Raw genomic sequence first — 65,773 nt, forward strand, 5'->3', positions numbered from 1 at the left:
GTTATATACTGTATGTTACAGCACATAGGCTATATCAGTGCCACATTGACTCATGTGGCACATGTCTGAGCGTTCAAAGGCAATTAAAGGGATAGTTCACCCTAAAATTAAAATTAAGTAAAAATTTACTCACCCTGGTGTTCATCAACTGCCATAAGCCCTTATTCTTTTATGCACCACAAAAAAAAAAGAAAAAAGTCCCACTCGCGCTTGACCATATAATGTGAATAGCAACCAGGATCAAGCTTTTTAAAAGTGATGCGAAAGTATCACAGAATGATCTCATGCGACACGTGCCATATAGTCCAAGTGCTCTGGGGGTATACCATAGGGTTTTGTGAAAAACAAACTAATTTTATGTGGGTTTTTTTTTTAAACAAAATTATTGACCTTGGCCGTAGGTCTTCTGCGAGTTCATGAGACTCTAATGCCGCTGTTCACTCCGTCTTGACCAGAAAAAGCACGTTATGAGAAATCAAGATTAACAAAAACACGATACTGTGAACTATCCCTTTAAGAGATTTAAATATTGGTTTTGCTCAAAGCAAGAGTAAGTGATTTAAAAAAATATATTAATTTAAATAAGATTGGATGTTGCAGTTGAAAAGATGCTTGGGAGAATGTAAGGGATTTAGAATAAGGTTGGTTTGTCATTTAGAGGGGTAAACAATTCTCAGAACGCATAAATGAAGATATGATCAGGTGTCTTAAGTAAAAACTAGCCAGTTATCAGAGAGAGTCTATGAGTTTAACATTTTACAAATTTAATTAGAAGTCATTTAAGTGGCAATGTTGAAAAATGCAGGGAAAGTTTTAATTAACATCTCTGATTTCAGGCAGAATTAACATGATGACGTTCCTTACAGTGGAAGAAAATTACTTAAATCATTGTAAAGATTTTGGTCAAAAATTACTTAATATAAACAGGAAGCTTCTAGATTAGAAAATCAACAGTGTTTTAATCTCTCAGTGAGCAAGCCAGAGGCGACAAGGAATGAAGAACGAAAAACTCCACTTTGGTGGTAACAGGCTAAACAATTTATTTTCATCACATGAACCGCATGGAATGGAGGGAGTGATCAACATGATTGATATTCAAAATGGTAAGCTTCGTTTAGTTTGTTTATCTGCAGTCCAAGTTTCGGATTCTCTTAAAGGGGTCATCGGATGCCCATTTTCCAAAAGTTGGTATGAATCTTTAGGGTCTTCATGTAAAGTTTGTAATATACTTTGGTTAAAATTCCTCAATGGTTGTGTAAAACAACACCTTTTTTACCTCCTCAAAAACAGCTCTGTTCAGAGCGACCCGTTTCGGTGCATGACTCTTTAAATGATAATGAGCAACTGCTCAATATAGATTATTGATACCAGTCTATATTATTTCCTTGCACGCAAATGCAGAACGCACATGCTAGTTGGCAGTCAGCTGTAGTCTTTGCGGTGTGTTTCAAGCACAGCTTGTTAACCCAGACGTATGAGGAAGTTCTTTGACATCGGATTGGTGCGTCACAACCTTTAAACAATGTCAACTTAAAGGATTAGTTCATTTTCAAAAAAAAAAAGTGCTGATAATTTACTCACCCCTATGTCATCCAAGATATCAATGTCTTTCTTTCTTCAGTCGAAAAGAAATTAAGGTTTTTGAGGAAAACATTCCAGGATTTTTCTTCATATAATGGACTTCAATGGCAATGGTTTGAAGGTTCAAATGTCCATCTCAATGCAGCTTAAAAGTCTCTACATGATCCCAGTCGAGAAATAAGGGTCTTATCTAGCGAAACGATATTTGAAAAAAACAAATATATACTTTTTAACCACAAATGCCCGTCTTGTACCATCTCTTGAGATGTGCCACGTATCGTCATCACGTTGGAAAGGTCACGGAAAAAATTATTATAATAAATTAAAGCAAAGATGTCGGACGATTTTGAAGTTGGAGGAGAAAATGAGATGGAATTTTTCACCCTTCCCTACCATTTTAAACTTAGATGACGTGATGCGTGACCTTTCCAACGTGATGACGCAATGCGTCGCACATCTCAGAGATGGTACACAACGTGTTAAAAAGAATATATATATATATTTATATATATTTATAGATTTTTTGCATATATATATATATATATATATATATATATATATATATATATATATATATATATAATGATCACTGATCATTTCACTAGGTAAGACCCTTATTTCTCGACTGGGATCGTGTAGAGACTTTTAAGCTGCATTGAGACGGACATTTGAACCTTCAAACCATTGGTTGCCATTGAAGTCCATTATATGAAGAAAAATCCTGGAATGTTTTCCTCAAAAACCTTAATTTCTTTTCGACTGAAGAAAGAAAGACATTGATATCTTGGATGACATCGGGGTGAGTAAATTATCAGCAAACATTTTTTTGAAAGTGAATTAATCCTTTAAACATTAACAAGCGCCTTTGTGGCTTGCCTGTAATAATACCGGGTAACTTTATTTCTTAAACAAAACAAAAAAATCCACTTGCATCTGGTGCTTGGCAAGAGTTATTTTGGACCCTGATTACACCCGCTCACCCTTAGAACAATTGAACAGATCAGACTCAGAATACGTTTTCAACTATAAAGTCTTTTAATGATCATTACAGAGTGAAACGCAGTGAACAGACCGGTACAACAAAAACAAAACAAAACAAAAGTCTGGAACTAAGATTATACATGTCAGTCGAAGCAGCTGGCATCAAGACATTCTGCTTCTCATACTGGTGTTACAGTTAAAGTGGACCCTCAACATTGGAGATACAAACACGGGAGAAATTCCTCATGTTTTCAGTTCCCACTGAATGACCAGCAGACATTTTAGACTTATAGACACAGCTCCAGATTGAAATAAAAAATTTAGTTAAAGAAAAATGTAAATGTACTCCCAATTCTAATTTTAAACACCATCCACACGCAACCCACTGCACATCCCAACAAACAATGCGAAATTTAAGAAAAAAAAAAAAATCAAGGCACAAATATGAATACTGCAAAAATGTAACACTCTACACATTACAGATCTGTAATGGTGAATAAATTATCTTTTAAAATTATCTATTGTTTCTTCTGGATATTTTCGAAAGACAGCTGAACAGGATGGGGCAGCAATGAGAGGGGTCGGTTTGGGGTGGAAAATGAGATGAGATGAATCTAAATTAGCAGACCAATGACTGCACTGAACAAATCTTCCTTAAAAGCTACAACTGATTTACCACCAGATCCAAACACACCAGGGTAAGTCAGTTTCCCATATAAAAAAAACAAAAAACAAAAAAAACACTTTAAATCAGGGGAATGGGGCATGACACCACCACCACCAAAAAGTTAAATAAAAAAAATATATATATTCAAATCAACTTAACATTACCCACCTCACTTTAAGAATGTTGTGTAAGTTTCAGTACCAATCTGTGTAACCAAATAAAAGCATTTTGCAGTGGCACAGAAGCTAATGATTAACACAATCCGTAACAGGCCTACCCGACTCCGTATTGCAGCATAAGACCACTTTTTCACTCTGTTAGCACACTAAAGTGTGGCCTACTGCCTGCAAAACAAGAAAACAGTGCACTGTGAAGATGGAATGATACTTCTTTATTTGCGCATTCTGGAAACTAGTACTTGTTAGCCACACTTCCCCTCTTCGAAAGCCTATAACTGGTCTAAAATGCCTCTATTTCTACATTAAACAACACCTATTAATCTCATCAGCTGCCTTAACACAAACACAGGGCGTAAAACAATAGCTTGGCATCCCATATTTGACGCCAACTTTGCCTAAACTTTGCTTATGTAAATTTGTTGGCCCTGTGCGGTGGAAAAGCGAGGCGAGGGTTTTTTCAGCCGTGTTCCACTTCATTCTCTAGCCTACAGCAATCCTCTTCCACTAGACTGCATATGACACATACTCATACACAAACTCGCTTCATGCTTGTCAAAAAACACTGGCAGACCTTCAAAGCAACTGGCTCGAAATGTTTAGATTGAGATTAAGTCCTAGAGTTACATTTTACCACACAATGCTAAAAGAGGAAGAGAGTAAAAAGGGCGTGTTTAATGAGGAAAAGCAGACTTTGGCACCAGTAACCTCCATTTAAGTATATTATATTCAGTTCATTTCTGAAATGACAGAATTTTTAAATTCCTCGGAGTTGGTCAAATGTTTTTTTTTTTTTTTTTTTTTTTTTTTTTAAACCTGTAACCACAGTAAACGGGTCTGATTAGACACAACTGCTAGTCTGATGGTTTAAGAAGAGACTGTAAACAACAGACTGTGCACTGGAGATCACGTCGGGAACACCATCAATGGGAAGAGACCATACTAGGGTTTCAGGAAATCATCCACTGAGAAAAAGACAAAGCAAGCTGAGGAGCTCAGAGATGCCATGGCTCAACTACACTTCAGAGACATGCAGATGGAAAGAACCTACAAAAAGCCTTGAAAGCAGGTGCAATAAAGCGTTTTTGTGAGCTGTGAGTGTCTCAACTTCAAGTGTCATTAAGTCCAGTTAATGTCGCAAACCATGCTGCTGACAAAATCTCACCTTCAATGTGTAATTCTGAGTGGACACATATACACACGCACAAAGATAGCATGAGAAGATATGAAATAGCAGTTTTAGGACATTTATATAACTTAAAATATACACACACAAAAAAAAACTAAAGCAATGTATGGTACATCGACAACTAAAAAAAAAAAAAAAAAAAAAAAAAAATTATATACAAAAGGCAAACATGTATCAACAGCTTGTAATGCTCAAAACTTTAACAGCATAAAGTCGTCATGGCCCAAGGGTACTCCGAATGCCATTCAAGAGCAACGGCGAAGTCGCTCTCTCATCTTGGCCCTACCGGAGCGCAACATCACCCAGTACTTCACACTGAGAGCTACACACACAAACAGACAAAAACACACAGGTTGAGACACACGCCAAACCCTGCGAAGGGCGTTTTGGCTTTAGCAGCTGCGAACCTGACTGACCCACAGGTCATCCTGCGAACGACCTGTCTCCTAAACACCTTGCTATCATTTCAGTCATATATTTTACTACATTGGAGTGCACTTCAAAAGTGAGAAACATGAGAATGATTATGCTATTAACAAAAGGAAAGACAAAAAAAAAAAAAGTACCAGTCAGTACTCTTTAAGACAAAATAATCATTTAACAAAAAATAAATTAAGGCATGCAGCAGGTAATGATATCAGTATTCTGTTTTTGATTTTTTTTGCATTCTGCAGTCATTGCTGATATTTTTTTTGACTGTCAGTCGTGTCCCACACCACTGAAGAATAAAAAAATAATTAACAGAAGTCAAAAACAACAATTAGCTGCCAAAAAGAAGAGTGTTTCCACTGGAATCACAGGCGTCTTTTGGGGGGACAAAGCTAAAGCATTGTTTAAAAGGCCAGTTATTTACAGGGGAGTCAGGGTCATGCACGCAAGTCGTCACAGCCTTCTGTTTAGCAATGGAATTGGGGGGAAAATAAACTTAACACACCACCAAGGTGAAATGTATATTGTAATACAAGAAAAAAAGTTGAAGTGAAGGACAGATTTAAAATACATCCATTTAAACTGCATTGACGTCTTCTAAACAATTTGTCTCTTAAAAAACGATATGTATAAAAAATTATACTAACAGAACATGACAAAATGTCTATTGGCGTCAAGAGTGCTGTTGTAATGTAAAACCAAGCTTTCTACAATGTAAGCACAGATGACTAGATCTAGAGATTGATAGCCTATAAAATTCATTTAAGGCTTCGCAGTAAACATCTGATTTGTTGACGCTGGCACTCCCCACCTTTTTTTAAAATGTGTTGTGATCTGATTCACTAAAGCCAGCATGGACATAGGAACATGCAAAAACGCACGCAGTCACGCTAATACACTTTCACAGATATGATCCAGTAATCGCACATACGCACACACACACTCACGTCACACAACTAACTGTGCATTAGACAGGCCTTTGCCCTCCTCACTCCTGTTTTTAAGGGCATTTGGCATCGATACATCACATTTTCTGACTTGGGGTCACGCAGAGGGGGCGAAGCCTGTCAGTACTCTGCTATGGGGGCGAGCTCGGGATTCAGATTGACCGTGATGTTCTTATACAGGCTGCTCAGAGAGATCTCCGGAGAGTACTGCAGATTGTTTAAGCCGTCCAGATGCTGTCGCTCTTTAGAGTACCTCAGCAACTTGTACCTGAGGGGAGGGCGAGATGAACGTGGGTTAGTGTGTCCTTGAGATAATCTGCTACAACTTGCAGAGATCTATATACGTATGACTGCAAATATGTTTTTGTCACACATAGGTCAATCCACTCTATGCTACACAGCAACAGATGAATGCAACTTTTGTTTAAGGTCAGGTGAAGTGTAAGCAGGTCAGAGGTAAAGATCGAACAGTGCAGTGAAAAGAAAGCTGTTTTCCACCCTCAAAATCTTAGTTCTTGAAGTCCTAGCCTCCAAAATTGGGGATAAACAGAAAGGAGATTGAGGAAGAAAGTGGAGCAATGACAATTGTCCTTCACAAAGTGCTTGTTAGAACAAAAAAAGATGCTTCCTCAGTGTTGACCCCTTTGCTAAGCATGCAGTTCCTGTTTATCATTATTATTATTTTTCTTTCAACCTTTTGGGGGCCTTAACATGCTCAAACTCTTCAAACTTAGCACACACGTTGGAATTGTCGGCCATTAAAGGGTTAGTTCACCCAAAAAAGAAAATTCTGTCAGTAATTACTCACCCTCATGTTGTTCCAACCCCGTAAGACTTTCGTTCATCTTCGGAACACAAATTAAGATATTTTTGATCAAATCTGAGAGCTGTCTGACTCCTTCATAGGCTGCAAGGCAATTTCATTCTGCCGGTCCAGAAAAGTTAGTAAAAACATTGTTAAAATAGTCCAAGTGACTACAGTGGCTCAACCTCAAGCTATTTTAACCATGTTTTTACTAACTTTTCTGGATGGGCTTTGCCTAGAAGCCTATGGAGGAGTCAGACAGCTCTCAGATTTCATCACAAATATCTTAATTTGTGTTCACGAAGATGAACGAAAGTTTTACGGGGTTGGAACAACATGAGGGTGAGTAATTACTGACAGAATTTTCATTTTTGGGTGAACTAACCCTTTAAGTATGGGCATAACTTGACATATTCTGGAATCGAATACTTAAGGTCAGGAATCGGATACTGGATATAAAATAAAAATTTTGATTCCTCTTATCAATTCCTTAGTGTGCATTTTAACATGACTTTAAACATTTCGCTATTTTCTATGCTGCGGACATTCAAAACATGGACACAAAAAGCCACCTCTCATACTGTATAGCGTGGAATACTGAACTGAGTTTTTCCATGTCTTTTTGCACTTGAACAGACAAATAAACAAAAATATGTCAAAATATCCTCGTAAACACAGTCGGTTATGTCTTAAGTGAACATAAACAGTAGACAAAGAAAACACATGTGTAACAGTATTATGGATCTGTGCAACTCTTAAAGTGACAGCAGCCTAATATTCTTGCTGCCGTCTCTAGAATAAAGTTACTCAAACAACAAAAAACAGAGAAAATTCACTCGCTATTCTTGACTGAATAACTTGTAACTGTATTTGTAATGTATATTTTACATTTAATTACAGTTTCTGTACCTGAATACCTGAAAATCTTAAAACACTGTTTATCTCAGTCGTATTTTTGTTCAGTTGTATTTATTTGTGTGATTGCTTTTTTTTTTTTTTTTTTTCTTCACAGAGTGTTACTTGTCTTTAAGAATGCTTGCAATTTATTATAGTTAGGCTAGTTGTTTCTGCTATGGTATTTTTTTTTAACTATAGACAAATGTTTATTGTGTAAGTGTTATTTAGCCTGTTGATTTTTGTGCATGTTATTCAGCTACAATGAAATGTTTTGCAATAAGACTTAGAATAAATGTGAATGATATCTAAGATTTTTTTTTTTTTACCTGATTGGAATCGAAATCGATAAGAATCTGAACCGATAAGCAGAATCAGAATCGTGAAAATTCAAACGATACCCAACCCTCTACACAGTACCCTTTTATATGGTTGTATTTGAGGTGCTCTGTAGTGCACCCCTTTACACCTACAGTAACCAAACTTCATAGACTAGTGTTTACATATGTGTGTGTGAACTGACCTCCCCAGGAACTGCACTTCTCCTCTGTGGTGATGGGGAATAGATTTGTATTTGCCAATATCACCTTCTGGCCTGGTCACATTGAAACCTGCGTAATGAACCCTGAAAAAAAAAAAACCCACACACACACACGTTTCTGTTAAATATACATCTATTTGTTTATGATAACATGACACGTACTTTAGTTACACACAGAAATATGGTGAAGCAATAAATTGTTGTTACACAAAAGTAACTGATAGTTAGAAAATGTGTTATGCTGCTCTTAGAAATATGCACATACGTCCAATTAAAGATAACTGACCTGTTCCAGAGGTCATCGTCCTCTCCGCCCCAGCCCCAGAATGCATTGGGAAAGCCATTGATCTTGAGGAATTGTTCGACAGTAAGTCCACTTACTCCACCAAAAAACTCATTGTAGGGAAGACTGAAAAAACACACACACACACACACACACTTCAACACTCAGTAAACTAAAGTATCAATATACAATCACTTGTAAAAAAATAAAACAAACAAACAAACAAGAGAAGGAGCGGGAAAAAAATAAATAAAAAAAGAAGAAACAGAAACCTTACCATCAGCAATCACTTGAAAGCAATAGGCAACAAAAAACAAGCCTTTTAATAGCACAGACTATCATGCTACTTCACAGGGTGATGAGGAGATACAGCACACTTAATTCCTTGCAATATCCCCACAAAGCATTTTGGTTTTAACCAGAATACGTTCACATGAACAACCGTCCTTAAAACTCAACCAAAGCAAAGCTGAACCACGGGATCTTAAATCAGTCTTTGGTCACATGCAAAATAAGGGTAAATTCTCCAACTACCCCAAATACTTTTGAGAGACATTTAGAGCTGCGTTTACACCTCATTACACAAATTACATAATCTGCATAACAAACAGTCCTAAAATCACCACGTCCCAAAACCATTTAAGTCTTACATTACATTAAAGTTATATGAGCTGCTGTGAAAATGCAAAAATATGAGGATGAACTGCTGCAGCCCTGCATTTATTTGACCAAATATGTGAGCTAGTCTCTTATAACAAGACACACATATGCAGAAACAATACACCAGGAAGTGAACTTAAGGATTAATGGTTTTCAGGCCCTTCACATCTACATACATAGGTTTCCGAAAGCCCATGAAAATGATTTGGACAGACATGGATCAGATGAATGAGGAAAAAGGGAAATGTTTCAACATTCCTTAAAAATTTAAAATAGATAAAAAGAAAAAGACTCTAAACCATGGCATGAAAGAATGGAGAAAATAATTGTTAAACAAGATTAATGACATTATTTAGGAAACGCAATAGCCAAAAAAAAAAAAAAATTCAAATCAATGCAAATACACCCGGAATATTGAATAGCCCAAAGATAGTGTGAATTTGATGACCTCAAATCTTCTCTCAAATTAAAGCTGAATTACAAATGCTAATGTGAGGAAATCACAAATGTTTTCTTCATCTAGTTTTGTCTTAACACTAAGCCAATTAGTTTTGCAAGTAAAAAGGCAGTTCACATGTGATCAAGGAAGTGGCACAGCAAAATACGGCAAATCTAAAGAGGCAACAAATCACAAAAAGACACTGTTGTTAATAGTGAGAAACTGTGTTGTTTTCAAACATTATTTTGTGGCATTCAAGATTAAGCTTTGAACATTCTTGAATAGGTTTTTGAAAATTTCCTGGTTTTGATTCCATGAATAAAAATAAAAAAAATCAGTTTTTTTCTTCTTTGTTTCAGTGAAAAAGCTCATTTTAGATCTTAATCAGAAAAATAAAACCGCACAAACACAACCAACTAACTAAAATACATATCCTTTAAAATCTGCAAGGGTCTACAGGCGATGGATAACATCACAACAGTTTATACACACACACTTAAACACGACAATGTGTGCTCTAAAACACTAGAATTGCCTAAAATATGCACTTTGAAAACAATCTGAACTGAACTTATCTGCATTAAAAACCTGGAACATCAAGAGCAGGGCAATCAAGAAAATAAACGTTAAACAATCAGAAAAAAGCAGAAAAGGGAATTACCCAAAAGTAATGAAAAGAGAGAATAACTAAAGTAAATCTTTCAGACGGATCACTTACATGTACATGTACTTGTCGAGCTTGGCGGCGAAGTGACGAGGCATCTGACCACAGCCGTAGTAATTACGGTCGTTTTCTGGGATGTGATCGACATCGTGAAACACCACACAGTCCCAGTCCAGGTCTTTCATGGCCTCTTTAAAGCCCACGTTAAACAGCATGGCACGGTTAAACGGCTGAGTACCCGCCTGAAAGCACATAAATGCATGACTGAAAAAATGCACAGACTAGACTAAAAGACAACTTGAATTCCATCCCATTTACTTTCTCAATCATAAGTACATTAGTTGTTTCCATATAAATGCCTCTGGAAGTCCACATGCTTATTAATTTTTTTTATTTTTTATGTTGTCTTATTGTATGTTATTATTATTGATGAGCTCACCAGGAAAAAATCCAGACAAATATGTCATGGCAGTTTTGAAGTACTAGAGCGCATACCTGTTCAATGACATAAAAGGCAAACTGCAAGCGTTGGCGTTGGAGCATAGGGGCGAGATGCTGAAAGAGGATGGGAAGATGCTCATGTCGATTCCTAAAAGGGATTAATATGGCCACCTGAGAGAAAGGAAGAGAGAAAGACACAAAAGCAGTTATGCTGTAGCCTGAGAAAACCCAGACAAACTTCCAGCAAATTTAGATTTGCTCTGCAAGTAGTCTGGCAAAGAGCCCATTCAAGCCGATTTCTAATCCGTCCAAATCGAGGCACCAATCAGAAACGTTGAGGCGGGCTTTACACGATGACAATCACTCTGATTGGTTTTAGGTCTATCCAATTGCGCCCAGAGGCATTTGAGCGACGTCCGTTGGTGAAGCGCACCAACTTTTAAATGCATTATTATATTCAAATTGCAAACACATGAGGACAGTCTCCATGAAAGACCCACTGGCAGATGAACGTGCTACTACATTTCTCTCCGAAACAGTAGGAAATTAAATTAGATTTAATAGAGGATTTTAACTGTGACAAGATGATTGACAGGGCAGTTTAAGTGACAGGATGCACGCGACAGATCCGTCCGATAAAGATGACGAAGTAGTATGTCCCAAAGCTTGCCTACTTTTTTGCTACACATTCAAAAGTACCTTTTCTTCACAAAAAGAGTACATACTTTTATGGCGTAGTGTAACTTAGGCGAATTGGGACGCAGCATATGGCTTTACACGATGACGATCTCTCTGACTGGTTTTAGGTCTATCCAATTGCGCCCAGAGGCATTTGAGCGACGTCCGTTGGTGACGCCCCTTTGGAAATGAGTTATTAATGAAGCTTTGCCAGGCCATAACTCAGTTACTGCTGAGAATGGTCTGGTTTTAACCAGGCTAGCCATGCTGATGTCCTGATGACCTTTTTTGAATGATGTAACCACAACAGTGACACACCTTCCAGCGTGGTTTGCAATCTTTGGGCTTCCAGTGGCCTCCAAATTTAATGTCCAGACGTTTGAGCCTCACTTCAATCTCCTCCACAGGAACCTCCGTCATGTTGACTTCCATCTGACCCTCTGCAAGGAAATACAACAGCAAGCAAATAAGAAAACAAGATTTTTGAGAATAAAATTTCTGCATGAGAAGAGTGTAAACGCTAGGGGTGTGACGAGATTTCCTGCCACGAGATCTCACAAGACTAAAATGTGATGAAATTTCTCGTCGAGAAAAAGCTGTCTCGCGCTGTCACCATGACGGAGCCTGAGGGTGAAATTAGCAGAGAATATGCCACCGCTACACTCACATTACATTATGGTGCCCACCGCTGCATTATTAGGGCCCAAGCCCTGAAAGGGCGAAGGCCCTATTGTTTTCGTAAGGATTATTTTTAGGGCCCAAGCCCTGAAAGGGCGAAGGCCCTATTGTTTTCGTAAGGATTATTTTTAGGGCCCAAGCCCTGAAAGGGCGGAGGCCCTATTGTTTTCGTAAGGATTATTTATTTATTTATTTTTTATTTTTATTTTTTTATTATTGTTTTACGCCACCAACTGGCATATATATATACTATACTATACTATACTATACTATACTATATATATATATATATATATATATATATATATATATATATATATATATATATATATATATATATATATATATATATATAATATAAATATAAATATAGCTGCGAGCAGCGATGGAGGGCCCAAGCCGGTGACACCGCCACCCCGGTGGCTTTAGTGTAACTACAGGCACCAGGGTGGCGGTGCCACCAGCTTGGGCCCGCAATCGCTGCTCGCAGCTATATTTATATTTATATATTTTTATTTTCTGTTTTTATAAAAAATAAAAACCACTGTAAACTATTGTTTACTATTGTCTGCTCACCCAGCACGAGTTGCAGTCGCACACAGTGCAGCAGGAATCACAGTCTACTGATCGTGTGACGATGGCGGACGATTTGTTGTGCAACAGAGCCTAAGTGTTTGATAAATGTCTTATATTGTAGAATGTGTGCTCAGCACTGCTGCTCTCAATACACAGAGTATGTGCGATCGCGAATCCGAAAGTAAACCGTGAGCTCCCTGATGCTTGCAAATTAGGCTGCATACAATAGCCTGTCACCCCCTATCAAACCTATCTCCGGACTGGGCAGTTGTGGTCTCGGTTTTGGTCTCTGTTTGCATTTTGAATATTGAGAGAGTACTTTGATTATGGTTGCACTTGCACTTATCGTTTGCAGTTAATAAGACTAAGAAAAAACTTAATTTTTCTTAATTCTGTTCAATTTGTGGAAAGGAGTTCAATTAGGAGGCCACACACAGCCTCAATCAGAAGTTCTGGAAGTTCATAATTCATGTACAGTAAGGTCTGAAAGAGACTTGTGTGAAATCATACAGGAGAGAAGCCAGTCAGTTGAGTTTGTGACACAAATAAGTTTACCCTATATGTGCACTTTTGTATGTATACAAATACTCTTGACTAAAGTGCACATATAGGGTAAACTTATTTGCTTTAATTGGGCTGACTTTTCAGGATTCGATACTCAAATAAGTATACTTATTTGAGTATCGCATATTTGGCTTAGCAACATCTAACTGTATTCAAATAATTTGAGTCAAGTAGACAAATTAAAATTTTAACTTACTCATAGAAGGTAACCGTTCAGGACAGGGCAGGTTCTGAGCATATGTGAAGTTCTCAGGTAGGTATGTGGTTGGTTGAGCGATATACTCGCTAGAATTATTTCCATCAGGATAATCTGTTAAAACAAAGACAGACGAAGACATATTAAAGTTAATGTGAATTGCCGATCCCATTTTATTTATATTCATCAGTGAAAAGGTATTCAATGAGAATAAAATGTGCGGTGGCACTTGGTTTTATCCATTGGGAATAGGGCTGAAACGATTAGTCGACATTGTTGACAATAAAAAATTGTCGACAAAATATCTTGTTGTCGAGTAGTCGTTTGATCCCACGTGACCTAATGTAAGGGCCTGCAATATCGCGATTTGACCGCTACGGCGCTGTAGCGCTAGAGAGTAATGCAGCCGTTACAAATGCTATTGCGGTAGAAGAAAACAGCGCGAATTATGACGGAGTCAGAATGTCTAAACGAATCCGAACTAGCAAGGTGTGTGAAAGTTTCGCAAAACTTCAAACCAAGAATGCTGTCGTGTGCAATACATGCTAGGTGGAACTTGCTTTTCACGGGAGCATAACATGCATGTAAAAGCACAAGACGAGCCGGTGAGAGGTGAATGTTCTCCAGCTGGAGCTAATGTTAAATAACTAGCAGTAAATCTCTTTATTAGAGAATGCAATACTACTACTAATAGCAATAATATGAACAATAATAATATAATTACAGTAATGTGATGATTTATTTTTGCATAGAATAAAGCTTGATCGAGCTTAGGAGTCAGGGCTGTTTTTATTATTGTAACACTATTAGGTATTACAGTCTTATCACTTGCCTGTATTTTGTTCCATATTCATGAAGACTTACAAAAGGAGATGTTATGAAGAATATCGTGTCAGTTACTTTTTCATACTGTAAATTAAAAGGTGAATGAGAATGTCTCTATTAGATCAATTGTCATGTCAATTTTATAATATCAACTTAACTCATGTCAACTTATAATAATTGTTTGCAGATTAAGTTTGTCTGTATTGCAGCTGATTCATTTTTGTTGATTTTTTTCTATTGAAAAAGAACCGAATATTTAAACAAAGCTTAGAGAGCATTTGTGTGTGATTTGAGTTGGACAGAAATCTGAAAACTTAAAGAGAATGACCTGTTTAGTTGCTCAAAGTTCATTAAAACAACCATTTCAAAAGCTGAAGTGATTTTCTTTTTTTATATTATAGTTAGAATATGTATAACTAATGTTTTAGAGTGTTTTAACTAATTGAAAAAGCTGAATAATCGTTCTAAAACGTACTGATTAGTCGGCGAAATAATCGATGATTAGTCGATTAATCGTTCTAATAATCGTTAGATTAATCGATTATCAAAATAATCGTTTGTTGCAGCCCTAATTGGGAATTGATTGGACATTGAAAAGAATTGAGCCAGACTGAATGAGTGTCTAAATAGCTCTTTTGCTGTTGGTTAAGATCATTAAACAGCCTATGACACCAGATAATTTGAGTTTCAGAAGAAGACCAAGTTATTAAATTCTGACTTCTGAGATTACAAATACTTTTTTTGCATGGAACAACATAATGAACAGGCTAGTTCAGCGTTTCCCAACCGGGTGCATTCTGGCCTGAACGGGTGCCGTGTAAAAACTCCATCAAACATTTAAAAATTGCTAAATGTGTAAAAATAAAAATTTACTATCAATCTTGGATCGTCGGAAGTCTCTAATAACAACAAATAATGCGCACAAATTTATAATAAAAATGCAAATCAAAAGTTTTCGGCGTTGAATTGCGGAGGTTGCGCTTGCGCGTCATTTTATTCCCGTACCTCATTCCCAGTGCGTCCATATAAAGCTGCCTATTTTTCATTGTTGCGCTTACGGTCAAACACACACGAAAACATTGTCACAACGTCCGTCTTGCCGCGTATTCACATAAACACATCGGTTATGTCCGTGCTGCTGTCAACGGTAACGCGTGCGATTAATGTTTTTCAGTTTAATGCGTTAAAAATATTTAACGCAATTAAAGCAGCATCCGTTTTTTTTCTGTCATCCTTTGGCTAGCGTTACATTATATAATCACGTTCTTCTTCATGCAAATGCTTTTACACCATGCAAACGAGAAAATTATGCAAGCTTATGGGTAGCAAATTTCAATTTGAAATGTAATATGCAAAATGACAATGCAATATGTAAAATGGCAATGCATTTCTGTATTTAAATTTAAATTTTCCAATACATTTGTGCAACGTTTGGTGCAAAATGAAAATGAAAATTCAATTATATAATTTACATTTGCCATTTCATACACTAGTTTTAATATGTAAATTGAATACATATTTTAACACTTTATAAGTTGCAAAATTAAAATTAAAATGTATTACAGAAATGATTAGATATGTTTAACATGTTCAAGAAAAAACTGTAGCAAAATTGTAATTTAAATGTTATTTTTTCTTAATTGCATTTACACTCACAGTTAAGACACTTGCGATTGCATTTCCATTAAGTGTCCCGCAATGAATGTAGCAAAATTCAATGTGCAATTTGAAAATGCATTCTGAGCCGATCACGTGCCCGCCCCGCCCTGTCAATCACTGCGTGAAGGCGGGGCTCGGCAACAGGTAAACATACGCCATGGTGCGTATTTTGAGGTGTTGGAAGGTAACACGGCGGCGGCAGAGCTGATACGAGCGTTACATTCACTAGCAGATGAAGTGGAGCGTGAACAGAGAAATTGTAGTGTTTCCGAAGATTATTACGCGTCTGCAGGTGATAGAACCAGTACGATGTTGGACCGTCTGGGTCTGGGAGAATGTTCTGCCTTATCAGGCGTCAACATTATGCTGAGCTGCTGTTGTCTGATGCTGGACTGTGTTGATGGTTTCATTTTGTATAAAATATTCTCATTGTCTGATACATGCTCATCTTGATTCTTATTACTATTAACTTTAATACCCAATAGATCCTATATGTTGGAGATCCTATAGTTTTTCCTTACAAATGCATAGGCACTCTGTGATCACATAATATGACAAAGCTCCGTTGGTAGGGTATTCAGTATTAATAGCTACCTAAAAACATGACTGCTCTTTATTTATAACTGACTGTAATGTTCAATAAAGTGACGAATGTGATGTGTGACCATCTCTGTTTATGCAGCTGTATAATCATAAAATATGAGGCAGACATGCGAATCCCCTTTCTATTTTATAAAGCATATTGATAAGGTATTAACACACAGGGTCACGGAATCTGACGGGTCAAATTCATCGACCTAGCCTTTTTTGGGTGAATGTGGAGCAGGTCGAGGGCTGGTGACGTCATCGTCTATAATTCAGTGTCTAAGGGCCCTTTCACACCTACCTTGTTTGGTCCGGACTTTCGGACTTTTCAGTTTGGTCCGAATCAAAATTACAGGTGTGAAACCTCCCCCGGACCACGGTCCGGACCAAACAGACGAAATTTGGTCCGACGAAAAGAGGTAGTCTCGGTCCGGATCAAACTGTTCAAAGGTTTGGTTCGTTTCTAGTGTGAAAGCATTTTCTGTATGGTTCGGACTTTCGGACCATTTACAGGAAGTTCCGGTGGTTCCCGCGTAGCCTAAACAACTGAAGAAGAATATTTATGTGCAGATCTGTCAGTCCTGCCCACAGCGCGCGCACACGCACACACACACACACGCACTTGTCCTGCCGGCGATGATAAAATGTTCGCACAACGAGGACGTTCATTTGGCGAATTTGAACTAGCCTCGAGTGTAGTTGGTGCTGCAGGTCGTAATGCCGTAATAACAGTATAGTGGCAACGATATGCGTCTGTTCATTCATTCTTGTCAAAGTTACCCGCCGCATTGACAACACGCTGACGTCAGGTGCACGTCCGTTTTCAAACCAATGTCAATATGCAGCCCATATAGATGATGACGACAGGACGCAAGTACGTCATGTAAAGTTCTTTAGTGCGCTCGCATAATTGCAATATGAAAACAAACCAAAACTAACCAAATGTATACAATGTATCAAAACATGAACTCTGGTTCGGACCATGGTGCGGACTTTCAGGTGTGAAAGGGCCCTAATATTTTAAACAACGAAGCAGCACACGAAACTTTAACCGGCACAAACGATCGCACAAACAAACGAGACTATTTTGGGTGAATGTGGAGCAGTAGGGGGCTGAGTGACCTCAGAATGACCAATAAATATTATTTTAATATTTAAGAAACCAAAGCAGCACAAAATAAACGTTTATCGGCGCATGTGGAGCATGTCGGGGGGCTGGTGACATCATCGTCTATAATTCGGTCTAATATTTCAAAAACTGAAGCAGCACAAACAAAACCGGCACAAACCGAACGAGAGCGAGACTATTTTATTTGGAGCATGTGGCAGCCTGGGTGACATCAGAATGGCCTATAAATATTCTTTTACTATCTAAAAAACAGAAGCAGCACAAACAAACAAAAATTACAGCACAAACAAAGTAAAAACGATTGAGCCTATTTTACCGACGTTTTGCATCGGGTTGGGGGCGGGGCCAACTTCACGCAGTGATTGACAGGGCGGGGCGGGCACGTGATCGGCTCAGAATGCATTTTCAAATTGCACATTGAATTTTGCTACATTCATTGCGGGACACTTAATGGAAATGCAATCGCAAGTGTCTTAACTGTGAGTGTAAATGCAATTAAGAAAAAATAACATTTAAATTACAATTTTGCTACATGTTTTTGCTTGAACATGTTAAACATCTAATCATTTCTGTAATACATTTTAATTTTAATTTTGCAACTTATAAAGCGTTAAAATATGTATTCAATTTACATATTAAAACTAGTGTATGAAATGGCAAATGTAAATTATATAACTGAATTTTAATTTTGCACCAAACGTTGCACAAATGTATTGGAAAATTTTAATTTAAATACAGAAATGCATTGCCATTTTACATATTGCATTTCAAATTGAAATTTGCTACCCATAAGCTTCCATAGAAAATACAATAGAGAATGCGCTGTCTGTGATGCTGACACACACGACGCACAGAACGATGCGTGCCAGAATCGACTTCTCTTTCGCTTTGAGTATCCTCATGAGAGCAGTCTTAAATTAGTTAAATAAAGTCTTAAATGAACGTTAAGAGTTGTGAGAAAATGGGACGCGTGTGGGATCCACATGTGCAGCAGTGACATCAGAATCAAATAACACTTCATTCATAAAAAGATGCCATTAAACAGTTATTTGAAATATACTATCTTTATGTTGTTTCTACATTAATTTGGATATTAACTGTGAAATTATTACATAAAATATATTAAAAACAAGCTATCTTGTGCAATTATAACAAAATTATCCCAATATAAAAACACAAATACACTGAGTGTGCAAACATTAAGGTGAGATTTGCAATGGTAATTGAGCAATGTTTATATATGAATAAAAGCCTTAATTAAATATGTCATCATGTAAAGTGATCTCTTCAGAAGAAATTAATGATTTCCTAGACTTTAAATGTATGGACAAAAAAATTTGATAATATTAAAAATATCTATATGACAGTAAGCCTATATGGCAGTTCTTCCCTGTGGTATTGAAAGTTGATAGATTTCAAGATATAGTATCAAAGTAGTATCGTGACAACACTAGTGTAGGGTGTCACACATTTAAAAAAATTTTCAAAGGGTGCCTTGACTGAAAAAAGGTTGGGAAACACTGGGCTAGTTCACAGTGAGACCAGGAACATTCATTAAGTGAGGAAATACGGTCAAATTGACTTAATGTTGACCTTGAAGCAAAGGAACAGGATCCACTAAGCCGAAAGTGTACTAACTACCCATGTCAATGTTCCGCTGCAGCTTGTGGGCAGTCTGTGTGATGTAAATTTCATTGTCAGCGCAGTTCTCTGATGTTCGTATAAACATATTTTGTTGTGCACACGGACAACAACACATGAGCAAGTAATTTGAGCGCTCAAAAACAAAGGTCCAGGATGTAGTACAAACTCACTGAACACATCCATCCACATTCAGGATCAGTGGATTATATTTTGAAAGACTTGCATACTAAAATGTGTGCTACACAAAGCAAAACGCGGAACAGTATACCTGGGCCTTTGCAATTGGGTTCAGTTCAAAGATGAGCCTGGTCAATGTTATTATGAAGAGATGTCATTGACTCTTACCTGTGCCGTTGAGAGTACTGTTCTTATTGGTGTATAGCCTGATCATGTGACCAATGGTCCGCACATTGTCTCGTAACATGATACCCTGAGCCTGTACCATGAAGAAATATGTGTTGACTGAAACAGAGAAAGAGAGAGAGCGTTTAAAGCATTTCCCAAATGATGTAAAGAGGAAACTGTGTGCATTACATTGAGTTACAATACAGTGCAATGACCAAGGGTACCTCAGAGCTGCTCAATTACAAAATGTGTCATATCAGAAATGTGCAAATATCCATATTGTAAAACATTTGTAACTGGACAGCAAAAATGAAAGCTTTTTTCCCCTCTTCCTCGCACTGAGAAGCTCTTAAGAGCAGCATTATTAGAAAATGGCAAATGCTGAAACTATCAGCAGCTATCATTGTAAGCATCAATGGCTGTCTGTGGTTTAGCCTCAGCTCTTGTCAGTGTAATGTAGTTTTGTTTTAGGTTAATTGCTACAATAAGATTATGCCAGCATTCCTGAGTCCAACATTTCCGAGTCCACATATGAGAAGAAATGAACCGAGATAAGCAGAATGTCAATCATTACGCTGCGCATCAACTATAGGTCTGAAGGGAAGTCTGAACTGAGATTCACATCCTGCTATGGGACAAACTACGTAAGCAGACAAGTATAAACTCTTGACATATAGACTAATATTTAAATGACAATAATATTTTGGTTACTGCATGTAAAGGACAAGCTCGCTTGCATATACACATAATATTTATTTATATTTAACCGTTTAAAAGTTCGGGGTCATGATTTTTTTTTTCAGGATTCTTTGATGAATAGAACGTTTTCTATTATATTCTTGAAATCAGAACCAGTTTCAGTTTTCTGTATGTATCGGATTTCACAAAAATAGTAAGCAACAACAACTGTTTTCAACATTGATAGTAATAATAAATGCTCCTTAAAGGGGTCATATAATGCCATTTTTGTAATGGCTAAGCTAATATGATTATTTAGGGTCTAAATTAAAAGTTCGTAATATACTTTAATTAAAAATTCATTATAGTATTGTAAGAAAACACTCATTTTACCTGGTCAAAAACAGCTCTGTTTTCAGCACGCCGTTTAAGTGCATGTGTCTTTAAATGATGATGAGCTTTGCTCACCCCGCCCCTCTGTTCTGTGGGTGTTTTGCCACAACAACACACGTGGAGTGTTGCCTTGACAACAGTTGAGGGTATATTTTGAAGAATGGCAGCGGGAGTCTCTGAGGACACTGTGCAACCGTATCAATTTGAACCGGAGTCGGAAAACAGGACGTTTCTGAATGGTTGGTTAACGTAATGTCACTTTGATCTATCTTTGCGTGTACTGGCAGGGTAGAGTAGTGAGATAAGAACGCTATGTGTTCACTGATGTATACGTTAGTTCATTGACAGATTAATGTTACAGCTAATGGTAATGAAAAACTTTTTTTCTGTAAATGTAGGCTTGTCCGTGATGCGTAACGTTATCTATGCAGTGTTAGGTACAACTGTCAGGGCTGAAGCACTAAATTTTTACTGATCTGTTTAAAAAATAACCAGTCTGTGAGACTATGACAGTCATTAGGCACATAAACAACACATACTCAGACAGGAGCTAATACCTTTTTCAATGTTCTCATTTATAAAGCAGTCTGGTGAAATGATTCGCGCAAACATGAAAGCATTGACGTTGATCGTGGGGAATATTCCCTTCGAAAACAAAACTCAGCCACTGCGTCTTCAACGGTTCGGATTTAGGAACATCAAAATGACTGCTGTGTTCCTTATTGCACCCAAGAACAGAACACCACAATCGATTAGACGCCATTCTGCTCATAGACAGTGCTCCAGCGTATCAACAATGACCGCGCCGGTCCGCGCGGACTATGATTGACAGCTCGCTCACGAGCGAGGGCGGGTCTGTGTTGAAACGCTGCTGTCAATCAACAATCGTGGGAGGGGCGTCCGACCGTGTGACGTCACAAGGTCGAACGGCTTGATTTGAGACAGGGGAAAACAAATAAGGAGATTAAAAAAAAAAACACTGGATAGATTTTTATCATTTTATGATAGTTGTGTACAGGCACTGCCAACACACATTTCAGTACAACCAACTTGTAAAAGTGCATGTACCATTATATGACCCCTTTAAGCATCAAATCAGCATATAAGAATGATTCATCAAGGAACTTGTGACTGAAGGCTGGAGAAATGATTCAGCTTTGCCAGCAGATAATTAAACTACATTTTAAAATATAAAAAACAGAAAAAAGTAATTGGGTTATTCTGTGTCAAATCAATCAAATTTCAGAAACGTCCCCAGCTTTTTTTAATTCCTTTTTTAAAAGACAGACAAACATAAATAATGATGAAAGCCAAAATTTTAAGTGTCATGGCCATGGATGTATATTTACTGAGTAATTCACTATTTTGTAGGTGGGGTGGGGGGTGGGGGGTGGGGGGTGGGGTAAACCAATGAGAGTTGGAGCCAAATTATAGGGGGGTAAACTGACTTTAGAAAGATGACATCAGCATTATTTTATTTTTACACAGAGATGATATATGCCAACGGTGACAGTTCAAAAATGGAAAAAAGCACTTGTGTTTTTTGCCCAAAGTTGTTTCTGACTGTCAACTTTTAAATAAAAACACTGGTGGGGAAAGTTTAAAAAAAAATCTTGCCAACCCCAAACAATATATAAGCTATGATGCATTTTAAAATGCACAAAGCTACACAACTTTGACAAGTGTACTAAAGAGGGCCAATGACGGGCATTAAGAACAATACACTGTACATTTTTGATAATACATCAGTTGACATTTGGATAGTTTGAGTTTATCAGTGGCCGATAACTGCTGTACTGATTAACAAAATGCATGCAAGTGAAAATGTCCTGTTCTCTCTTTAGTTAATTTTGCTGAAATAGTGTAAAATAAAAATAAAAACTAATTTCATTAATATTGTTCATCCATCATATAAAAACTGTAATATTTATTGCATTAATATTTCATATTAACATGAAATTATATATTTAATTCAGCAGCCATATCACCCTGTAGCCCAAGACTTGTTGCCCACTGAAGCTAAGCAGGGCTGAGCCTGGTTAGTACCTGGATGGGAGACTCCTGGGAAAACCAGTTTGCTGCTGGAAAAGGTGTTAGTGAGGCCAGTAGGGGGCGCTCACCCTGTGGTCTGTGTGGGTCCTAACACCCCAGTATAGTGATGGGGACACTATACCGTCAAAGAGCACCATCCTTTGGATGAGACATTTAACCGAGGTCCTCATGAGGACTCTATGTGGTCATTAAAAGATTTAGATTTGCCCCTTGGCCTCTGTCCATCATGGCCTCCTAATCATCCCCATATACTGATAGGCTTCATCACTCTGTCTCCTCTGCACCAGTAAGCTGGTGTGTGGTGGGCGTTCTGCCGTCGCATCATCCAGGTGGATGCTGCACATTGGTGGTGGTTGAGGAGATTCCCCCCTTCCATATAAAGCGCTTTGAGTACCCAGAAAAGCGCTATATAAATGTAAACAAATTACTTATTATTATAATTAATATTGAAAGTGGCCAAAAGTATAATGACACCCAAACACCAAAGCCATTTTTTCATATTTACATGAAATTATATATTTAATTAATATTGAAAGTGGCCAAAAGTATAAATGACACCCAAACACCAAAGCCATTTTTTTCATATTTACATGAAATTATATATTTAATTAATATTGAAAGTGGCCAAAAGTATAAATGACACCCAAACACCAAAGCCATTTTTTTCATATTTACATGAAATGATATATTTAATTAATGATGAAAGTGGCCCAAAGTATAATGACACCCAAACACCAAAGCCATTTTTTCTTGTTTACCATTTAGCCTAACTTCTATACGATTTATTTATGGACCTCACTAGCAGGGGAATCCTCACCTTGTAAACCAAAAAAGCTCCATTCCACTATATATGGGTGTATTCCGAAGAAAAAGTATTTTATATGTAAATTATAACTGGTTGTCCACATACATGTGTAGTGTCTAGACATCAGATGTGCATAATGCAAAACCTATATTGTCCATTATATTTCAAATAACAAAAATTGTTGTAGTATAGTGCTGAAATGAAAACAACTGCTTTATTTGGCAGTCAGATTTATTAAAAAAATAGCTTTGCTGTAGGAAACTGCACAGCAGCAAGTAGATTCCCAACGCTGATACAAATCTTCAAGCCAGAATATAAACAGCAGCCATTAATGGTACCTAAATATTAACTCCAAGCCAAGGGACAAAAAAACACATTGGTTCTTCCTAACTACCCAGAGCTCTTCATATATTAGACACAGTCCAGTGAACACTGGTCAAACAACAGTGAGGAAAACATTACCTTTCTTGGGCACTGATTATACAAACACAGCAAGAGCTATTAAACAGGATTTGGTTGTGTGTTGCTGGTGTAGTGCATGTGTTGGAGGGTTGCCTGGAGTTTAAGAGTAAGATTTTAGTACAGACACTGAAAAAAAGAACTGCAGACTGATGTGTCAAGACCACAAATCCAACACATAACTGTTATCCAAGGCTTTGAAAAGCACTTTCTTTGAAATTCTAACAGGACAACAACAGTCAGGCTGATGTTAAATATTACAGCTGGTTAACAGCAACACAAAATTTGTTCAGACGTTCAGTTAAGCAAGTCGAGACAAACCGCAAACGATTTACAACACACTTGTTCGCATCCCAATACAGCTACAGTGTAAAGAGAGTACATTATGAAGAGTGTTTCTTAACTTGTAAGTTGTAGTAATGACAAATCAAAGGTTTTGCTTTAAAGTGCACTTTAAATCAATATGCTTAATCTTTTGCCATGCTTTAAAGAAGTACACTTATTCTAAACTGACGAACATGCTAAAGCACTTGTAAAGTCTACTTGATTCTAATTTGAACTGTTGAGTGATTTTTGATGTTACATTTATAGTTAACATTGTAAATGTACTAAATTGCTATCTTAACACTGCTAATTACGAATATATTTAAATACACAACAACAAGTTTAAATAGAAAATTAGAAATGACATTAAAGATTACCATAAATACATGTCAGTATATTTGGCACTTTAACCATTTCAAAGACAACAGAACTAGACCTAATTATGAAATTACATAGTTTACATACATTACAAGATGTAGAAGTCCTGAACTTGGGTCAGTTCACTTCACCCCAAAATGAAAATTATACCATAATTTACTCACCCTCAAGCTATCCTAGGTATGACTTTCGTCTTTCAGCCAAACACAGTCAGAGTTTTATTAAAAATATCCTGGGCTGGCTCTTCCAAACTTTATATTGGGAGTGAATGGTACCTTAGGCCCCAAAAAAATCACATCCATCCATCATAAAAGTAATCCATACGACTCCAGGGTGTTAATAAAGGCCTTCTGAAGTGAAGTGATGGGTTTTTGTAAGAAAAATATTTTGATTTATAACTTTATACTATAATCACTGGCTTCCGGTAACGGCCGTACACTAGTCTAGTTCCAGCTGAAGAGTGACCTCTGACCCGACGCATGATGTAGGGTGTAGGAGTAGCGTAAGCTTAGGCGAGAGTAAATGCCTCTCGGTGTTCAAACAAACCGGGCTGGGCAACAAACTCAAGCTCCTCTGACATTTCTCTTTAAAAATTCTTATTTTAGACTTCTAGCCTAATTCGTGGCCAGTGTTTTGTTTTGCTCTGCGCTTCCACGTTTGTCAGTAAGTCATGCGTCAGGTCAGAGGTCACTCTTCTGCCGGAACTTGAAGGCAGTGATTATAGTTTATAAAGTTATAATTATGGATATTTGTCTTACAAAATCACATCGAATCACTTCAGAAGACCTTTATTAACCCCCTGGAGTCATATGGATTACTTTTATGATGGATGGATGGGCATTTTTGGGCTTAAAAATCTTAGTTACCATTCACTCCCATTATAAAGCTTGGAAGAGCCGGGATATTTTTTAATATAACTCTGATTGTGTTTGGCTGAAAGAAGTCATATAGGCTACCTAGGATGGCTTGAGGGTGAGCAAATTATGGGATAATTTTCTTCTTTTTGGGGGGGGGAACTAACCCTTCAACTTCAAGTTCAACTAATTGCATTTCATATCCATTTAAACTATAAAAATTTAAGTAATTTAATTGTAAATATCATAATAGCTAACCTACCAACCGAATTAGGGGAGGGAATCTACTTCCATGTTATAACTAGGACACCACTGATAGTTAGGTATAATAATATTTCAAAAACTGGTGGATAAGGCTCAATGACAAATTACCCTTCCGTAGTCATGTGGTTTATGATGATATGAGCAGGTCCAACAAGAGGCAACTGAGCTTTACATAAACACGATAACAGCTGATTAATCAATATATCTCAAGGAGGAACATAAACTTCAAGTCAAATCTGAATTTACTGTGCTCGAATATCTAACACCGTCTGCGTCTCAAAACCTACAGAGCCGCCTAAATGGATGGCATTGTTGGCATTTCTGAGCATCACAGCAATAGCAATTCAATGGCTGTTTAGTTAGATAGCTCACTGGGCTTTTTAAACACAGCCTGTCACTAGTGCTTGTTTGGGAGGTGATTATCAGTATCTGGAGTCAGTGATGTATGAAACACGATTAACGCGTTTAATCACATCACTCGTGATGCTGGGAGTTATCAGACGGACTCACCTATTCCAGGAGCCGCATAAATGAAGTATAGGCAGGTCGTGGACATGGAGAAGAAAAAGATGAAGGCCATTAAGGAGCGGTTGGACAACCGCATCAGCCGCCTCCACTTCCACATTTTATCCCGGCTACTAGCTATCCGTCACTCCCATAAAAACACAGAACGGAGAAAAGAGATGCTGTTTGGTGGGGTGAAACGGTCATCCGTGGGAAATGGGGAGCTAAATCAGGGTGCTGGTAAAGTCCGCATCGTTCATTCAGTTGGATGCAAGGCCGCAGTGCTCGATCGCTCTCCCAACAAAGTCAAGAAAATTCCAGATCAAAAAAATAAATAAATAATAAAACGTGCTACATCAAACGGCGTCCGGGCTCGGCGTGCGGTCAACGCGATTCATTTTGTTCGGTGCCGCTGCCGCTGCTGGTTTAGTGTTGCGGTATGTTTCTAGTGAGCGCAGACACGCCTCGTCGCGTTGATGATGATGATGTTTGGAGATGATGAAGGGAGTGAAAGTGATGGTGATGAGGGACCTGCCCTTCCTCCCTCTTCTCCCCCTTCTCCCTCTTCCCCCTCTCTATAAAATCCCCCCACGCTCCAGCGATCAGTCCTGCGATACGGCGGCGTGAAAAGGCGATCGACCCGCAGAGCAACCCGCGATGAGCGGGACGGGAGAGCCGGGGATGAGAGTGGGAGAGCCGACAGAAACGTGACGAGGCTCGACCGGGATTCCTTCGATTTCGGTTCTGCTGTCGGTGCAGGTGCAGACACCGTTTCCGGTAGGCGTGACCCACAAAATGGCTGCCATAGCATGAGGAATGTTTTCAAAATAAAAGTATTTACGGGCCTGTTGCAGAAAACATCCACCTTCAGATAAAAAGGCTGATAAAAAAAAAATCTAAATATATGAAACATTTAACAAATTTACAATTTCAGCAAAAGTACCTATCTTATACCACTGACAGAGGTGCTGAAATATTTTCATTCTTGGCAGATTTTAAGCTTTATTTTGATAAAAAATGTTTTAGTTAAAAAATATTTTTTTTCTTTGTAAATCATGAAACTTTATGTAAAAAATGTGTCCCGCATTTTCATGTCACTACCAAAACAGTGTTTTATTTAGTCCATTGGCTGAGACTGATTTTAACCACACCCTACATTTTTGATCAGGAAATAGTGTGTCCCTCTCTCTCATACACTCTCTTTCATAGATAGATAGATAGATAGATAGGTACCATCATTTTGAGTAAATGTGTTAAAAAAGAAAATCTGTGTGTAACTTTAAGGAACGTCACTACCAAACACCTTTTTTCTCCAAAAAGGAGTAAACTTTTTTGGGTGTTATTCCATAAAATTGAGTGTATGCAACTGTTCAGGTAACCATGTACTGATTAGCATCTTTGGGCTAGGTTTAAAGGTATCTAAAATTGTCACTGAGTCAGTCACACATAACAAGCATCTCTAAACTCTGATAGTCTTCACTGTTCAGGTATACAGGACAGAACCAAGACACGCTGGGTTACCGGAATGGGTTATGTTGGCATCCGTCTTCATGTGCAAACCCTGAGACTTAAAGGTGCAAAGGGGAATTAGAATTAGGGGTCCCAAGGGAACCATGTGAGGATGGAACTTACTTGGGGACTGGTAGGGGTTATCAAACAGCTTGATTGACAAGAGGGGGACGGGGTGGTTATTCTCTAATCAAATGAGCTTTATGGTTTATAGCAACCTGTCTGATCAATGCATGTTATTCACTGTTTACACCTGCAATAAACCTTATAGCCTAAAGAGCAAACATGAATTTAAAACTATATGCCATAACATAGTAAAGCACATTAATATTCATAATAAACTCAGAACTTAAACTGTAACCTCGTGTTGTTGTCTTGATTTAAACACCAATCACTGAAGAATCACGCAGCAGTTGTGTGGAAAGAAGAAATAAATTAATCTGCTTATAACTGTGTAAAAGAAAATATCTATTCAAAAACTGAAAAATACATTTGAGTTTCCATATTGAAGGTCATGTTTCATACGCAAAGTATTTGCTCTGTTATTGATAGTGGTGGTTGTGGAGGAAACATACTGTAGTTTCCTTGTGTGTTCTCTTGAGTGAAAGACAGTTTATTTGAGTATTGGTGTATAGGCTATTGTTGAATTTTCTAACAATTTACTAGGCCTCTAAAGTATGGTCTGTCTTACATTTGTAATTTAAAAATTAAATAAGAAATATTTATTTCTGTGTGTTAACTTTATGTGAGAAAAATCAATATATGACCTACTGTATTTGTCATTACTAGGCTACTGTATATTACTGTATTTGTTATTTGTCACTGACAAAGAAAATCCCTTGGCAATAAAGGACAAACAATAAAGGCCATCCCCAAAAAATATATTTATTTATTTTTTTATTTTTTGTCTGTGTAAATATTGTAACTACATGACTTGTGATTCATTATGAAGTTAATACTTTTATTATACAAACAAATACTGTGACACTATTTACATGTGTGACAAATACTGTCTTTTGTGAAATGGTAGGCCACTGATGATTTGTTTGAGATGTTATCTATTCCTGGAAAATATAAATAAGCTAGTAGGCTGAAAGAGTCAGGCTATTAACTCATTGTCTATATAACCTGCAATTTGTAATTGACAGAGTTGTCTAACTAAAATATTTTAATATCTTAAACAGGAACTTTAGGATGTTTTTTTATTTTATTATTATTCAGTAGGCTATGACTTTTTTCACAACGAGCAAATACATGATTAGATCAGCTCTTCGTGCCTTTTATCTCAACACCCTTCGCACATAAAACAGCTTCAACCACAATCTGCACTCTAATCTGTCCACCATCTGCACTCATAGGGTCTATGGACGGGTAGGCTATATATGGGTTTTTATAATGGGCAAAATGAGCTTAACAATTTACATTTGAACATCCGGAAAGCAGACCTCGCTGAGCGATGTGAGTCTCACTACAATGAGACACGTTTTTAGTCTTCAAACCAAACTTGGGACTTCAGCTGACAAAGTTTAAATCCCGTCTGACTAGCGCGCTTCCCGTAATGTTTACACTTTAGGACAGTATAGGCAGAGAGTTAGCCTGTAGTCTTTTGTGGCTGTTTGAACGAATTCGACCACATAAATGTTTACACTATACGAAAGCAATTCGGTCGAATGCATTTTCGTCTGGAAGTGGTCGAGAGTGGACAAGTTCAAAATGTTTTAGACCCCGTTTACACCAGGGACCTGTTTCAATAAGGAGGTTCAACCAACTCTGAGTTAAAACTTGAACTCTGAGTTGACTTACCCTGAGATGGGAAACTCTGAGTTTTTGGTTTCAGAACAGCTGAAATGAGTTAGTTCAATCAACTCTGAGTTGACTGACTCTGAGTTTAGCGCGTGCACCACAACTATAAAAAGCCATTATCAATGGAGCGCAGATATTATGAGTCACCATGGCAACAGCGCCAGACAAAAAGAGGTCTTCATATTTCTTCACATTTTAATTACTGTTATACAGTGATGGGTGTAATTAATTACCAAGTAATCTAAATACTGTAATTTAATTAAAGGGATTACTCTTAATTCTTCTGTAATGTAAAGTTAAATCTGATGTAATTGTATTAGACTATAGAACAATTTTGTATAGGCTATTTAACATACATTTTTAAAAGTTATATTTTTAATGTAACCTTCTCCCTCTACACACTTTGGTCAATTTAAGAATAATTCATGCAATATATTGTTTATTTGAAAGCATTAAAAGTGCTGTTTCTTGTCTCTCCTTGTATTGTTCAAGTGTTTAAGGTTGACATGGGATTTAGTAATTAGTAATAAGTAGACCAATAATTTCTAAAGATAGTCATTATTACATTAATCTAATTACACTGTTGAAGATGTCATTTGTAGTTAGTAATACAAGTAACTTGCCCAACTGTTATAATATCAGAGTTGAAACTGGAAGAACAGTATGTTATTCAACCTAATTTTAATTTTCATGTAGGTGCAATCCTGCAGGTATTAAAAGAACATGGCAGCTGCTGAAAATGAAATCTAAAAACATAATTCAGTTAAGTAAGGCTTGAGCATATCATGGGTGTAGGCTACCTGACTTTACATTTGACATATTAAATAACTAAAGCATCCAGTGTCTAGCAGAGCAGCAGCATTTTTGGCTGAGGGAATTCCTGGACAGACTTCAGAGCCAGTCTCAAAGATCCAAGGGCCTTCATAAAATGTAAGAGGTTTACATATGTGTTATTTTTTATATAGGCTATTTTTGATATTTCCATTTATTTTACTTTGGGTTGGGATTTTTGTTGGTCCCAATAGATTCTGATGGTAATATCTGTCTTTTGGAGCCTCCTGTCCCAACAGAACCCCAGGCAGTTGTAAGTCGCCTACTCCATACACCAGAAATTATGACAAATAGTGTTGTAAAGTGCACTCAACCAAATGCTCATCTTCACAGGACGATGAGGATAAATAGTTTCTGCTGCCACAGAGAGGCAGAGAGATTAAAATTATGCTTCCTTTCAATATTTGCTCTCCTTATTTAGTCCTATGCAAAGCATGCTGGGAACTAGAAATCCACTGTCCATTTGTTTGTAAAGTTATCAAGACTATTTTATTAGACAAGTGCAAGTTACTGAAACTTAACTTTTAAAAAAGAATCTATTAAATTACACCAGTGCTTGAAGTGGGGGGAAAAAGGTGCCGGTACTCTCTTGCCTTACTCTCACCGCCTTCACCCAGGGCCGGATTAACAATTTCCTGTGCCCTGTACAACCAGACTCAAGCCCCCCGTAGTTAGGGGGGTCTCGGGGGCATGTTCCCCCGAGAAAATTTGGATTTCTCTGATCTACATATGTGCAATTTAGGACTTTTGAAGGCCAAAAAAATTATAAGAAATAGGCTATCTTTAAAACCTTGTCATTAGATTATTTGTCAATACCTGCTCTCTCCTCATCTTCATATTTCTTTTTCTCTCAGTCTTCTTATCCTGGACTATTTCTTCCCCTCCTAAAGCTGAACTTAGTCTTTTCATTTTCGTCTGTGTCAATGACGAAAGTAAACATAGGCTCAACAGATATTTATACGTTTTATGAATCATTTTCTTAGACAAGTTAATTCACTCAAGGCTACCAGGAAAGCTGTAGCCTAAGTCAGTATTGCCATTAGGAACCTTCTGCAAGCTTTGAAATTTGAAAACGTCTATTTTTAAATGTTAAAAGTAATTTTAAATAATACAAATTATATATAATGTCATATTCTGTGTTAATTTTGACCACGAACCACGCGCTGTCACTTTAATTCAGCGCGTGCAGCACAGCGAAAATAGACTCGGTGTGGAAACGATCGTTGGACTGCTGTATATGCACCGCTCCTGGAACGCAGTTGCCGGACCGCATCCGCGTGCAGTGTGAAAGCTCTAACCTGTTAATATGGGTGTGAAAAAAAAAATAAGCACCGCATACGCATTGCAAACGGAGTATATGTGAAATGGGCGTGACACTGACGCTTTTTTTGTCAGTGGTAGAGTACCGGCTACATGCGAGAAGTATAGCGGTACGCAAGAAAACTTCGAGCACTGAATTACACCATATTAAGCTGATTATCAACATTATTTTGTCAACAGACAAAATTATGTTTGCAACTTAAAATATTTAATTAAATCAATAAATTCAGATTTTTTTAACTTGCAACCATGCATTTATTTAATTTATGGCAATAGGTCCCCTGAATTTATTTTTGGAGTTTACTAACTGCTGAATCTAACACCAGTCTTACAGATAGCATCTGTGGTGGTAACACATTCAGAGTGAATAACACAGAGTGCTTTATGACCTCCAACCAGACTTCCTTGCACAGAAACTAATGACAGGGAGGCTGATCATTCGAAGCAAGACCTCCGTTCATGATCAGATCCCATTTTCATCCAAGGTCGTTCTAAGGTCCTACAAACAAAATGCTCTAGATTTCATATTTTCATAAACAAAGCTTTATGGCTGCTGGAGGAATGCCAGTCGGCAAAGTGCCTTTAAAATCAGCTGATGCATCACTGGAGATCAAGGTGAAAACGAAAACCAAAGGACACTGGAGAAATGCCATGAGTTTTTTTTTTTTTTTTTTTTATTGCAATATGACGTTTAATGTTTGCATTGCAAAGGATAGACAGGAAGGGAACAAATATCTTAATTGTGGTTATAACTTCCTACGTGGCAGAAGCTTTTTATCTAAAGAAATTTACAGACATGAATTGAAGTTCATGTGACTGGGGAGAACATGATAAAACAGGACTGCTATATGATGCTGAACTAGAAGTTTTCTAAGGACCCTCCAAGTTTGTGCCAGGCTGCGGCCTTGTTTTTTCATTCACCAAAGATACTCTGACTACCACTGGTTCTCTCTCATCAAGACCACATCAGCAAAGATTAACTGGAGCCTCAACAAATTGCATCATGACAGTTTAATTCAAATGGGCGAGACATGCAAGTATCAAACTTAGTCTCATTATTTGATACATTAAGTATCCTTACCCCTTTTAAAGAAGGGTGTGTTAGAACTAAACTGATGGTTTGCTCAAGGCTGTTGATCTGCTGAATTTCAAACAATGCTATAACTTCTTGCTTTCCTGTATTCTGCTTCAGCTCTCTTTCCCTTGGTAAACTGTATGCATGTATGTGTGTGTATGTTAGAGTAGTTTAAGTGTTTAGACTTGTTAATAAAATCTTGTTCATGTCACATGTAAAGTTGTCTGTGTCTCAAGCTCATAACTGGAGTCACTAATCATAGTTTTTGTCTACTTGCTCTTAGTATGGTGGATGTTTGAAGTTAATGGTTCAAGTTAATCTCAACCATTAGGTTTGCTTTTAATGAGAGAATCCTTTTTTTTTATATAAATGTGTGTGTCATTTTTTGTCATTTTTGTATTTTTTTTTTTTTTGCTTCATCGGAATGGGATGACACTTGGTGACTTTTGTCGCATTAGCGATGTGAACACACAAAAAACATGGACATGATTCGATAAGGTAAAGGGTAAAAAAGAAGTCACACTTGGCTCCTTTGTGGTCAAAAATGACCGACATAGGAAATGAATGGGAAATACGAAAAAATATGAAAACTCAGAGAATCTTTTGGTGGTACAAACTATAAATCAGCCACTGTGCAGAAAAAAGTGCACAGCAATGAAGGAGTGACACTCTAAAATATCAAGAGCAAAACAGAAACCCCCACAGAGAGAGAGAGAGAGAGAGAGAGAGAGAGAGAGAGAGAGTGTCTAAATATATGTGACCCTGGGCATGGGGCAATTTTTTAAAATTGAGATGTATACATCATCTGAAAGCTGAATAAATAAGCTTTCCATTGATGAATGGTTTGTTAGGATAGGACAATATTTGTCATGATGTTCATGACAGCATATTTGGAAATTTACAAAATATATTCATGGAACATGATCTTTACTTAATATCCTAATGATTTTTGGCATAAAAGAAAAATCAATAATTTTGACCCATACAATGTATTGTTGACTATTGCCACAAATATACCTGTGCGACTTGTGACTGGTTTTGTGATCCAGAGTCACATATATCTAAATGCAAAACCAATAATATTAGGAAATCATGTCTAAAAAATATCAAAAGCCTCTCAATATATTTATATAGGGAGCTGTTACACAACATTACACAATTTTAAAGGCCTTTGTGGTATGTTTGGAATTTTAGTCTATGCAGTTCTTTTTTATTGAGGTTAACAAATTTAATTTACCCACTTTTTTTTTAAATTACTGACTTGAAAACAAAGTTCGGTTAGTTGATTTCCAAAGACATTACATTTAGTTGCATTTGGTAAGCTTATCACTGTCACAATCCTCAGTCAGTGACAGAACAACCGGCCAAAAGGAATGGGATATGCAGCACGATTTTCTGTTTTGACTTGTGAGAGCCAGGACTTTTTAACCTTTACTGGACAATTCTGCCACCTTGAAGTCACTGTTCTGGATCGGGGCGAATTACCATCACCCCGTAGACCTCCCAGAAACCTCTGGGCTGACGCTACTGGAGGGACGCTATCAACGCTCCAGCCCCGCCTCTGCTGGAGGTTGTCAGCCCTTCGCCATCTCCTGCTATGCCAAACACTCACGTCGAGCCTCAGATCCTTCAGCCATCATCAGCACCTGAGCGGATAGATCCAGTGGCTCCACTTCCGACATCAGACCGTTTCGCTCCATCTTTGCCTGTCGACCTGTCGGCTCCACCTTGGCTCCACCAGACACCATCAGCCTTTCGACTCCACCAGGTTCCCTCGTCCCACCGGCTCCCCCTTGGTCAGTCGTCACACCACCTCTGCCACGGACTTGTGGATCTTCCGCTATGCTCCGTTCCTTCACCCCTACGGCTGCAGCAGGCTCCTCCTTCCCTTCGGGTACAGCTCGGTCCTCCATAACACCGGCATCATCTCAGTCCTCAGGCAGTCATCCTCCTCAGACGATCGTCGTCACGGCATTGCCTAGGCCTCCTGTGTCAGTGATGTCGCTCTTCTCAATCTGCGCCCTGGGATCCATCGGCTCCGCCTCCGTCGGTCATCCCCCAGTTGACGTCAGCCTCTACTCCACCTTGTCTCCTCCCTCCCTTGACTCCACCGTGGGCTGTCGGCTCTGGGTCTGTGACGGATACCATCGCCACCGGGGTCTCATCGTCGGTCTGTCACCATTCCTCCACCACCTGCTATCACCATCCTTTCGCCTTCTCCTCTTCAAGCCGTGAGGTCTCGCCTTCTGGGAGGGGGGGAGTACTCTCACAATCCTCAGTCACCAGACCAGTCACCACAGCAAAATACATTTCCCATAATCCCTCCTGGCTCACACCTGCACACACTCACCTAATCAGCACCTGTTCGTATTTATTTCATCATCTGTGTATTTAGTTCCTCTGTTTTCAGTCTTTGGTTGTCGATTGTTGTTTGTGTATGCTATGTTATGCACACTGTTATGCCTGTCTACCTTTTTGTTTTATTTTATCACGTTTATATTTGTATCCAGTCTTCATCCGTCTATATCCTCCTTATCCTGTGACAATCACTGTATTGCCTACTTCTGACCTTTAGATGGAGACACTGCACACTTTATTATAATGTAAATATTAAACAAATTTAAGTAGCAAATCTCTAAGTACTAATTCAATATTGATTTTATCATCTATGTTATCTTTTGTTTGCATTTTGCTAAGTTTTCTGAAGGACCAGCTTTCCGCAGGCTTTTGAAAGTGAATAGACACAATGGTCTAACTTTAATAAAAAGAAAGCAGCAATCCAGCTGATGTATGATAAAACCCATTCAAGTGTCATGTCCCATGTTTGCCTGCAGAGATCACTATAATATGATTTCTAATTAATCATTGTCACGTATTTCTCTTCTTTAATTCTCATACTTTTACTTTGCAGTATGATCTCATTACATACTATTAATTGACACATTTGCAACCTTTAAAGACTTAGCCTAGAAGTATGGTATATAGTACTGAATGATACTGTAAAAAACGGTCTGAAAAAAATGTGATTTGTAGGCCACTTTTAGTTTTAGAATGGTCTTTGTTTTGTTTGGTTTTAAGTGATTAAATATTCACTTCTTCCAGCACTCTTTTTTTGCTCTCTGTGTTATTAACCCTCCTATTCAAACTGCTTTAAACTGCTTAACTGCTGGTTACTATTTATTTTTTTCTTTAAATTGTGTGACCTTTTCTCATTTAGGGCAATGAATGCATGCAAAGTTGACACATTGCTGTTTTGGAAAGGCTGTAAAATTTTGGTGACTGTGTCGGGGTCAAAAGTCAACCCATTCAAAAATAGTAGAGACAGGAAAAAACAGAAAAGCTATATTGTAGTTTGTCAAAGACTAAAATATGAGAACTTATGAAAGGTAAAGCCCGGGACACACCTGGGACAATTATTATATGTCTATTTTTAATATATATATATATATATATAATTTCTCATATTTTATGTTTTAGTCTCTGCAAGGTGCAATAGAGTTGTTGGGTTTTTTTTTTCACTTTTTTTTTGTGAGAATTGGTCAAATTGATCAAACACAACACAACTCAACTCAACACAAATGGGGTACCAGATCTTCAAGAAAAGATAGTTCAAATACCCAGTTACTAAATGAGAATTCCACTGCAAACAATTCAGTCTGCGTGTGAACTTTCCGAATGATTCAGACTGAAGTAAGCACGAACCGATTCACCCTGCTTTGATAAACAGACATGATAATAAAAAAAAACCTGAAGAATATTAATTTGCAAATCAGTCATCATTGGTTCTGATTTTAATCAGAAAAGACATATGTTGTCACAACATGACACTTGAAAGTCTGTTATGAAATATAATAACCTATACACTTTTCTTGATAGGCCATTGGGTATAAAATCGCTTGCGTCTACTAAATATTTCTCACAAGGGCATGTAAAATTACAAAAGTTTAAATATATTTCAAATCAAAAATCACTGGACAACTTTTGCAGGTGCGGACACTTTATGGTTTGAAAGCAGTGTTTAGGACCTTTACTGTTTGCCTCTAGTTCTGCAGTATCACAGTTTCACTTTTAATATACAAAACAATTTTATTTTCCAGTTCCCTGAAACTCTACACCCACATTTTTTTTCGTGATGTCTAATCTGTCTGTACAGAATGCGGAAACTATTTCAACCTTTCAGCTGAAAGAACCTGCCGTGCAAGTTATTGTTGAGCTGTTGTTTGAGTCTCTCTGTCTGAGATCATATGCAGTGAAATGGCAGAAGCCAGTATTTCAGTGGGACAGGACGAGTTCATCTGCCCAGTGTGTCTGGATCTACTGAAGAATCCAGTGACCATTCCTTGTGGACACAGTTACTGCATGATCTGTATTACCGGCTGCTGGAATCAGGATGATCAGAAGGGAGTTTACAGCTGCCCACAGTGCAGACAGGCCTTCACTCCAAGACCTGCCTTATGTAAGAATGTGGTGTTTGCTAAAATGGTTGAGAAACTGAAGACGACTAATCTGCAAGCTGCTGGATCTGGAGATTTGGAGTGTGACGTCTGCTCTGGAAGAAAACTCAAAGCCGTCAAGTCCTGTCTGGTGTGTCTGGAATCTTACTGTCAAACTCATTTTGAATGTCATGAAGAATTTCGCTCAGGAAATCCACACAAAGTGATCGATGCCACTGGACGACTCCAGCAGATGATCTGTCCTCAACATGGTAAACAACTGGAAATCTTCTGCCGCACTGACCAGAGCTGCATTTGTTACCTGTGTACAATGTATGAGCACAAAAACCATGACACTGTAACAGCTACAGCAGAGAGGACAGAGAAACAGGTAAATTACTGTCTTGGAATATATAATTGTTTTTTGTTGCTTCAGTCTTTTTTTCTGGTTTAAGAATAATTAATATTTGTGCACCAAGAAGAGAAAGTAATGAAACAGAGGAGGAGGGTGAACTAAAGCTATGGGTCAGGGTGCTAGTGATGACGTGATGAAATGGCTCATGCATGAATATTAATAAAGTTATGCACAAAAAACATGATTGTTTAATATTAGGGTTTTTTAGAGATTGTTAAAATCTCAATCTCACATAACTTAATATCCTTTACTTTTACATTAGTCGAGTCATTATTTTTTTCCTTTCAGGATGAGTTATTAAATTATTACTTTTTATTTATTTTTTCTCTAGGGTTATAAGCCTCTCTGCCTCAGCCACCTGAGATTGGCAAGTCTTAAAAATTATCCTCAGGTTTTCCCACTCAAAATAATCCTCAGGTTTTCGGATGATGTGTTGTCATCTATGAACACTATTATTTGGGAATTCAGAATCTCTAGGGTTTCAACAACCTGCTGCTTGGCAGTAACCACCAGACAAGACTTCAGACAATGAATATGCTTTAAATCATGACTGGAGTATCTCAAAGTAAACCACAGAGACCAAGAGATCACAGCAGTTTATATAGAATAGGTGCACGGGCAAAGGGAACATTATACAATTACATACATTTTCTCTAAAATAAAGTGTTCGATATGTACAATTCAGCAAACTCCCCCCTGTTACTGGGCAAAAGCAAATTAGACTTTTGATTAGCTCTGCTTGTTGCCGAGTTAAATATATGTTATGTATAGTTATGAGGTTAAAAATAAATTTAGACAGCCATCTAGTCCATTTGATCTCAAAAGCATAAAAATATTATTCCTGCAAGAATAATAAAAAAATCCTTCACAGCTGTCATTCACAAAAGTCAATATTGTGCAACCACAGACACAGACGAGCGTATCTTCCTATTGAGTGGATAAAAGAAAGACATGATTTTCGTTTATATATATATATATAAACTGATTTCATTCAGAAGAACATTTCTTAGCTTTACTGTCATTTATTTGTCACCAGAAACATCTGGAACAAACACTAAGAAACTTCCATCAGAGAATCTGGCAGAGAGAGAAAGATCTTCAGGAGCTGAGAGAGGTTGTGAAGACCTATAAGGTGAGTTTGGCTTCTGGTAGAAAAGTTTCATGGTTTCAAACTCTCCAATCAGTGAGGATCTCAGTTCACTTCCAGTCTCACTGAAGCTCACTGTGTAATGTGTCCTGACAGCGCTCTGCACAGACAGCAGTGGAGGACAGTGAGAGGAACTTTACTGAACTGATCCGCTCCATTGAGAGAAGCCGCTCTGAGGTGACACAGCTGATCAGAGATCAGGAAAATGCTGCTGTGAGTCGAGCTCAAAGACTCTTGAAACAACTGGAGCAGGAGATCGATGTTCTGAGGAGGAGAAACACTGAGCTGGAGCAGCTTTCACACACAGACGATCACATCCATTTCCTGCTGGTAACTGAGCCTTAGAAAAACATAGGACAATCACTATTTGTCTCTTTATCTGTCTACAGTTTAATGTTGTTTGTTTTTGTATGGCTTTCTGTAGAGTGTCGAGGCTTGCTCTGTTCCTCCTAAAACTACTGTTGTGCCCAGAATCAATGGCAGTTCTCACCTCTTATATGAGGATGTGGGAAAATCTGTCCTTCTGCTAAAAAAGAAACTTGAGGATTTCTGCAAAGAAGAGATAAAAAAGACATCTGATAGAGGTACAATAATGGAGATATTAATATTGGAGATACATTGTGTAACAAACAATATCTGCACAGGAATCTAAAATTGGTGTTTCCTACTGCAGCACATCAACAAATGTTTTTTGTGAAACATCTAATGAACCCAAGACCTTTGAACATTACTTCATTTGTGAGCTTTATCAGTTTTCTGTTTACATAAAAATAATACTTTATGCTGTTGGTTTCCACAGTGGCACACATTGAGATCATTTCCACTTCTGAGGAGAGCACTGAATGTAAGTCTTACTAATAAAATGCACATACAATTATCTTTGACTCCCCCATTATACTCTTGCAACATGTTTTTATCAGGTGATTATTAAAATCCTTACATTAAGCTGTATAGATGCACAATATTCTAAACCAGCTAGTACATAAACTCTCTCAGTTAGGAGTCTCTAAAACTGTTTGTTTTCCTCATTGTCACTATTTCAAATAACTAATGAAATATGTCAGTGTTTTGTTTTCAAAGCTTTTATTACTGCTTGACAGTTGGGCATGAATATATTTGCTTTCCTTTACAGTGCCACCACCCAGACCCAACCCAATGCCAAGATCACTGTCCATGCCCTACCAAACGCCAAAGTTAAAGCAGGGATTCATAATACCAGAGTCACAGCCAAGACCCTTCCTGACAAAATCAAAGTATTGGAACTTGACTTAACCGTGAGTCACAGGCCAGACTCTCCACAGCACCAAGGTAATGGCCCAGACCATCACTGACTCCTGCTCAACAAGACAAAGGTCATTTCTTATCCTGATCAATTATGATTTGTGACATATGATTTTTGTCTGAATAAATCCAAAGAAATTTTTTCCTACATTATATCCTACAAATATTCTTGATATAACCCAATTATTCTTTGAAATTCTGCAATCTCTGCACCATTACTATGTGTATGTTAGAGGAAATGTATCTGTATTTGTAAATTATCTGTAATTTTGTATCTAAAGATTTGGTTGAGGGGCAGTTTATTAATATTTGGTAGAGGGGCAGTTTAAATGCACAACTTTTGTTTCAATCAGACTGAAATCTGTATTTGTAAATTATCTGTAATTTTGTATCTAAAGATTTGGTAGAGGGGCAGTTTATTAATACAATATTTTATTTGTAGCCTATATAAATGGCGTTTTTTTATTATGTTGGAATTTTGGGTTGATCCAGTTGTCTTTATATTTAGAGAAGTGCAAATAAAGTTGGATAAAGACTTAAAGAGGTATTTACTTCCTCTATCTATTCTGTATTATAAAGTGTTTTACTTTGTGATAAACCACTGCTAACCATTCAGTCCATGAGTGAACTGTCTGTATGATGCAAATAATAGATTTACACATGTTGCTAAGCCATTTGACCTAATAATAATAACACATTTTATTTATAATGCGCTTTTCTAGTACCCAAAGCGCTACAAACAGTGGCTAATAGAACAAGTAAAATAGAGAATTAAACAATAAATAAGAAATAATACAAACATTCAATGAATGATACAATACAATACATTCAATATACAATATCATAAAGTAGTATATACAATACAATACAATACAATAAAGAAAGTAGTAATCATATTAATCTAAGCGATTTTAAAAAGATGGGTTTTTAGAAACTTCTTGAAACTGGCTAATGTGGAAGCATTTTTAACAATAAGAGGAAGCATTTCAGAAAAAAAGCTCTCTCCAAAGATTGTAATCTACAAAGAAGCTGCTGAAGAGTAAAAGAATCAGAAGAACAAAGAGAATGAGAAGGTGTCTATAGGGTAACTAAGTCACAGAAATAAGAAGGGGCCGTTCCATGTACAGCTTTGCATGTTGCATGGATAACTGAGGTTATACTTCTCAGTATTTATTCAGAGGGTATAAACGATTGTTTTCCATTTTCTTGAAAAGTGGCTTGACTTGTCAAACAGTGGTGGATTTTTCAGGACCTCTGCAATTAAGTTCCCCGTAAGTCATCTGCCATTTTAAATGCACAAGGCTTTATTAGAATGGATTATGATTGACTGTCAGCTATGTTTAAATGCACAACTTTCGTTTCAATCAGACTGAATTCATTCCGATTGATGAATCAGAATCAAGTGTTTACATGAACGCGTGTTTATGTCACAAGCTTCAAATCGTAATAGATTTTTTGACATGCGCACACTGCACAGATACGTCTCGGTTACTAATGTAACCTCAGTTCCCTGAAATGAGGGAACGAGTATTGCATAAGGCTAGCTTACGCTATGGGAAAACTCCTTTTCTCGAGAATATTGAAGCCAAATCTTTAAAACGCAGTGCAGCTGCATAGCATACACAGATGAACGGCGAGTATGGTCATTGCCTGTGCTGCGGCAACTGCACAAACCTATGGCAAGGCGCTCAGACGCGGGAACCAATCAGGGCCCGGTTTCCCGATAACGCTCACTCTTAGCGCGCTAAGAAAGCTCGAAAGATATATCTTACCAAAGTTGTTTATTTTCCTAAGTGTGTTCCCCGAACCATACCTTAGGAAGCTGCTTAAGATATACCTTCTTACGTGCGACGTTACCCGGCGCTGTCCGTGGCAATGGTGCTGAATTGTTTGATATCGATGGCTCGAGAATCAATTATTCTCTCGTGCAGGGGCTGTTTATGTGAGAAAGCGGTGATCTTTATAAATGAAGCACTTCAGAAATAGTTGAAATTGCAATTTATTATGATTATTGGATATTATAAAAAATAATCCAAACTATAATAGCCTATAATAGCCTAGCCTACATATTTTAAAATTGTAACATATATTGCTGCCACAATAACCTTTTCAAAAATTTACGTGCCTTCTTCTCTTTCCCATTTTTGTTCGCTGAGGTGGAGCTGCGATGAAATATTGTTCTTGTAAATACTTTCCAGCATTTCAGTAATAAAAGTTTACATCTTGCGTACGGTGCTCGGCAGTGATCAAAAAGGATTTAAACCGTGAATTTTGAATCTCTTGTAAACTCAGAGATGTGGATTCAGACGGCAGTTAAATTACCACACGACCTGTTTGTCAAAAAACAGAAGGTACTAATTTGGCCAGGGATTTTTACGCGGGTTGGGTGAGAAAAACACTGATATTATGGATTCGGACGGCACTAAAATCACCGACTTACCCCTGTAAATGTTTAAAATAGCCTACCGGACGAGCCCATGAGAAACAATATTAGTGTCCGAATAGGACTTAACTGACAGTAGCCTATGCTTTCACTGGCCTTTAAAAGAGCGTTTTAATTAAATTAATAATATTGTATAATAATATAATTAAAAATCTAACAACAATCAGTGTAATGACAATTTTATTCTTTGCATGAAAACACTTGAATTAGCCTAATTTAATACTGTCTGGGTGTATTAAAACTTCAGAATTATATTCATATAGACCTGCAACAGTGATAAGGTAAAGCTAAGAGTGGTCCAGACCAACCTTACGAAAGTGTGACTTACAGAAGATATACTTAGCGAACGAACGTTTCGGGAATCGTGCCATAAGGTTAAGAGAGAGGTTAAGGAATAGGTTAAGAACTACTTAGAGATAAGAACGCTTTGGGAAACCGGGCCCAGGACACTTTGCACCCTAGCACGTCAGAGCCCGCCAGAATGGGCGTGGCCAAAGACTATAAGCGCCCATTCACCGCAAAGGACCTCAGATTTAATCGACTGAAGCGATCCCCTGATCAAAGCACAGAGCATGGCGGGTTACGCAATACTCGTTCCCTCATCTCAGTGAACCGAGGTTACGTTAGTCACTGAGACGTTCCCTTTCGAGAGGTCTCTCGTATTGTGAAAGGCTAGCTTACGCTATGGGAACCCCCTTCAAAACGCCGTGCGTGCTTAACTTCACTCCATACAGTAGCCCAAGGCAAGATGCCTGAGGCTGTAAAAGAGTAAAGTATGAACCCAATAAGCCGGTCAGTGACGGGCTTCATATAGGGAAAAATAAGAAATGGGTCTAATGAGGGCCAAACTCTTATAATGTATATATAATATATATATATGACAACTGTAGTTCCAAGTTAACCAGGACCGGATATGTATCAGGCCCAAAGTTTAGGGGGTTTGTGCTTACACATTTTGTATTGAAAGAACCCTCGCTTGCAAAGCGGTAAACTTCCAGGTTATGCAACCTCATAAATGTGGATGGCGAGGCACAGATATCTTCAATGGGTATTCCACTTGACCAAGCCCAAGACGGGGCCATGCCTCTCGTGGAATGAGCTCTGACGCCTAAGGGGCAATGAAGGCCCTTAGACTCATAAGCCAGCGCGATAGCATCAACTATCCAACGCGATAATCTCTGCTTTGAAACGGCGAGCCCCTTGGTGCGGCCACCAAAGCATACGAAAAGCTGTTTTGACTGTCTGAATGAGGCAGAACGCTCCAGATAAACTCTGAGAGCCCTTGATGGGACAGAGTAATTTGCGTGTCTTTCATCCTCTGGTGAGGGAAGAGCTGCTAGTGAAATAACCTGTGCTCTGAACGGAGTCGAGTATAACCATGCCTTGGTCTGAGGACGGCTCTGGAGTCGTTAGTCCCAAACTCAAGGCAGGACGTCCTCACTGATAGCATGTGTAAATCGCCCACTCTCTTGACTGAAGCGAGTGCCAGTAAAAGAGCAGTTTTGAGCGAGAGGTCAGGTCCGCAGACCGAAGCGGCTCAAACGGGGCACCCTTTAATGCTTCCAGGACCGTGGAGAGGTCCCAGATAGGCACAGAGGGGGGTCGCGAAGGGTTTAGCCTCCTTGCCCCTTTAAGGAAGCGCACGATGAGGTTGTTTCTTCCTACTGATTGTCTGGCCACAAGAGCGTGAGATGCTGTTATGGCCGCCACATATACTTCGAGCGTGGAAGGGGTGCGACCCGTGTCCAAGAGCTCTTGCAAAAAAAGTGAGTACACTTGGTACTTCGCATGAGTAAGGGGCCCAGGCTCCGTGCTGCGCACCAGCCAGAGAACACCACCCATTTTTGAGCGTAGAGGCGCCTAGTTGAGGGCGCTCTTGCTTCAGTGATGTTTTTTTTTTTTTTTTGCACCCTATCCGGGAGACAACCGGGTACCCGTTGAGGGGCCATACATAAAGGGCCCACAAGTCGGGACGGGGATGCCAGATTTTCCCATGCGCCTGCGTGAGGAGATCTCTTCCTCAGTTTCCAGCAGTTGTGGCAACTCGGAGAACCATAACTGGGTCTTCAAGAGAGGGGCTATTAGTAGCACTAGCACTTGCTTTCCCTGATCCGTTCGATGACCTGTGGTAGCATCGTGACCGGAGGAAATGCATATAGTGGACGGCTCGGCCAGTCATAGGCAAGCTGGCCTTGCTCTTTGAGAAATTTCTTTGGCAATGAGCGTTGTCTTCTGAGGCAAAAAGGTCAACCTCTGCCTCACCAAAGATGCTCCATATCAGCTGAACCGTCTGAGGGTGAAGAAACCATTCCCCTGGGGGAACATTGTCTCTGGATAGCATATCCGCACCCTGGTTCAGAATGCCTGGCACATGTGCCGCCCTCAGTGAGCGCAGGTTCTGCTGAGCCCATAGAATGAGACTCTTGACCATGGCGTGCAGGTTGTTTGACCTGAGACTGCCCTGGCGATTTATGTAAGACAAGATCTGATTAGTAAGTGGCCAGATCGCCACGCGTGAGCTGGTACACAGGGTTTCAGCCAGCGCTGAAGAGGACGCATGTGCAGTAGTCCTAGCTGGAGTACTGATGATGCTGAGGCCATGAGACCCAACATCCTCTGAAATCAAGTGTATTCTTTTGAATTGATACATCACACCACCCCTTTCAATCCGATCGAAGACCGCGTCCTTTTTCCCCGAGCTCCACGAGGAACTCACCCGGTTATGGCGCTCCCCTCACTCAGCCCGAGCCCATGCACAGGGTACCCAGCTGCTGACGACAGTGGAAGGGGCGGAGAAATTAGGTTACACGCAACCGCCTCCCAGGCCAGGCCATGTCGGGCCACTGCCCACATCGTTGAGAAGGCATATATTTCGGCTGGACATTCAGCATCTGCCCTCCACACGATGGCAATCCTGCAAGTCTTCCAAACTCGACTTTTGGGGTCCCTGGACCCTGGTCCCTGGGAGTCCCTCAGGAAGCTGCGGACAGCGGCGGATCTGGATCTGGCTCTGGCCGCCTCTAAAAAGGTCGCCCAGGGAATCGGCCGCAATATGGGCAGCCTTGTGTTTCTGCACCGCCATCTGTGGCTGACGCTGTGTAACGAATGAGGACTGTGTAACCCCTCCCCCACCACTGGGGCCCAGGGCCCAACAGGCCTGATGCCGCCTGCCTTGCCTAGTCAGACTTCTCTTCCGACTGCAAAACTGCAAACCTACCATCACTGAACGGTCAACCATCAGCTCTTGGCCTTCTCGGCACTTCAGGATGCCACGGGACGTCCAGCGTGCCCTCAGCAGGCCAGGACAGCAGGCTTCGACTCACCACAGCCATGTGCTCGAAGCCACCATGCAAGCTCCGATCCACAACAGTGTCGGAACCACCCGATGGCAACTTGCACCATGACTTTTGACCCTCACGGACCCACCAACGGACTCATTTTTCAACCACTTCAAGAATTGTCCACGATTGCAACTGACCATGCAAGTATTCAATTTAATGAGGTGCTCTGAAAATGATCAGCTGATGGTTCTTTTCATACTGAAATAGATTGTTTCCCTAGTTCTATTACCTGCTTCCGGTTCCATAACACTCACAACTTTACCTATGCATGTATGTATGGATGAATGTATGTATGTTTGTTTGTTTGTTTAGTTTAGTTATGTTTGTGATTTAGTTAATAAAACTTGTGCACAATTATGAATTTGGTTTCTGATCCTCTGTTTGCATACAAAGTCCCTTTTACGATCTTGATCTTGTTACATGCTCTAATGGCTGTACATGATAAGGAATAATTATTTTTCAGTGACCATGAAAAGATAGACTTTCCTTAGAATAAATGAATAATCAAAGATTTCGTTGGAACTGATTAATTGATTGTAATATTAATTTGGCTTACCTCAAAGTTAATCTAATTAACTGACCCAAATATTAATAATTAATCATAATTGGTAATTATGGATTATTATTAATATTTCCCCTTTGAGCTAATATTGTTACAGCTGACTGAGATGCGCGATGCAGAGAAGAAGCAGCTCCTGGACGCACCGGTAAGCCCGCTGGGTTTTTTCGGCGTCGCGGTCGAGGCTAGATCTAGGTTAGATCTAGGCTAGATCTAGGTCTAGATCGTCATCGGCACAGTGTTCGGCTGGATACGCTAGGCGCATGTCCCCGTGCACGAGAGAGCGCCACGAGCCTGAACCGCCGCTTCGTCAGAGGCAATTCAGGAAAAGGCAGGAAAATTCATCGCAGAGGGCTCAGCAGCCTGATAGTGAATGATGCATCTGTAGTGACCACTACCCGCCTGACCACTCTGCCCATAGCAGCACCCTGTTTGTACATGGTCGCACTATCAGGCTGGTGAGCCCTCTGCGATGGCAGACCAGCATTGGGTACGTGGGCGGGGGACCAGAAGCGCTGGCATATAAACTGCTTGGAGATGGAAGCGGTTCATCTAGCTCTGCAGAGCTTCCTTCCGTTCATGAAAGACCGTCATGTTCTCATCAGAACGGAAAACACGGCGGTGGTGGTGTACATCAATCGCCAGGGAGAGTTGCGATCCCTGCAGGACTTAGCGAGGCAGCTGCTCTTGTGGACAGATCGGGTACTTCTTTCGATATGAGCAGTGCACGTACCGGGCAGTTTGAATTGCGGCGCGGACATGCTGTCCAGGGACGGCATTGTGCACGGAGAGTGGAGGCTACACCCGCAAACGATAAATATGATCTGGAATCTCTTTGGCAAAGCGGAGATCGACCTCTTTACTTCAGAGGAGAATGCCCACTGCCCGCTGTACTTCTCGCTGACAACGGCTCCTCAGGGAGGGGACGCACTGTCGAGCCACTGGCCCAAAGGGCGGAAATATATTTTTCCCCTGGTCAAACTAATGCTACTAGTGCTGCAAAAGATCAGGGTAGAGAGATATGCGTTGATTCTGGTAGCGCCCAAGTGGCCCAACCAACCGTGGTTCCCGGAACTAGTGAGCATGTCGCAGCTCCCCCCGTGGCAAGTCCTGCCGAGAAGGGACCTTTTATCCCAGGCGAGGGGCACCATATGGCACCTCAGCCCGGAGCTGTGGGACCTGCATGTGTGGCAGATCGATGCGGAGTATCACAGCGAGTGCTGCAGACAATAGCAGAGGCTAGAGCCCCTTCGACGAGGTGCTTATACGCTCTGAAATGGAAGGTGTTTGCTAACTGGTGTATTGACAGACCCCAAGGGTTGTGATATTTCCATTATTCTGACCTTCCTGCAGGAACGTCTGGATGCTGGCAGCTCTCCGTCTACAGCGAAAGTCTACGTGGCCACTATCGCCCCCTTTCGTGACATGCTAGATGGCCATTCGGTGGGGAAGCATTCCCCCTTTCTCCGTGGGGCTAGGCGGCTTAATCCTTCGTCAGATGCCAGTTTGGGACCTATCGTTAGTGCTCAGTGTGCTGTCCGACCCACCCTTCAAACCAGCCGAATCTAGCAACCTTAAAGTGCTCTCAGTTAAGACGGTGTGTATGCAGTTCGGACCGGACAATTCCATGGTCAGACTCAACTCAGTTCAGAGCTCAGGTGGTTACAAATCAAGTGTTTTGTCCCGCTGAACTAGACAATAATTCAGTGTCACAGAAGTGCACTTTATGCCCCGTGCACGCGCTGCGTGCTTATGTGAACAGGACCAGCCAGTTTCGAACTTCGGAGCAGCTTTTCATCTGCTATGTGGGTGCCAAGAAAGGCAACGCGCTGTCAAAACAGAGGCTATAACACTAGATTGTGGAAGCTGTGCGACTAGCTTATGCTTCTCGAGGAACCGATTGCCCAATGGGGGAGCACGCCCACTCCACAAGGAGTTTGGCGTCGTCATGGGCTTTGGCGAAAGGCATGTATTCAGGACATTTGTCTCGCAGCGGGCTGGTCATCTCACAACACATTCGCGAGATTTTATAACTTGGACATTCTCTTGTTCGCACCACACGTTCTGTCAGTGCAGGAGGAGAAAGCTGAGCAGCCATTGGGTGACTAAGTCGCCTTGGGACACGCCCCGACTGGCGTGTGTTTCTAACCATGGTTTCAACCAGGTCGTATAGGCAGCGAGTTACTATAGTAATGGCTGCGGTCGATAATAATCACATTAACTCTAATGTGGCCCCCTTTTATATGCCCGCGTTCATAAGCTGGCAGTATTCTCAAGCACAAACATATTGTTACTGGTAGATACTGGTGATACTGGTGAGATACTGGTGGTGTGGGCGCAGAGTTGGCTCTGTGCCAAGAGTGCATTTGGGTGTTTCAACCAGGTCCGGTACCTGACCTAGAGCTAGCATGCTTTAGTCTGAGGGCTTAGCTGTTGTACAGGAGCTCGATGCGAGCTGGGCCGGCCAGTTTTCCACATGGCGGGGGTTTTATATGTTCCCCATATGTAATGTTGAGGGACCGACTCGATAAGGGAACGTCTCTGGTTACTCACGTAACTGTAGTTCCCTGAGAGGAGGGAATGAGACATTACGTAAACTGCTGTGTGAAAAGCCTTTCAACCATATTTCACTACTGTACTATGACACACAGCTATAATAAATACTGTACTTACATTTAAATGACTGCAATGTAAAATGACAGATAGTTGCTTTCCTAGGATTATTAGGCCATATTAGGTGGCGTGTACCTAACACTAAGTGCAATTATTAGATTTATTGTTGTGTTTTATTGACATCTTTCCTGAAGTCATTTAAATATTGAAAATATGCACAATATTGATATACTGTATCTAGGAAACAAATGCAGTTGCTAACTATGCTGAAACACTGATCACATCTAATAGCTAAACCTAAACAAAGCGTCTATCCTTCTACCCCCAGACGCAGTGTTGAAGAAATTTCCACAGGCCACCAAGGGACAACTGGGGACAGCTGTCAACTCAAAAATAGCTGAACTCAGATTTAAAATGAAATAAATAAAAATGTAAAAAATAAATTGAAAATATGTTGTTTGTTTGTGAAAATGTTAACTTTTTAAATTTCAAAATATATTTCAAATGAAACAATTGGCAAAAGTTAAAACATATATGAACATATATGTTGTTAGTAAATATACTGACATATAAATATATTCACATATTGAACTAAAATATATTTATTGGGCCAATTTCGAATATTTGCATATATTCCAAAAATATATTTCAAAATATATTCTGAAAATATATTTCAAATATATTTCTTTTGTGTATGGGAGTATACTTAGAGTGGAAGTTCTCCGCTGGCCGTGGTGTTATGTTTTAATGGCCCCGCCCCTTCACTTCCTGCCTGAAATGTGTGGTCTCTCGACACTTCAGTTTAGGTCAAGTGCGAGATAAGATGTAAGTAGCTAAACTAAACATTTCATATTTGACAGCTGTTTTATGTCATGTTAAACGAATGACAAAAATAATCAGGCAAACTAATACAGTTTTGTCGAATTTCGCCATTTTGAACTAAAAATATATTTAGTAGGCTATACACATAGGCCTATGTAATGTGATTCATGTAATGTAATAATTAGTTTACTGTCATTGTGATGGGACAATAAACATTAAAGGGGTGGTTGATTATGATTTCACTTTTCTAACTTTAGTTAGTGTGTAATGTTGCTGTTTGAGCATAAACAACATCAGTAGGCCTACGGTGTACATTTTAGGACATCCTCAGACCTCAGACATATGAAGACAAGGCATCATGCCTCAGACTAAAAGGCTTCAGTCATTGGACAAAACGGCATCGCGCCTCAGACTGAAAAGCTTCAGGTCTCAGGAAAAACAATGTCAGGTGTCAGGTCTCGTACAATTAGGCATCAGATGAAACAGCCTCAGACAAAAAGGCATCAGACGAAACGGACTCAGACTAAAAGGCATCAGACAAAAAGGCATCAGACGAAACGGACTCAGATGGAGTTTGGAGATTCGCATTGCCCCGCCCCATATATATATATATATATATACTGTATACAGTACAGGCCAAAATTTTTGAAACAACAAAAAAAGTTTTTAACACTATACAAATATGGGATACATGCTAGGACAGAGAGAATGTTTTTGAAAGAAGTTTCTTCTGCTTATCAATCCTGCATTTATTTGATAAAAAATACAGAAAAAATGTAATATTGTGATATATTATTACAATTTAAAATAATTGGTTTTCAATTTATTATACTTTAAATTATCATTTATTTCTGTGATGCAAAGCTGAATTTTCAGGATCATTACTCCAGTCTATCACATGATCCTTTAGAAATCATTCTAATATGATGATTCATTATCAAAGTTGGAAACAGTTCTGCTGCTTAATATTTTTTCATAACCTGTGATACTTTTTAGGATACTTTGATGAATAAAACGTAAAAAAATAAAAATAAAAAAAAGAAGCAAATGTTTTAAAAATATAAATCTTTTGTAACAACAATATACACTGGTCAGTAATTTGGGGTCAGTCATTTTTTTCTTTATTTTTTTTTTAAAATAAATCAATACTTTTATTCAGCAAGGATGTGTTAAATTGATAAAAAGTGATAGTAAAGAAGTAGGGGCGGATCACCCCAGTTGGCAGCAACGAATTAAAAGTTATGGCCAATTTAACTGTGATTAAATTCACATCTGCCATATGTTGCCACCCGTCAAAAATTCCTGCACCCCTCTCGCCACACCATAATATTTTTCTAGATCCGCCCCTGTAAAGAAGATTTATATTATTAGATGTTGTTTTTATTTTGAATAAATGCAGTTCTTTTTAACCTTTTATTCATCAAATATATTAGGCAGCAGAACTGTTTCCAACACTTATAATAAATCAGAATATTAGAATGATTTCTAAAGGATCATGTGATAGACTGGATGTCACATGTGACACTGAAGACTGGAGTAATGATGCTGAAAATTCAGCTTTGAATCACAGAAATAAATGATAATTTAAAGTATAATAAATTGAAAACCAATTATTTTAAAACGTAATAATATATCACAATATTACATTTTGATCAAATAAATGCAGGCTTGATGAGCAGAAAAAACTTCTTTCAAAAACATTAAAAATAGTAATGTTTCCAAACTTTTGGCCTGTACTATACACTAATTATGTTGAAGAGAACATGCATTTCACGAGTTTTATTTGCACGTTTAAAAAAGTTAGATGACATATTCAGCTAGCTTGTATGTTGGCAAACTATTGTGAAGTAAAGCGTTCTTTTTTTCTTTTTCTTTTTTTTCTTTTATTGAATATGTATCAGATAACAAGCGGATATAAAGGACATAGAACTTCTACAGGAATTAAATTATATCAAGTATATGTAAAGCTTCACATATATAAAATAAATAAATAAATAAAAGACATACACAGAGGAAACATTATGCATCAGTGGTATTGTCAAAAATATCATCATAATATTTCAAGAATCTCACTTTTCTTGTTTTTAATCAACCTTAGAGACTTCAGAAATGAATCAAGTAAAGCGTTCTTTCGAGCTATGAATCGCGTACATGTGATGTCACATGGGGCGGGGCAATGCGAACCTCCAAACTCCATCTGAGTCCGTTTCGTCCGATGCCTTTTTGTCTGAGGCTGTTTCATCTGATGCCTAATTGTACGAGACCTGACACCTGACATTGTTTTTCCTGAGACCTGAAGCTTTTCAGTCTGAGGCGCGATGCCGTTTTGTCCAATGACTGAAGCCTTTTAGTCTGAGGCATGATGTCTTGTCTTCATATGTCTGAGGATGTCCTAAAATGTACACCATACTTCTGCAAAGTTACAAAGTTCAAAGCAAAGGAAGGAAGAAATCGTTTTTTAAAGCCACAATGTGTAGGATTTACTCCCATCTAGCGGTCAAATTGTATATGACTACCAACTGAATTACCAGAGAATGAGGGGGCTCTGATATTACTTTCTAGCCCCTCCCATTCCGAGGGCTTTTTAACTCCTACGGTGGCCGTATTATTTCAAATCTGCCGGTGTGGTGAACAAATGAGTCCTATTGAAGAGATGAGTCCTATTGAAGAGATGAGTCCGAGCTTGGACCATACTGTCTATGGCTTGGACTTCCACATTAGTATGCCAGTAGTATGCCTGATCTAAATCTGTTCTAGCGATCCCATACACAAAAGAAATATATTTGAAATATATTTTCAGAATATATTTTGAAATATATTTTTTGAAATATTCGAAATTGGCCTAATAAATATATTTTAGTTAAATATATGTAAATATATATATATATATATATATATATATATATATATATATATATATATATATATATATATATATATTTTTTTTTTTTTTTTTTTTAATATATTTTAGTTAAATATGTGAATATATTTATATGTCAATATATTTACTAACAACATATATGTTCATATATGTTTTAACTTTTGCAAATTGTTTCATTTGAAATATATTTTGAAATTTAAAAAGTTAACATTTTCAATTTATTTTTTACATTTTTATTTATTTCATTTTAAATCTGAGTTCAGCTATTTTTGAGTTGACAGCTGTCCCCAGTTGTCCCTTGGTGGCCTGTGGAAATTTCTTCAACACTGCGTCTGGGGGTAGAAGGATAGACACTTTGTTTAGGTTTAGCTATTAGATGTGATCAGTGTTTCAGCATAGTTAGCAACTGCATTTGTTTCCTAGATACAGTATATCAATATTGTGCATATTTTCAATATTTAAATGACTTCAGGAAAGATGTCAATAAAACACAACAATAAATCTAATAATTGCACTTAGTGTTAGGTACGTGCCACCTAATATGGCCTAATAATCCTAGGAAAGCAACTATCTGTCATTTTACATTGCAGTCATTTAAATGTAAGTACAGTATTTATTATAGCTGTGTGTCATAGTACAGTAGTGAAATATGGTAGCCTACTGTTGTGTATAGGGGAAAAGGTAGAGGAATTACTATGATCAAAATACATGTTCGATCCTTCTTTAGCAAGCTAAACATTTTATGACCATATATTTTGTCATATATTTTGCATTACATGTTATAAATGTAAATATATTTCACACTTAACATCATATATTTTTGTTATATTTCAGAATATATTTCAAAATGATAAATATAAGTAAACAACAATGCAAATATATTTCAATGTATTTGGAATATATGCCACATATTTTTGACACTTTAAAATATATTTCAATATTTTTTTTTTCTGTATGGGCAGTCTCTAAGACAAATAATCAGCAAACTTTTTCAACTCTTCAGCTGAAAGAACCTGCAGCGCAAGTTACTGAGTTTGTATGCAGTGAAATGGCTGAAGCCAATATTTCAGTGGGACAAGACCAGTTCATCTGTCCAGTTTGCTTGGATCTACTGAAGAATCCAGTGACAATTCCTTGTGGACACAGTTACTGTATGAGCTGTATTACCGGCTGCTGGACTCAGGAAGATCAGAAGGGAGTTTACAGCTGCCCACAGTGCAGACAGACCTTCACTCCAAGACCTGTTTTAGGTAAAAACACCATTTTGGCTGAAATGGTGGAAAAACTGAAGAAGACTAAACTCCAATCTGATGTTCCTGCTGGATCTGGAGATTTGGAGTGTGACGTCTGCACTGGAAGAAAACTCAAAGCCGTCAAGTCCTGTCTGGTGTGTCTGGAATCTTATTGTCAAACTCATTTTGAACGTCATGAAGAATTTCGCTCAGGAAATCCACACAAAGTGATCGATGCCACTGGACAACTCCAGCAGATGATCTGTCCTCAACACAATAAAAAATTGGAAATCTACTGCCGCACTGACCAGAGCTGCATTTGTTACCTGTGTACCAAGGATAAACATAAAAACCACAACACTGTAAGACCTAAAGCAGAGAGGAAAAATAAGCAGGTATAAATAAGATTATTACTAATTTTACATTAAAAAATTACATTTCAAATTATAGTTAAAATGTAAAAAGCTGCTTCTCTCTTTACGGTTCAATTGTAACAGGATGTGAGTGCATCCTGAAAGTGCAGTTACATAAATAGTGTTTGTATATTGTCAACATTACATACAAAGTCAGTTAAGTGATTTAGTGACTCAAAAATAGTTATCTGTTAGAGCATTTTAAGCAATTTCTTTGTTCAACAGCAACATCTGGAACAAACACAAAGAAACTTCCAGAAGAGAATCCAGCAGAGAGAGACAGAACTTCAGGAGCTGAAAGAGGTTGTGCAGACTCATAAGGTGAGTTGGCTATGTGTTGACTCTGTTCCCATCAGTGATTAACCCAGTGCTGCAGCACTTTCAGTCCCACTGAGGCGCACAGTCTATGTGCAACAGCAGTATAAGAGCTGACTGCGATGTGTGTCCCAACAGCGCACCATGCAGGCAGAAGTAAAAAACAGCGAGTGGATCTTTACTGAGTTGATCCGCTCCATTGAAAGATGCCGCTCTAGGGTGATACAGCTGATCGAATCTCGAGAAAAGGCTGTAGTGAGATCAGCTGACAAACTCATGGAGCAAATGAAAAAGGAGATTGATGACCTGAAGAGAAAAGATGCTGAAATTGAGCAGCTTTCACACACAGAGCATCACATCCTTTTCCTACAGGTAGTAGAACAGGATAGTGATATATATTTTGGATGGTTGATAGCTGGTCTGCTAAACTACTTTTTTTTTTTTTTTTTTTTTTTTTTTTGTCTACAGAATTTCCGGCATTTCCTATTTCCCCCAGAATCTACAAATTTTTTCCCGATTGCCATCAATACTAGCATCAAGTATGATGATGTTAGAAAATATGTCTCTCTGCTACAAAAGAAAGTTGAGGATTTCTGCAAAGAGGCGATAGGAAAGATATCTGGTAGAGGTAAAGTACTGCAGATGTTCAAATAGTAGATGTGCATCATGTAGACTAACATATAGATGTGATTGTTATAATTTTTCTCTTTGAATAAATATCACAATTTAAATGACTGTTGGTTTCCATAGTGAGATACATTGCGGTCAATTTCTCATCTGAGGAGGAAGAGGATGAGGAGGAAGATGATGATGATGATGAGGATGAGGATGAGGACGAGGATGACTTACAATGTAAGGGCTCCTAATAAAATTAACCAAAAGGGACTTTGTACTGCTCCAGAGATGTGTTGAAGATCTGGGTGAAGATTGGTGAAAGCTAGTCTGCACATGCTTTTAGACAGGTGAATGAGACATTGTTTGGGCCAAGTTCTTTCCTGATCTTCTGTCTTGTAGTTGGCGATGCCTTTCAGGCTTTTCAACACTGATAACTGAAAACTTGATCTGCTTTTCAGAGTAACTTCTTAGTGGATTCAAAACATAGTCTTGTAGATCCTGCTCCACTTCATAGGTGCATCTCTTTATGGTCCTTACTGCAGGCTTAGCAGATTTAAGTTTCTACCTGTAGACCAGGAGAAGATGAACTAGGCAGTGACCAGAAAGTCCCAAAGCTGCTCTGGAACAGAGCAATATGTGTCCTTTATTGTGGTGTAGTGGTACAATTAATGCCGGGATGCCGGGAATACTCCGCAATGGGGTCTTAAAGCCACGCTGACTGAGCTTTACAACATTTCCACCCAAACTGATAACTCATTGAGCATCTCAGTGGTTTGTTTTCATTACAAATTTGCACCTTTGTTTGACTGAATGTTTAACTTCTGACCATGAACTTTCCCCCACAGCGTCACAGCCTAGATTCTTCACAGTGTCCGACTCACAGTCCAGGAGCTTCAGAGATCCAGGGTCACAGCCCAGACCCTCATCAACCTTCAAGTCATGGTCCAGGAGCTTCAGAGATCCAGGGTCACAGCCCAGACCCTCGTCAACCTTCGAGTCATGGTCCAGGAGCTTCAGAGATCCAGGGTCACAGCCCAAACCCTCGTCAACCTTAGAGTCATGGTCCAGGAGCTTTAGAGATCCAGGGTCACAGCCCAGACCCTCGTCAACCTTAGAGTCATGGTCCAGGAGCTTCAGAAATCCAGGTTCACAGCCTAGACCCTCCACACCACCAAACTGATGACCCAGACCCTTTACAGCAGGGGGACCAAATCATTTTCTTGGAGATCTACTGACCTGCAGAGTTAAGATCCAACCCTGTTCCAACATACATGTCCGTAGTTATCAAGTGCTCCTGAAGATCTTAATTACCGAGTTTAAGTATATTTGATAGGGTTGGAGCTGAACTTTGCTGGAAGGTAGATCTCCAGGAACATGATTAAGCACCCCTGCTTTACAGTGTCATATCATGAATATCATTTGAATGCTTCCAATCCACAATCTGACTTCTGATTCTGAATTGTGATGCAGCCTGAATCATAATCACACCATGTTCATTTATTGGCCAGAGAAGAACTGGCCCGCCTTGACTGAGCCTGGATTCTCCCAAGGTTTTTTTATCCATTTCTGTACATGATGGGGTTTGGGTTCCTTCAAGTCAAGTCAAAATGTATTTCTATATCACATTTAAAAGCAACAGAGTTGTGCCAGAGTGCTGTAAAACAGAAAGTTGTAGGAGAGGAAAGCATCAAAGGAAAACATGCAGCGTACAAAATATAAACACATTAAATAAAATACAATCAAAAAACTTCAACATAAAACCCTTAAAGGTCCCATATTTTCAAAACTGAAATTTCTGACCTGTTGTTTATACAGTCTATGGTTGCCACTAGGGCTGGGAGAAAAAATCGATTAACCTAGGTATCGCGAGTTTTTTTTTTTTTTTTTTTTTTTTTGCGATTTTAAAATCGATTTTTTTTTACTACAGAATCCATATTAATTCAAATCAAATTGCTTTATTTTTGTCCTTGCTTAGATGAGGTTGACAGAAGTTAGCCACTTTAGTTTCAACAGAGGATGAAATGTGTCGTTATCTATGAGTGTTTAGTCACGTAATGTAAGTGGACGCGTGAAAGCGACGTGAGACTGAATGCACTGGGGGAAAAAAGCCCTCGCAGCACATACTCATATGATGAGAGAGAGATAGGACATAGAGTTGCACGATTCATCTTTAAAAGACTGTGATCTTGATTCAGACACCCATGCGATCTCCTTCCATTTTGTTTGTCTATTAAATCTTTGACAAATCATATTGCAACATTCAAATCTGTGTCAATCTGCGCTGCCGCTGACCCGGAGAGAGTTGTCATGAAACAGCTTCACAGACAGTCTCATAGTATCATTATTTCTGTGATGCAATAGTTAAAATTGTCATAGAAATACTGGGATAAAAGTTTAAAGTTCAAATATAAACACTGATGTCTACGATAGCGATCAAAATAGAGTAAATCAGCTTTTGATAGAAACGTGGCGCTTAAAATAACGCATTTATCGATTACATTGTTTCGTCACAGGTGGTGAAAAGTGACTGTTAAAAAATGTATTTGTTATTGAATCATTTATTTATTAAAGAGAATGTAGTACTGTATGATGCTTCTGAAATGAGTCAGAAATATGTGATGAATTGTTTTTGTAAATATGACTCATCTTATACATCATTTACAGTCTGTATAAGTGTATGATTTAACTTTTCCCCATGGTCTACACTGTAAAAAAATTATTGTCAAATTAACAGTAACTTACTGGCAACAATTATCCAGTAGTTGCTGCATTTCATTCAACAGTAAAATTACTGTAACACAAAATACAGTACTGTTAAGCATACTGTAAAATTAAATACATTATTTGACTGTAATTATTTACCACGTTAAAGCACAGTATTACACCGTTAATTTTTAATAATACTGTATAGTATTATACAGTTATGAAATGTTATTTTACTACTTTTATAGTGCTACTGTGTTACCTGTAGAATATGTAGAAAATCTGTAGGAATATTATTTTTACTGTTAATAGAAAAAAAGAACAATTGAAGCTTTAACTGCACAACAAGGTTTATTGTGTATTTTTAAACAATACATTATTAATAATAATGTAATATAATACAACAATAAAAATCTGTTTTAAAAGAAGACTAGGCCTAATGAACAATATATTTTGAATAATTAAGATCAGTGAACAATTCATGTATTTCAATTCATGCAAAAATGATCCTGAACAGGTAAAAAAGAAACTTAGAAAGAAAGCAAGACAGGTGAGGATGAAGGCCAGAAGAGGAGGGTAGTGATGGTGTGAAGTGGTAGAAGAGCGACAGCACTTCTGATAATCCTGCAAGGAATGATAAGCACAAATCAATCAGAGGCAAAACATACAACTAATAATCAAAAAAACCTAACTCACATTATCAACACCTTTTTAGGAGAATTTTTTTTGCCTATGGTATCAACCTTATTTTTCACGGAAGAGTGGCACGGCCATTTAAAATGGAATGTGTCTGGCTTCCGGTGTCATCCGCTTACAGTAGCTGTACAAAAAAGCTTGTTATGCTTCTTGATATTTTGATGTATTGAATTTGTCATAATTGTAAACACTAGTTTGTAGCACAAATATTTTTATCATTTACAGAACTTTGTTATTCATCTCGTTATTTCCATATAGCGGGTAATGAACCGGAAGTCTTGCACATTCACAGAAAATAGCTAGGCTACTTTAGTTTTTACATACAAGAAACACGTTCAACATGGACACGCAAGCGGTTTTCTTTGGTAACGAACAAATACTCTATAAAAGAGAATGAACATGTCCTGTATCAGAAGCTAAAGTAATAAATATTGAGAAGGCAATTGGCCCGTATTTTCTGACTCCAAACAATCGGCCACTTATCAGGGCTGCGTTTCCCTAAAGCATTGTAACCTTAAACTGATTATAGAGCAATTACCACCAATGGTTTCTACGATCAATTTAGGCTTACAATGCTTACGATAGTCAGTTCCTTTCATAGATATGTCTGTCGACTTGATGCTTACTAATTTTAATGATGAAAAAGACGTGCGTGAGCTCACGCCGTGAGAGGAGAATGTGAACGCTGAGCGGCAGCGGGTTAAATTAAATTAACGCAGATATGAGGTGTGTATAATTTAAACTAAATAACTCCCACTCGATTAGGACTAACAGTAGCTGCTGATCATTTCTCTTCTGTTCGATTCTCGATTTTGAATCAAATTTCATTTAGATATATGCATAGATTTGATTTTAGATTTGATCATAGATTTTAAATCTATTCTATGCATATATCAAATTGAAATTTGATTCAAAAGAGAATTCCCAATTTCAAAAGTACCGCCTCCTTTGAATCAAATCGTGACCCAAAGAATCGATTTGAATCGAATCGTTGAATCAAAAAAGATTCCCACCCCTATTACATTTCATTATATTTTAACTTTACCTGTTGTCTTCATTATTTAATGTATGTTTGAGAACATTTGAAACTTAAAATAAATAAATATTTGACAATGATTGTGATAATTATCAATACTGACTGATACACTGTAAAAAATGATTTTTTGGTGAAGTAAATACTACTGAAAAAAAAACAATGTAATTTACATGAAAAAGTTAGTTCAGGCAAGAACAAAAAAAACGAAGTAAATTCCATATCAGTACTTAATTCAAGCGAGTAGAAATGAAAGCGTAAATATCAACTCAATAAAATTAAGTAAAAATTACTCAGCTTTTCTGATACTGGGGTTCCCATCATGCACTGGACCTTGAATAAGGTAAATTTTCTGCTCAAAATGACACATTCAAACACAAAAACGATCCATCAAATGTTACCGTAGATAATCTAAGTAAAGCACATACTATAAATGACTGGTATAATTCAATATTATTGTTTGAGTGAAATGTAATGCAAAGGAAATTTCAACTAAATCGATATTAATCAACCTTTTACTAGCCAAGTTAAAATTACTTATTTTCTGTGTTACTTTCACTTAACTAGTTTAAGTAAAGTTTACTTAATTCCATATTCCAAGTAAATTTAACTTAAAAGATTTCTAATTAAAGCTACTGATGAATATGTTTAGGTTTTTACTTGCATGGCAAATCTTTGTAAATTTACTAGCATTTTCTGAGTGAAAAAAGTTGCCTAGCTTTTTTCAATTAAATCCTACTCCAAATTTTTTTCAGTGTATGAAACATTTTATCAAGATGATTTTTGACCATATCACTCAACCCTATTTTTTACCATTTCATGTTTTAATTAAAACTTATTTAAAGAGATGTTACGATTATAATATAAAATACGAATTCTTTGACTTATACAAGGCATATTTGTTAAATGGAAACTGTGAAGGGAACATAATTACATTTTAAAACAGACTATCAATTTGAAAAATGTCATTTCCACACTTGATTTTTCTAAATACAGATTCAGACACAACTCATTTCTACAGATATGGGCTCCACTGCACATCCCTAATATTACTCTTACCTTAATGATTTTGCCAATCATATTCTGCAAAGTCCCTGATGTAAGATGCAATGTGTGGATTCAAGGCCATGGTCTTCCTCCGAACAACCTTCCCACTCTTTCTGCTCACCTGGAACTGTGATGTGCATTTTGAATTTTCAGGATTTATCCTGACAAGAAACCTGTAAATACAAAAAAATATTTTCCAGCTGAATCAAGAGTAGGCTAATCAGAATATGTAGCATCATCTGTAATAAGTCACATCACAATAGGGGATAAGCTCTAAACCATCACTTGTGCAAAATAAAAAGCCATTGGTGTTACTAATATAAATCAATTTGTAACAAAAGTGTATGAATGAACATAGACTGAGGTAACTGCACAAGGTCCTGGCAGATCGCCAGGTCAGGTCCTCAGAGACGTGTAAAAGAAAATTCTGATTTAGACGAAAATAAGCGCGAATAAATCAAGGGAGGAATCGAAAATGTAATTTTATAACAAGAATCCGAATCCTAACCTTGGGTATCCGATTTCAGGCTTGATTTTAAATTCCCAACCGTATGATATATAAAATAATGAACACGCAGGCGCTTCCACCGACTTAAAATGGTAAATAACAAAATTATTAGATGAATGAATGAATGAAATCTTTATTTTGAACAATTAATAAAATAATAATAAAATTAAAAAAGACAGCAATGCGTATGAAATATCCATACAAATAAATAAACAAGTTTTAGCATAATAATCAACCTGTTCGAAAAGGGATAGGTAGAAGCCCTAGGGCCTAGGCTTATCAAGACCTACCGCCAGTAACCAGTATCATTCTGACCTTATAAGAGGCTACATATGCAATCTATGTTTATAAAATCACATTTATTAATCAAGTACGCTAGCTATCAACATGAAGGAAATCCGCTTCTGACTTAACGTTACAGGCGTTATAGAGCATAAGCCGGGGGCAGTTCTTCTAAACTAACGTTAACCTGCTACTATTTAGTTTGCATTAAAAAATATAAAGATTCATCACTAACCAGATATTTATGGCGAAAACTTAAATATCTGGTTAGTGATGAATCTTTATATTTTTTAACAGACACAGCGACACACGTACCCTTCGGCGTACCCTGACGTGCACCTCTCCAAAAATGTAACAACGCGTCAACTCTACGCGGACGCAAGCGCTGTGATTGGTCTGCTAGGATCGCTCCCTCGGGTTTCACACGCTCCCTCTGCAAGTGTCAACGCGGACAACGACGCAGAAGTATAAATGAAAACCAACGCGTTGCCTACAGCGTAGAGGCTCCGGCGTAGGTCCGACGCAGAAGTATAAATTGGCCTTAAGTAGCAATTTTACTGGTGGAATTGTGTGTGGTGTTTTTCGCGGTCAATTTGCACTGCTGTAGGCCTACTTAGATTTACAGTAGTAGGCTAACTAATAATTTCCCAGAATAGAAAAGGCCATTGGAACCACCTACCTTCGCAGCTAGTTCATGACTTTTCTAGCAGTCTGGACTCTGGAGTGAAAATTACAGGATCCAAACATCCATCCAGAACCTATCTCTCTCGACGGGCGGCCTCATATTACAGGATACGACAAAACGACAAAGACAACTTCTCGATCTGGCTTTGAAGTACACCTTGATGTGCCAGCATGGCAGGGGATATAAAATTAATATAAAATAATACTTTTATATTAAAACATAAAAATACATTTTATTTAAAAAATATATACTATTTAAAAAAAATACACTCTGTAGCTATGGTTTAGCATTGGGGGAAACCAAATCCGACTTACCAATTCATTTCCATGGGGGAAATGATAAATATCTTACAGATTTGGCTATTGAAAGAAACAATATTACCACATTGTGTAAAAAAAGGGCAAATGTACATTTTGAAACTTTATCAATAAAACTTAAAAGAGCTTAGAGTGTTCTGTTTTATTTTAGTGGAACTAGGTAATTTTACCTTATTTGTTTCCTATTAAGTAAACTAAACATAAATGAAAACTATTTTTAAAGGTCAGTAAGTTTTTGCTTTTATTTATCTCAGTATTGGTTGTGGACTATTTAATATCCTGGATTTGTTGTTATAATGTTTGGTTAACTTGTTTTGTGTTTGAAGCACATAATAGTAGTCTAGTAGTAGTAGGCCTACAACCCACTGAAAAAAATGATGGAATCACCACTTTTACAGGATGTTCCCCCAGATGTTTTACTTTATAGCAAACAAATCACAGATATGACACAACAATATTTTATTATAACACTCTGTTCTCATGAAACTACGGAGCCCCTGAGGGGACCTTTGCAAAAAAATAAAAATAGGGTACAGACTTTTTACCAGTTATGATAAGACTTGAATTGTAACTGATGTATGCATATGACGCTGATATTATGCATTTTAATGAATAAAGACAACATGAATTTAATTATAAATATTTGTATGTTGTTTAATTAAAATAAAACATTAAGTGTTGTGTCAACTGCTGTGTGCTTAATGATGATAACGCTTTATCATGAATGATGGTATAAAAATATTTTTAATGAATTAAATATGTATTAAATTACAATTAAGTTTTTAGTGTAATCTTAAATGTATTTTTTTGCGACTCTGCAATGACACTCTTCCTGTGTTTCCTTGAGTGTGGATCGTGACAGAAGGACTCCGTCCAACACAAGATCCAGCAGTATGTTCGCCAGTGTCTCTTCCCCAGCCACCGAGTGGGAGAGAGGACAATTTTTTGAAGGGACCCGGTTGGTCAAATTTCGCAGTAGAGGAGGCCGCAGTAGAGGAGGTGGTCGAGAGGAATCCCGACACCACTCTCCACTCTGGCCCCTCTTTGACCCTGGGTTAGTGATGTCCAGTCCAGAGCCCCATCCGCCGCTGACTCCGCCCAGCCCAAAGCTCCATCCACCTCTGATTCCGCCCAGCCCAGAGCTCTGTTCGCCGTGGTTTCCGTCCAGCCCAGAGCCTGTACATAGCCATCAGAAACAGCGGAGGAGGGGTAAGACCTCCAGTCTCCCCAAAGAACCAGAGGCGGAGCCTCAGATGACCTTATTTGAATGTTTCACTTGGTGGGCTCGTCTCACTGAACAGAGTGCTGCGTTCCCGGTAGATTCCGGGGAGACAGCAGCATCCACCCGCTCTCGAACACGGAGGAGGAGAAGGAAGACGCCCTCCGTGACGGTTCCGGTGGTCCCGAGTCCGGTGGTCCCAGTTGTGGTGGTCTCGAGTCCGGTGGTCCGGAGACGGAGGAGGAAGAGAAACCCCTCCTCAACGACTTGTCCGGTGGCTCCTAACCCAGAGACCATCCCGGAAGTTACTGCCATCCCTGACGCGCCGCTCAGGCGACTTGCTCTGCCCGCTCTGGTCTCCGCCTTGGCCGCCCGATGGACTGTCTGTTTTGTTCTGGTTGCCGGCTAAGCTGTTCCCTCCTGTTCCTGTTCCTGTTCCCCTCCATGGACCTGGCCCCCCATCCCGCCCCTTGATCCTCCACCATTCCACCCCCTGCCTGGACTCTTGTTTTGTTTGTGTCTAGTCTTGGAGTGTCTGGTAGTGGTAGCCGCTCCGTAGAGGGGGGGTTATGTCACAGTGTTGTGTTATGTTCCCTGGTGTCCACTAGAGGTCCCCTTCCCCCACGGTGTCATTCTCATTAGGAACTGCATTTCCCACAATCCTTGTCTGCACTCATCACTGTTCATTGTACCCAGCTGTTCCCCATCATGATTGTTAGTTCTGTGTGTATTTATATCTGTTTTAGTGTTTGTTACGGAGTCCTTGTTATTCGTCACACCACTTTGAGGTCTGTTTTCCGCTCTGTCTTGCCTGTTCTTGTTTTGTCTCTTGTTTGGATTGCTTTATGGATTTTGACCCCTGCCTGGACTGTTAATGAATTATGGATTTCCCTATTAAATTACATACTGCACTATTGGATCTTCCTGTGTTTCCTTGAGTGTGGATCGTGACATTTTTTTCCTACAGTAAAGCACAGTCCACAAACAATGCAGTCCTATACTGTACATTTACTAGCGATATAACACCAAATTTATTCACAAGACGAACGCGCTAATATTCCACAAGAAACTGACTGTCATAAAACTTTGACCTGAGGTGCCTCGTGTGATCCATGTAAGCAGAACGCTTTCTCCGATGGTAAGAGACACCCTCTCATCTGCCTATAATAAGACAAATCTCTGGAGGCATGCTCCAAGCACACTCTCATCTCATCCCTATTCCCACATTTGTAGTAGGCTAATGACACTATAACGCAAACCGGAAATTGTAACGCGTGAGCACGCGAAAGTCTGTATATTTTTTATTTTTGCAAAGGTCCCTTCAGGGGCTCCGTACTGTAGTATTTTCCAGAGCAAGTATAGGGAAAAAAATGGAATCATCACCATCATCAAAAAAATAAATAAAATAAAAATTATATAGATATAGATATCTTTCTCTGGCTTTTGACAGCCTGAATTCTTGGAGGATGGACTTCATTAATGAGAAACAATATTCCCCATCAAGCTGGTTCCAAGTTTCTCAAATAGCGGTTGACAGATCAGCTTTGCGGGATGGAGCCTTATCGTGGACCAGTGTTTTTAATTTCCACCATAGATTTTCGACTGAGATCCAGACTGTTTACTGTCCATGTCATTCAGTTGAGATGCCTTTCCTGATGAAAAGCTTGAACACTTTTTGCTCTATAGCAAGATTTATTATCATCCTGAAAAAAATGATTTCATCATCACTAAACCAATTTTCTATTGATGGAATGAGAAAAGGTAAAAAAATGTACACGTGCATTTACTGCAATCATAAATGAGTTGGGAAATTTGATTGTTTTCTTCAGGCAGATATCTTTATATTTTCATTAGAGCGGCACCTGACAAAAGTTCCAGCATCATCTCCTTGGCTAATGCAGATTCCCGATTCTCCACTGACTTTCATCCAATCATCCACACTACATGA

General features: G+C 38.5%; 3 protein-coding genes across 3 annotated transcripts in view; 2 read left to right on the plus strand and 1 right to left on the minus strand.

The window, feature by feature from the left end:
• Window positions 1–2,593: 2,593 nt before the first annotated feature.
• Window positions 2,594–27,066, minus strand: b4galt6 (UDP-Gal:betaGlcNAc beta 1,4- galactosyltransferase, polypeptide 6). The gene is made up of 9 exons (XM_084091229.1): window positions 26,294–27,066; window positions 19,577–19,693; window positions 13,390–13,503; window positions 11,694–11,815; window positions 10,752–10,868; window positions 10,311–10,498; window positions 8,497–8,619; window positions 8,193–8,294; window positions 2,594–6,238 (listed from the first exon to the last, which is right to left on the minus strand). Exons 1-9 carry the CDS (start codon window positions 26,406–26,408, stop codon window positions 6,091–6,093), a joined length of 1,146 nt encoding a protein of 381 aa, XP_083947355.1. The 5' UTR covers window positions 26,409–27,066; the 3' UTR covers window positions 2,594–6,090.
• A 9,963-nt stretch (window positions 27,067–37,029) lies between these two features.
• On the plus strand, window positions 37,030–40,861 carry LOC311069106 (E3 ubiquitin/ISG15 ligase TRIM25-like). Its single transcript, XM_084092049.1, has 6 exons — window positions 37,030–37,649; window positions 38,710–38,805; window positions 38,917–39,150; window positions 39,245–39,404; window positions 39,620–39,664; window positions 39,953–40,861. The coding sequence occupies exons 1-6, from the start codon at window positions 37,080–37,082 to the stop codon at window positions 40,090–40,092; spliced, it is 1,245 nt and encodes a 414-aa protein (XP_083948175.1). The 5' UTR covers window positions 37,030–37,079; the 3' UTR covers window positions 40,093–40,861.
• An 8,954-nt stretch (window positions 40,862–49,815) lies between these two features.
• The window catches only part of ftr63 (finTRIM family, member 63), a gene marked incomplete at its 3' end in the record, with an annotated part of 24,456 nt that continues 8,498 nt past the window's right edge, over window positions 49,816–65,773 (plus strand). Inside the window, 8 exon segments of the mRNA XM_084090236.1 lie at window positions 49,816–49,882; window positions 53,764–54,387; window positions 54,631–54,726; window positions 54,859–55,092; window positions 55,189–55,348; window positions 55,471–55,572; window positions 56,181–56,514; window positions 63,454–64,158. Coding sequence (XP_083946362.1) covers window positions 53,809–54,387; window positions 54,631–54,726; window positions 54,859–55,092; window positions 55,189–55,348; window positions 55,471–55,572; window positions 56,181–56,514; window positions 63,454–64,158 — 2,210 coding nt within the window. The 5' untranslated portion in view covers window positions 49,816–49,882; window positions 53,764–53,808.

This window comes from Abramis brama (genome assembly GCF_963993115.1).
Source record: "Abramis brama genome assembly, chromosome: 18".
Taxonomy (NCBI): Eukaryota; Metazoa; Chordata; class Actinopteri; order Cypriniformes; family Leuciscidae; genus Abramis; species Abramis brama.

Bases quoted from the DNA above. Each gene is read 5' to 3' on its own strand.
- b4galt6 (XM_084091229.1), bottom strand. From the start codon at position 26,408: ATGTGGAAGTGGAGGCGGCTGATGCGGTTGTCCAACCGCTCCTTAATG. The intron at 19,694-26,293 runs GTGAGTCCGTCT...TCTCTGTTTCAG, and splicing joins TTATGCGGCTCCTGGAATAG to TCAACACATATTTCTTCATG. The intron at 11,816-13,389 runs GTAAGTTAAAAT...ATTTCCTTGCAG, and splicing joins TGAACGGTTACCTTCTATGA to AGGGTCAGATGGAAGTCAAC.
- LOC311069106 (XM_084092049.1), top strand. From the start codon at position 37,080: ATGGCAGAAGCCAGTATTTCAGTGGGACAGGACGAGTTCATCTGCCCA. The intron at 37,650-38,709 runs GTAAATTACTGT...ATTTGTCACCAG, and splicing joins CAGAGAGGACAGAGAAACAG to AAACATCTGGAACAAACACT. The intron at 39,665-39,952 runs GTAAGTCTTACT...TTTCCTTTACAG, and splicing joins TTCTGAGGAGAGCACTGAAT to TGCCACCACCCAGACCCAAC.